Raw genomic sequence first — 50673 nt, forward strand, 5'->3', positions numbered from 1 at the left:
TATTAAAAATATGCGTGTGAAATTTACCATTGCAGATGTAATGCCTAGATGCTTGTGCGATGAAACAAATTGTACTCTTTCATCTTTAAACAGTAAGCTGATATCATTTTCATCTATGTCATTATTAGTAGTATGCAATGCTTTTGTCTTCTGAGAAATGAATTTCGCCAACAATTTACGAGACCACAAATCTAAAGTTTCCAAATCAAAATTCAAAATATCTTCGACAGCATGAGGATGCTGAAAGGAATATGAGAGGAATGTGTCGTCTGCAAACAGCCTTGCAAAACTTCAAAGTTTGTCTGCTATATCATTGGCATATATTAGGAGCAACAAGGGCCCTAAAACTTATTCCTGAGGAACTCCTGCATTGGTATGTAAAATTGACGATCTAGAGTTTCATATGAAAACACATCGATTTCTATTAATCAAACAACTCTCAAACCATCTGTGTAAGTTACCATGAAAGCCACAAGCCTTTAATTCAACTAAAGTCCTGCTTGCCACACCCTGTCAAAGGCTTTTGAGATGTCACAAAAAACGACTGCATTTAAACCTTTAGCTTCTAATGACAAAACAATTCTACGATAGATTTCTATCGGCTGGTGAACAGTTGAGTGACCTGGTATAAAGCCAGTTGTGCAACAAAAGAGTGTGTGTCCTGTCTTATTGACTAAAAATTAGACTTGATTTAAAGCATGGATACAATTCAGCATCTTTGTTTACTTTGTAATGTAAATAAGTTAGAATAAAAATTAATATATTTTTTGTTCATTGATATATTTGTAATAAAAAAATGTTGCTGTCCAATTAGTGTTGAAAATATAAAAATAAATAAATAAGTAAATAAATAATGAGTCCCGAACAGTTAGTGGTTTCGATTGCGGATTTTTTTTTTTTTTTTTGCGGTCTCACTAATTAGCGCCAAGAAGTGTTAAGAAGCGTTACAAGTCTAGAAAGAGCAAAACGAAGAAAAAAGATTTCTTTTCAATTAAAGGCAAAATAAAGTAAGACACGACAAAACCTTATTATCTCAAACAGTTTACGCTGCTATAAGAGGTAAAAATCTAACATTTTCTTGATAACGGCAAACATATATTCAGACAGTCCTGAAATAGCACTTAATTTTTAATTATGACTTAAGCATTTGCGAGTACCCACAATTGTGTGAGTGTCAGCAGGTCGTTGAATTAACGTGCACGTTTGTTAGGGAAAAAACTTACTTGGGAAAACAAGCTTCAATGGCGTTTACAATTTGACCCCCAGAAATGCGACTATACAACTTTGATTTAGTGTCAAACTGAAGTACTCCATGGGAAACTTTTTAAAAATGACTATATGAGCCCCTTGTAATCATTTGTTATTTTATTTATTTATTATTTTTTTTGGGGGGGTTAACTATTTTACAATTCCCTACTGTCTTATTCTAAACTATCAGAGGTTGTCTTGTTCAGTTACATAATGTGCTAATGTTCGCGTGTAGATTGGCCGAGTGGTTTAAAGCGTTGGACTTGGTGCAGGCGGTGTTGCCATAAATGTCAGAGAAGAAAAGGGGTTCGAATCCCGCGGAGGAAGCAACCAAATTTGCAACCTTGCATCGATTCTAGAGTTGGGATGTAGACTTTATTATATATATATATTGGATTAAAAATAGAGAATCATGCGAGTATATTCTCCTTTCTTAAACATTTATTTACTTGAAGATACTCTACGTGACTTAATACGTTTTCACGTAAATAGCCAGATTGTTCAGTAGTTTTAGTTTTACGTTACATATCTATTATGTTTTATAGCGCTTTAGCCCAAGCCTTTGAAAGTTTGAATAACGTGATTGACACCTTCGGCTTTTGCATATGGAAATCACACAATTTACAAGTACACCTATCCAGTGCCCAATCCCTACTCAAATGGCTCAGAATATGTAATCAGTCAACCCAACAAATTCTTTCTGCTGCTCAATATGTACCTGTATACCCGACAATGCAATCCTCACAACAAATCGACTTTGATAAATTTGTTAGTGATGTTTTTATTCGTTTTAACCATTCAGATTTACAACTTTTTAGTTGTTTATTTGTCAAAATTTTCCTTTTTCCTTATAAATCAATAGAGGACGAAGTCCTCATAACTGTTATCCAATGACTTTAGCAGCACCGAGAGCACGATTTAAGTATGACAGGAAGTTTACCTGTAAAATAGGGTAAGGCTAATTACGTATATGAAGAAAAATAAATCCTAGTTAATCTACAACTGTAAAACGCGTAAATATAAACTTCGTCCTCTCACAGGATACACTTGCCTCATATTATGAATTCTATTCTATATTATTTTTAAAATCTTCTTCTTGACGCTTCTTATCACATCTTGTCGCTAATTATTGAGACCGGTTTCTCTGTTCTACTTTATCGGAACTCCCCTTAGACTTTCTCTAGACGAAATATCCGAGTAACCTGGCAGCTCGGGTAATATTTTCGTTCCACAAGCTTGTCTCAAATATAGCCCTCTATATTTTAACGATCCTAAGGAACAGGGAACCAGATTAGATATCCGAGTAGGTTTTTTTTATTTATTGGCTTCTACCGGAAGTGGATTTATGGCGGATGTTTTGAATTGTATTCGACTGATTACTGATGGTGCATTCAAAGTAGATCATAAGTTTTTAATAACAAGAATTGCATAATAGTACGTCTTGTTTTACGGTATGCTTGTTACATGAAATGGAAAAATGCACATTTTCAGTTTTTGTTGTGCTTGTACAAGTTGTAGTGGCCTAGTCACTATTTTTATCAAATTTTTGCTTAAGCCAGCTGCCAGGACAGGAAAATAATGGACAAGCTTGAACTTTTTATGTGATTTTTGTCCATTTTCAAAATTTGCTATGATCATGTTGGGAAAATTGCTGTTAATTTATATGAAGATGAAATTCGGGTTAAGAATTGAAAACTTACTGAAGTGCAATACAAATTGCAGAGTATGCAAGGTTTCTTATAGAAACAATATTAGAGAAATTTCTTTTCAATACAGTGATACAATTGGAACATTTTTTCAGCATATGAATTAACCTCATGTTTAGAGAAGCAGATACTGAGTGGTAAAGATGCTGCATCAGAAAAATAAGTTTAATGCAATGAAAGATTAGTAAGATGTTCTTACACTTACTTCAGTCAAATACAAACTACTTTCTAGAGGCCTGATGCAGTAAGAACCCAGTATGCATCTTAAAACAGTACATCTAATCCAACTAAATCAATATTTAAACAGCAGTTACTGAGTGGTAAAGCTGATGCATCAGAAAAATAAGTTCAATGCAGTGAAAGATTATATGTTCTTACACTTACTTCAGTAAAATAAAAACTACTTTCTAGAGACCTGATGCAGTAAGAACCAAGTACACACCCTTAAAACTCTCTATGTAATCCAAATAAATCAATAGTTTTATATGTATTTTTTCAACTGTTACACTAAAATAATCATAACTGATGTTCCCTTCATTCCAAATGGGATTAATATTTCCTCTGCCATTTACAAGGTTACTCAGGTACATTTAATTAAGGTCACAGGATAATTGAGTGCATGTGTGTCCAAAAAAAAATAAACAGATTCACCTCTGCATCAGAACCAGATTTACTCAAAATAAAAATGGCAACAGATGACCTTTGTCACTCATTCATTTGTTAAAATGGTCAGCATCATTCTCCTCTTCTGGCAATGATCTTCTGTACAAACATGCTACTGTAAGCATATCATTATCCAATACAGAAAAAAACTCACTGTTTATAGTTACCTCCTCATCTTCAAGTTCTTGTCTGCTGAAAATTATGTGGAAAAATATCATTGTAATCAAGAGTTAGCTCACCCTTTCAGTTTGTGATACCAAATGTATTGTTTTGGGGTAAAATTCAGTAAATATGATAATATCTGATATCTTGGTCATAAATCTATCTGTAGCTTTGAATTGATCAAACTTAATTATAAAGCTGTCAGTGTTTGTATACACACATCAGCTTGGGTTTGAAATCTTGAGTGTTAAAAATGATTATCACCACAAACGTTTATAGAACTAAACACAATTACAGTTCTATTTACATAATTTCTGTCTTGTTTTTAACCTGGTTGACAAATGAAATTAGATTAGATATCTGATCAGGAAGATTGAAAATTGAATATGAAATCATTGAATTATTCTTGATTAATTTTATTTTTAGTTATATGTCCAGTTATGGCTAAAAGAGATACCCCTCGATCAGTGCTTCAAGACTACATTGATTCTGTACCTACGACAGCTCCCGTAAAAAGGACCAGAGCTAGAAGTAGGTCACCACCCAGCAGACCAATCAATGAAACCCTTCCAAGTCAAAGTAAAAAGAGAAGAAGATCTTCATTTACTGTTAAAGAAACACCAAGGTCAATGGTAAGGGTTTTACTTCAATATATTTTCTAACTTACTGTGTATGATGAGTTATTTACTTTATGACATAAATGCATTTTCAAATTTCTTGTTTTTAGGCAATCCAGTATTAATTTCACAGTGCAAATTTAACAAAAAATGAACTACAACTGTATTTAACCCAGTTGCATTTTTGTAATGATTTCTGAATTCACTAAACAAACAACAACTTCTCAATTCATTTGTTTTCAGTGAAGCAAAGTTACTATATTTCATTCTTCAAAACTTCAATAATTAATTTTCTATAGCTTGACAAAATGTTTTTTTCAGATACTGAACTATGCACAGGGAAACAAAACTGAGACACCATTTGGGCGAGCTTCGAGGCGTAGATCAACAACAGTTACCCCTGCCTTACAAGACTTTCATACAGATGAAATAACACCTAGAACTGCCATTCAAGCTCTTCTGAAAGAAGGTGCATTGTAACTCTGAGAATGTTTCATGAATACCTTCAGTTCCACAGCCAATAAGTTGTGGCAATAGTTGAAAATGTTCTTAAATGACTTCACATTCAGCTATTGGCACCTATCACAGAAAAAAGTGTCAGTTTTAATACATTACTATATTTTGGTGTGTATTATGCACACACTTTTACACAGGAATAATTTCCTGAGCATGGCGTGCATATTATGCATTAATGTATAAGAATTGTCCACAAAATGAAAGATTTTCTACACAGGAATAATTTCCTGAGCATGGCGTGCATATTATGCATTAATGTATAAGAATTGTCCACAAAATGAAAGATTTTCATACAAGAAAATAGATAGTTGTAAAAAACCAGAAGTGAAATGTGACTGAAATAAAGTTTTTCTAATCATCAAATACATCTTTTTAGTATTGAATTTTAGAAGATATTTTCTTCAAATCATATTTGAATGTTTTCATAATAAGTTTCAGACAAATATTGTACAATATTTCTTACTTATAAAACAAGATTAGAGATTAAAATGAAACAACAGAAAACCCCCAAAAATCTTGGGTCCTGTTTTTAGTCAAAACTCCTAATTAAATGTTTTTACAGATGGAAATTTGAATTTTGAACTTTATTTTTTACAATTTTCTTCCTTTAAAGTACTGGTATGTTTTAAAATGAAAAATCACGAAATTTGAGTTACATATGTACATCCAAAATCAAAAATGTCATATTTTCCTGACTTTTGGTTTTATTTTGTAAGCCTTTTCATATATCCTGTGGCAATTTTATCATGCATTGAAATTAAATTTATCCAGTCTATATATGACTGATCTTTACATGATGTTTTTAAAGTGTGGATACAAATTTCTTTCCTTTATATTTTTGTAAGAAATACTGTGTCAAGGTAAATAAATCGAGCAATTATGTGCAAAGTATCGATCTTTTGTCTTACAAGTATGTTTAAAAAAAATTGTTCATACTTTAGATCTTCAAAATTGCACTGCGTCCAGTATATAAATGCACATTATACACACCCAAATACAGTATGTATTTAATTTCTGATAAGAAATATAAATGAAATGCTTATTTGTTGGTCTAGAAGTCCACAATTTTCTACAGATTTTCTCTGCTAAATACTCTTTCACTGCCTTCTATATCAAAATTTTATGATATACAAAGGGGTCACTTAGCTGTTATGATTCTAGGCAGAATATTTGTATATTTTTTGGTAGCACCAGAGGAAACTCCTTTACATAGGACAATAAGAGACAGCAGTGATTCAGAGATACTACCTAATGATACCATCCATGTGCTTACCTCCCCTGTGTAAGTTAGCAGTTTTAGCCATATTTACATTTGTACATGGAAAAGTATGACTTTTTTTATTTTTTTGTTTTATTTTATCATACAAGACATAATGCATGAATTCTGCATACAATTAGCTTTGATTGATATAGCTTTGTATTGACAGTATGTATTTCTATAATACATGAGATACAATTCATAGACTAATAGGTCAGGTCATTGTTAACATTTCTGTTGGTTGAATATTTGCTGACTTCATTGTAAATTAATTTGTTGATAAATGGGGACTGACAGTAGCTGCTATTATTACTTGCTAATACCTGAAAGTAGACCCAGTTAAATCATAGTTACTAGTAAATAACAACAGTGTTAGATTAAACTTTCATTAATTTTCCTTGAAGTGTTAGTATTAAAATAAAACTACTGAGTACAGTAATGAATAATCACTTCAGTTATTCCCCTATCTTATTAGCCCTGATGAAGACAGTGGACCAATAACAATGTCTCAGAAAAACAGCATACCAACAAGACATCACATTACGTTAAAGAAATTCTCTGAAGGTGTTAGTAATAGAACAATAGTAGGTAAGTGCAATAATCAGTTTTAAGGACAGGTAGGTCTCACACTCAGTTAATCTTACATGCCACTTCTGTTCTTAGTTTTAGTTGTGGCCTGTCATTCCCATACTCCTGCAATTTCCATTGGTGTTAACATATTTGTAATACCCTCCGCTTGAAATGTGAGGGGGGGGGTATATATACATGTAGTGATGAGGGTGTCCATCTGTCATTCCGTCAGTAGTAAATATTTCTATCACAGATTTCTTGGCTTCAACTTGAGGGAATGGTTAGATATTTGGTATATAGTTTATGCCTGATGACTTGTACCATGACTCCTCTTTCATATACTTTCTGTTTTTCCAAGTGACAGAATTTTTATATGTACATTGTTGGGAAATTTTTTGTCACAGATTTCTCAGCATCCATTCAAAGGAATGATTATTTTTTTTGTATATGGCTTAAGCATGATGCCTTTTACTGTGTCTACCCTTACCAGCTTTCTGTGTCATCTACTTCCTGTTTTTCGAGCGACTTAGAATTTGTACATGTGTGGTAATGTAAAATTTTCCAACAGATTTCTAAGTACCCATTGGAAGGGATGATTAGAAGTTTGGTAATATAGTGATTAGAAGAGCTTCTAAGATATTTTTATATACAGTTTACAGCTTTATATAACATATTGTATAATAATAAATTTAAAAATTGTGTTATTAGCAAGAAACCATGAAGCCACTGAGGACATTCACTCAACCATAAACACTTCAAAGGTTACATGTACATATCACTTTTGAATATAACAAGAATGGATTTTGATGATATGTCAAAGAGACAATGACCCAACTAGAGTAAAAATTATAAGAAGTATGTTGACACTTTTAATAAAAAAAAAAAGCAAAATCAAAATTTTTTATGTATAGTTTTAGTGAGCATTGCTCACAGTTTTTTGCTATTTTTGTAACTACATTAGCTGCTGATTAGTCCTAAAGATTCGAAAAGAAGAACATTTATTTTTTTGTGAGGTTTCTTTTTGACGAAGCAATATACCAATAACCAACTTTGACACTGATTTAATATTATGGACCATGAAGCAATTTATGAATAAGTGAAATTGTCCAAGTTGTTTATGCAAGCATCAATTGGTCAAAATGAAAACAATTCTTATAAATTGATTTCTTATTAATTCTAGTCAAATTTAAAGCTTTATCGTTAATTTAAACTTTTGTTTTGTTCTGTACCTAGCTTTCAATTAAGATTTCTGTGTATATGGTCAGTTTTGGGGGAGTGGGGGTATATATTTAGTTCAGGAGTATTTGATCACAGACCTATTGACTTTAATGATGTCACAGTACAAATTAGTTTATGTTGCTCAAAAAAGAACTAACCAATCAGAAGGCTTATTACCTGTATTACACAGTTCCTTTATGGTTAGGAAATTGTTTTTGTTTTTGTTTATTTTTTTTGCAGGAGCTAGAGATAAGTCTTTACAAAGATCTGATGATGAATTAAGTAGTTCTGATGTACAAACACTTCCTAATGATAGTATTCACATATTTTCTTCACCTGTGTAAGTTATTGATAGTTGTAGACAATACAAGTTGTTCTGATACATAAGAGAGTACAAATATGTTTAATGTTTAAGTATACCCCACAGAAAATCTTTGAAAATAAATAGATAATAGCAAATTGTTAAACCAGATCTATATATAGAACCTGATCAAGTGCAATTTTGTCAAATTTGCCAGGTAAGCCTTAATTTGGTTTAAAGAAATTACAGACATGTAAAGCAAATGTTAAAAATTGTAACTATTTAAGATTTTGAGGTAGCTTTAAAAACTTATTAGCTGCATTTTCTCTCTGCAAAACCGTTTACTGTATGCAGCACTATAGACTGGTATTTTTTCTACCTCTCTTTGACTTACATTTATTGTGTTCTCATACTGGGGAGTGTTTGTGAGCATTGGTAGCTTCATGTCAAGTTGTACCTATTCTACCTCAAACTCTACTAGCATTTCGTTTCTCTTCATTATTAATGAATTGTAAAAGTAGTGAGGTTTGAATATATACATGTAAGTTTCTTATTTGATCTTTATTGACACATATATGATAGCTTTTTTGTTTTTTTTAGATAAGTCTTTTGAATAAGAAGACTTAAAAAAAAAATCACTCCTCTCAAATTGATCCAATGCATATTTTTGGAATTAATATTTTGTTTTGCTTGCAGCAAGTTAATCAATCTGACAACCTTAAAAAGGTCAAGGTTCAAATATTTCATGTCAGAAATTTTTTACTATGATATATTTAAGACCTGAGGATGACGATTTGCCAGCTATAAGATCTCATAGGGACCGTAGACAGACACAGCAGCACATCACACTGCAACAGTTTGAAGATGGAGTTAGACACAGAAAAGTAATCAATAAGTCAGGTACATGCAAGACAAACACCATTGAATGATTTCTCACTTTTAACTCAGTGCTTAAATGCATTACAGTATTTTGTAATTAAGGTAATTAACTTGATATATAGCAGAAAACATATCATCACATGACCGCACAGATTTTGAAGCAAATCAATATGACATTGCCATCAATATTTTTATGATACACCCCCACATTGTCCACAAATTAGTTTTGAAGAGGTGTCAGTCAGATGTAAATATCCACTGAGCCAATAAAAACTGACTATGGTCAAAGGTATGACCAATGCATGTGAATATTTATAAATGCAAGGTTGGTTTCAGTGTCAGTTGTTGTTACACTGTAGAAATTGATTTGCCTAATAAAAGAAAATTTCAAATTTCCGAACAATAGTTATTCAATCAGATATTTCCAAAATACTTTGAAAAAAAGAAGGAAATGGCTATTTTCTGTTACACTGCCATGTTGTTGTGTTTCTACCTCTAATGTCTGGAAAATGAGGAAGAAATAGAACAGAAAATTCCCCAGGTCTAAAAATAGCACTAAAGATGTGAGGAAATTATATGGACTTTAGTGTTGATTTCAAGATCAAAGATGGAGTTGTAATCATGAATAAATTATATTTTAATGAAAACATGCAATGTGTCAACTTCATAAGACTCTTATACTCATATATGTATTTTTTCCTACCAATTAAGCTAGTTCTACTAATGACTTCTGTAAATCCTGAAAATTGACAAATGGCACTTTTCTAGCCGCATAAATTTTAAAGCCAGAGTTGTCTAGTACATGTACCTGCTATTTTTAAATATAAATCCTAAATATATTAAAAGTTACAAAGACTAAATTTGGAGTTTGATAGTGTAAGAGTAATGTGAAGAATGGTCGTTATCAAAAGCAAAATTTTTTCAGGTAAAATTTTCAACCATTGGGAACCTTGGATGCATGTGTGTATTTTTTGAAGAGAATATTTATTAATCTTACTTTGATAGATCTTTTTATTTTTGTATTGAATATTGACAGGGAAAAACAACATGATAATAGTAATTACTGCAGTGTTAAAATACTAATAAATAATTCATACAAATATAGACAACATTTTGTATATACAGTTCAATATTTAAAAATACAAAGAGGCACGTTTCCACACAACCTCATAATGTCCTTTCATGCACACTGACTACAGCGCTATCCAAAAATTTTGGGGAGATTTATGTATATGTCCCCGGAGTCACTATTAAATTAAAAAAAAAAGCAACCATGTACAACGGGCAAGACATTCATTGTATCTCTTTGATAACAATTTATTTACAAAGTATGTCTTAGACTATATTTTTGAACAACATGATTTAGTATTTTTTGTTGAATACTCAAAATTAAGGTCTCAGAGTTGACATTACAAAAAATTCACATTTCATTTTAATAGTTGAAAGTCAGAATAGTAAATTGTATGAATCATTCTCTTTGGAATATTATGATAATGAGTGCATGGGAGCTTGTCAGTGTGGTTGTCTCAACTTGAAACAATTATTTAAGTTATATTACTACATTTAACAAATTTGTACAATTTTTACAGATCTAACTGATATGAACTTGACAACAGGAAGATCAAAGTTGACACCATCCAGAAGAATTTCACAGGCTGCAGCAGATAATGATTTGACACCATCAAAACGACGAATATCTTCCATATCAAAGATAAGATCAAATTTAACTCCATCAAGTGGAAAAAGTCCAATAGAACAAACTGAATTTATGAATTCATCAATGACTTCTGTGGCATCAGCAATACGTTCACACAGAAAATCCCAGTATACTTTAGTCGACGAAAGGAGAGGACATGTATCTCCTGCCAGTGTTGGGAATTCTAAATTAGCTGTTGAGACTGGTTACTTTTCTCCAGCTAGATTAATCAAAGTTTCTGAGTTTCCAAGTAAGAATACTGATTTAACTCCTTCAAAAGGAACTCGGTCTAGAATAGCCAATAAATCTGATGCAGACCTAACTCCTTCTAGAAGAAGACGATCAATAATAGCTGATGACTTTAGTGCTGACTTAACTCCTTCTAGAAGAAGTCGGTCAAGGGTAGCTGATAACTCTGGTGATGACTTGGCACCTTCTGGAAGAAGTCAGTCAAGGTTAGCTGATAACTCTAGTGATGACTTGACACCTTCTAGAAGAAGTCGATCAGGATTAGCTGATAAATCTTATGCAGACTTAACTCCTTCTAAAAGAACTAAATCAAGAGTAGCTGATGACTCTGATGCAGAGTTAACTTCACCGATAAGTGGATCAGTAGTAGCTGATGACTCTGATGCAGAGTTAACTCCACCGAAAAGTCGATCAGTAGTAGCTGATGATCCTGATGCAGAGGTAACTTCATCTAGAAGAAATCGATTAAGAGTAGCTTATAACTCTGAGGTAGAAGCAACTTCGACTAAAAGAAGTCAGTCAAGAATAACTGATGACTCTAGTGATGACTTGACACCTAGAAGAACTTGGTCAAGAGTAGCTGATGACTCTGATGCAGAACTAACATCATCTAAAAAGAGTCAACCAAGATTAAATAATAACTCAAAAGCAGAATCAACTTCATCGAAAAGAAGTCAGTCAAGATTAGGTAATGATTCTGATGCCAACATGACACCTTTAAGAAGAACTCAATCCAAAGTTGCAGATAACTCTGATGTGGATGTAACACCAGCTAGAATGTCTAGGTCACAGATAAAGGTAGCTTCAAATTTGAAAGCATCACAGCAAGATCTGTCATACTTCGGATTTAATGTCTCTAACAATTCACTGAACCATCATGAAATGGCACACTCTGAGAATCATTTAAAGTCACAACCTGAAAGAATATCAGAGGGTCAAACTAAAACCTATTTTAGGACACCACTGACATCAAATCAGACAGTATTAGAGAATATTCAACCTTTATCAAGTAGTACTCCTGCTAAAGTAGTACAGAAAAAACAATCTGCTATAGGAACACCAAGCAGGATTAAGTTAAAATCACCACTATCTACATCTACTCCAAGGAGAGTACCAGTATCTCAAACTTTTGGGCTAACACCATCTGCACATAGAGTAGTAAATAACACATTCACTGGAACACCTGGTCGAGTTCCTGTAAAATCAATCAACAGGTCAAAAACCAAGGATTCAAATCAGCAGTCAAGAAGCAAATCTAGAGTCACAGACTCAGGTTTGAGGTCCAGAAACAGGTCCAAGATACAAGAGAATCTAGTCAATTCTGTCAATTTTTCTCAATCAGGTATTTTATAAAATTATTTTAAAAAATTATACTTGATGGAGTGAGAGAGATAAACCACAACTGCTCTCTCAGGAAGTCTCCTATTTTACATTTACTTTTTCTGTATACTGATTTTAATAGTGTTTAGTTAAATACAACAGTTTTCACTAGGAAACAGTGATGTTGAGGCAAAATTAGAAGCAAGCTACATGTAATATATTTTTATCATTGTTATTGTAATATTTTGGGAAAATGTAAACCATAATTAAAATTGTTTGTACATATGTTACAGTTCCTGATGCAAGTGAAAGTGAAGAAGAATATGAGGAGGTATTTATTATTGTTTGAAATTTTAGCATAATATTGTTAATATTAGGGATGGAAACGGTTAACCGTCCAATACCAAAAAACACTACATTTTATTTATATACTGTAATTTTCAACAGATCATATAAATATACTAATGCCATTATATAATTAAACATGTAAAAGTTATTTGACTAGAGGCTAATTACAACTTAAAAAGTTGTTTTAATAGTTCTCAAAACATCTAATTGAAAGTTGAGTTTACAACTTGCTTGTCTGTATTGTAGTAAACACTGTTTTGCATTCTTAAATGATCATAGCAATTATAAGTGAAAATGCTGCTGTCACAGTAAAGCTGTCTTATTTTAAAAGAATTGCAGATGAAAAATGCTTTAAATGCAAACTATCTGACTGAACTAGCATACACAGGTGGGACAAACAATATGCTAAATCGTCTTATTAAGTTGAAACACTCATCAGAATTTTCAAAAAAACCCTGAAAAAGCAACAAAGTCATCAATGAACAAATTTGTGAACTTGCCAAGGACATGAACATTTTCATCACATTACAAATGTGATAGTTGATGATATGATTATTTACTATTTATTTTCAAAAATTAATGACAGTTACACTGTCTTTTGCAAAGCTTGTTTCTCGTGGGTGCAAGTTAGTTAACCTGTCAGTATTTGAGCATTCCATGAATATCAGTCCTGTCAGATAGTATATTTTAGTGTGCTGGACTTCAGCTTTCATCATCTATGATCGAACAAATAATTTCTTAAAAATTATATTCCGGATACTAAAACTGATGATTAAGACTCCAACATGTATAAACTTACATTCACATTTTCATTTCATTGGTTCATGTTGTACAAATGTTTGTCAGACATATAAATAAAATAATCAACTTGTATATGTATTTTGTATATTAAATCAAATAGAAATTCATGGTTGTATTTGCCTTGTTAATAAAATTCTGCAGTTAACCGGTTAGTAATTTCAGATGGTTTTGGCAACTTTTTTTAATATGTAAAAATGTGACAGAAAAGAAAATGCCAATGACACAACAACCTTTACCAACACAAAAATACACTGATGAGGCACCATTTAGTCTGATTTGTATACTCTTAAAGGGTCCAATGGAAGTAAACTGATATTGTTGATGTAATCATTAAAGGGCTTTGTTGATCTTGATAAGATATTTACATTAGATATATCCTAAGTGTCTGTATTAAATTAATTTCATGATGTACATGAAGTAAACATTGACAATTCATGCAATAGGTAGGTCCATATGTGAAATAAACATTGACAATTCATGCAATTGTAGGGTCCAAATGTGAAGTAAACATTGACAATTCATGCAATAGGTAGGTCCAAATGTGAAGTAAACATTGACAATTCATGCAATAGTAGGGTCCAGATGTGAAGTACTGGTAAACATTGACAATCATGCAATAGTAGGGTCCAAATGTGGAGTAAACATTGACAATTCATGCAGTAGTAGGGTCCAAATGTGGAGTAAACATTGACAATTCATGCAATAGGTAGGGCCATATGTGAAGTAAACATTGACAATTCATGCAATAGTAGGGTCCATATGTGAAGAAAATAATGACAATTCATGCAATAGGGGGTCTGAATGTGATGTAAACATTGACAATACATGTAGTATGTGAAGTACAATAGGACAATGAGTAGACCAGAGTCATGTGTCAATCTTTTGATGCCCTTTCATATCTATTTCAATGGTAGTTGAATCTGTGTAAACTATGCATTATCTTTAACTGAACATAAGTTTTATTTTAAGTGGGTTCTATTTAAACAGGTTTAACTGTATTTACCCCAATGAAATATGAAAGAAATTTTCTGTGACATTCACACAGTATTTTCCAAAAATTGTAGGATACAGTTGAATTGTATAAATTAAAGACCCCAAGGCTAAAGGAGAATATTTCTAGGATCCCAACGCCAATTTATAGCAGTACTCCTGCACTAGTTGGAAGTCAAACAAAACAGAGGTAACATACTGGTACAAGTTATATTGAATTAGTTATCATAAGTCAATATTGATTGCAAAATAACTTGTTTCAAATCAATCAAATCTGATTAGAATTATTTTCTGTTCAGTTTTATCATATGGCAAATCTACTTAAAAAATGAGAACAAATGACATTCACCTTAACTTCAAAAATTTTTTTTATTGTTACTCAGTGTTTTTTTATTAGAAATTGTGAAAAAAACTTATTTCCACAGATACTTATTTTTGCTTTTCAGGAAATCAATTAAATTTCATTGCTTATATTCTGTCTAAAATCTTTTCCATTACTTAAAAATTAATCAAAGTCCCTACTATTTTGTATTTAGGTCATATGATAGTGCATTTGTTGTGTTTGACCATATTTTCTTGCTTTTAAAATTACGTTTGTTAACATTTACTGTCAGGGCTATTTACAGTGTTTAACTTTGTATATTAGTCTTTCCTTTGGTCATTGTTACTATACTATCCTTGTTAATTGTATTTATATGTAGATATGTATCATTTTCCAGATCATTAAAGGAGAAAAGTACCAATGACACTGTTAAAAAGAGTAAGATCAAGATCTACAAAAACATCAATACTGTCAGCATTAAGCCAAAGGCCATTAAAAAGTTAATGTCGACAGTTCTTCCTAATGGAATCATTAAACAGGCCTTTCAACATTTCTGTAAAATGAGAGTAGCAACTGACACTATGGGAGAACTGATTGAATTGTAAGTAGTATTATAATAAAATGGGAAATTCTACTAACAATGGAAGGACAGGCACCCCTATCACTATTTATCTTTCACTTTGCAAGTAGAATTTCGTATTTTATATTTTGATCTGAATCCGTTCGAAAGTCTAAAGGTGTAGGTTATTGGGGAGGGTGCTTTCAGTCAGTAAGCATTGCTCATGGTTTTTTTTAGTTTCTTGTATCATTCTGCATTATCAAGAAATATGTCCAAGTTGTTTATTTTTTATGATGTAATTCACAAAGACTTAAGTTTATCCCTTGTGTTCTATATACTGGTATCTGTTGATTCCTTTACTCATGAAATAACAACATATATGGCCATCCCATGGTTAAATAATAAACATGAGTCTCTTTTGAATATGTAATTCTTATATGACAATTTAAAATTTTTCATATTTTCAAGAACTTATATTACCAAGAATTCGGGATCAGGGCAAAAGCCCCCTGGATAAAAGCCCCCCATGAGAAACTATTTCATCAATTATGAATAATATTTCTATTATTACTGAAGTGTAAAATTTGAAATTTAATTTCTAAATTGTTAACATTTTAACTTTTTGTTTCTTTTTAAGACAATATTTTATCAATAAAATGATAACAGTTTTCAAATATGCACTCTTTAAAAAAGAAATATATCTAAAAACAGTCATAATGTTTTCTTTTTAAAAAGTGTATTACTGGCAGCTTTTTCTTATTTCATGATGAAATTTCAAATGATTCTGGTAATAAGAAATATAACATCAAATATAAAATAAGTATACCCTTGAAAAAAAATACACAGAAATTTAACCATTTTAATACAAACAAAAACTTCCTAAGTACACTAAACAGAATTAAAAATTACACAAAAAAAGACAAACACAAATAAAATGCAATACTAATATAAAAGGAACAGTCACAACAAAAGAAATTGTTAAAAAAAATAAAAAAATACACAAAAAAACAGCTAAACAAACAAAAATAAATATATATTTTTACATTAACATAAGAGTATTTTAAGATGAGGGGGCGTTTGTCTAGGGGGCTTTTATCCAGTGGGCTTATGTCCTAGACCCAAGAATTCTTGCAGAAGGAAAAAGTAGGCCTGGCTTGTTGCAATTTCAATTAATCACTAATTATTCTACATGTAGTTTGTAGCCAGCATTGTATTTTGATATGCAGGCCAAGGTAGAGATAGAACTATTTACATAAATGACAAACCTGTGGTAAACACATTTGAAGATATTGCAGGACCTTATATAAACTGTAGTTATTGAGTATCAAAAAATACAAACCAAGGTTGAATTTCAGTTTGATCAGATTATATATTAGTTTTTTTATTGCAAAATATTATTTGGAATATGGCTGGGTATCATTTGATGTCCTGTTAGATGCCCTTTTTCACATCCATTTCCATAATAAAAACTTGGTTGTATTGTCATAGTTAAAAACTAATACAATCATAATGAATACCTTATTGGTTTTCTAGCACGGATACTTACTTTGAAAATACCTTTAAAAGTCTGGAGGCTTTTGCCCTGCATGGTAGAAGAAAAGTAGTGGATGAATCAGATGTGGAGCTCATGATGAAACGGTAAGTTAATATGATTTAGGCTTAATGCAACTGCAGTGAGGAATACAGACTCTGTTGAACTCCCCGTTCACTATCAATGAAGAATTAGTCAATTATCTTAATACATGTATATATATACCTGTATCTCAGTTATGTTTTGATGAAGTATCATTAGTATAGTAACTCCAAATGAACTATAGAAAACTACATCAAGGCATAAAATGTCATATCAATGTGGATGAAGTTGTTATATTTTGGTATATCAATGATATTAAGACCCAGTTTCATTGTAGGCAAGGTTTTATCACAGAAAAGACACCTTTGAATGTGTTAGTTGAGAAATATCTACCATTAGAACTACGAGAAGAAATCATCCCAATGGCTAGAGCGAATAATGTTGTTACATTGAAAGAATAATTATTAACAAAAACTAACAAGTAGTAAACTTACTTTATTTCTTGATGTTATATCTTTAATATGTGTTCAGTTTAATTTAAATGGCTTTGGAGTTGATTTTACAATGGAGCTCAGTAAAATTGGTACATATACTGGCTATTTCATTTAAAATAATCTCAAGTTGAGAATTTCTTCAAATCCTGAGTTTTTCTCAAATGATCGCTTTTGTCAAAATTTTTGTTGAAGGAAGGATTTGAGGAAAATATAAATTTGAGATTTATAATGAAATCAGGTACAGATATCAAAACAAAAGGTAAAAATAACAAAACTTGAGAAATGCTGAGAATCATGAGACAAACATCTGGCTGTAAAACCTGGAAACAATCCCCCTTTTTTTTTATCTCAAATAACAGTCATAAAAAAAACATGAATTACTTTGTAATCTACATGGATCCTTTTGATATTTATGTTTATTTAATAACAATTGATGGACAGATAGTTTTCATTGTATCAACCTTTAATTTTGCATGATTGTAAACAAGATCATAGGGTCAAAGAAAAAAAACATTGGAGAAGATGAAGGCACATTATATTGTAAAAAATTGACAAGTCTTTTTTGTGTAGTTGTTGATGTGTCAGTTGCATAAATATTTTCAAATTGGACTTCAAACTATTTCTTGTTTTTAAATGTTAGAAGCAATGTTTTTTTATACATGTATAAATCAGTGGATTGTTTATATTTGTTTAGTCAAACCTTGATGTGTCGAACTCTGAAGAGTAGAAATTTCGGATAACTCGAACTAATTTCACAGGTCCAGCAAAAGTCCCCTTACTCCAATGTAATTTGACCTCAGATGACTCAACTCGTATGAATCAAAGTCTTGAATAACTTAGGTTTTCATTCAGTCAATAGGACTTCAAAATTAATTAATCCTGATGTCTTGAAGTCAACTAATTAGTTGGAAAATTGGTTCCTTTATTTTAAACCATGGTTGAAGTGTGTTTTTACGATAAGCATGTCTTATGTATTACTCTGACACTTTGTGTATTTAAATAATCTGAAATAGCTTGTGTAGTGAAAAGAAACAAATTTTATTAATTACATGTCAGAATTTACACCAATAGTGTTATCATTAAAAAAAATGCAATAAAAATTTTACAGATGAATTGTTGAGTAGTATCTGAACATTTAATTACACATCAAACAGATGATAATAAGTGTATTTAAGCAACTACATTTGTTTCGCTAGTGAATCTGAAATTTTATCATAGTATTGTAGGGCACATGGTTTGACGGTACTCCTGATTGTGAGTCATTCAAAGCAGCATGTTATGCTCTAATGATGTTTTTGATGAAGAAAAAATAAAAAGGAATTTTATCTAAAACACTCAGTATTGTTCAGTATTTAAAACATGATGCTCGACCTCAGATGATTTGAAGCTCAGATAACTCGAACACTTTTGCTTGGTCCCTTAGACTTAACAAGGTTTGACTGTATATTGCATACATGTACAATGTTTGTTCCATTGAAAAAGTAAGTACTGATGTCAGGCAGTTAAATTTCACATGATCTATAGAAATAACAATTATGAAATGTACAATTTTCTTATGAAGACCAATAATTAATATATTATGTATTGTTGCTTGACATGTTCCTAATAAACAAGGGATTGTGCCTTGAATTGCATCCCACATGGCTCTCAGTTGCCTTATATTTGTTATTACTTTATCAAGTTATCCAGTATTTATTAAATCTCTTAAGATTATGCAATAAGGTTTTATATGAATTAAGATATCATTGTATTTTATTAAATCATGTTATTCCTGTTTACCAGTATATTTTCTTGCTGTTTTTGTTATGTTATAAAAAATAGAAGGTGTGGTACGATTGCCATTGAGACAATCTTCCACCAAAAGCCAAGCAAAGAACAATTAAACTTCTACAAGTCACCATACAGTCTTCAATGATGGGCAAAACCCATACTATTAAGTAAGCTGGAAAAGACTCCAAAATAAATGAAGTGACACTATTCATTATAGACAACATTCAACCTAACCTATAGACAAAATGTAAATGAATAAAAATGAACATAAAAAGCAAGCACTGGACTACAGGTTCCTGGCTTGGAACAGGCACATAAAGTATGTGGTGGGGTCAAACATGCTCAACCCCTCTAACCTGGGACAGTGGTGGCAAAATACAACTATAAAACTAACTATAAAATTCTGTTAAACTCAGATTAAACAATTGAGATCAATACACAATACAAACACTCTAACAAAAGACAACAAGCTGTATCTACCTGTTCAAAATCCAAAAGCAATTGATAACTCACTTTGTTAACTCAAACAAAAATATCACTAAAAACAAGTCCAACAGGATTTAGTGAAAATCTACCATCAAATATCCAAGTAAAACAAGGTCTTTGTGCAAATAGCAAGATAAAAAGCAATGGCGTTCTATGTTAATCCCTTTTTAATAAGAATTACCAATTTAATAGTCACTATGTTCAAGTTCATCTAAATATTCTGAAACAGTCCCACCTCTCCTATTTAATTTAGATGCATACTTCCTGTCTCTATGTTTTCTTGCATGTGGAAGTTTATTGACCATAGACTTATCCCATATTGTAGAATCATCCGTATCTACTGGTAGTTCTATAAAATCAGATTCATCTGTCTTCCTATGTTTAAGCTTGTGTTTGGATAGTTTAATCTTTTCCATGAGCAGAGAATGATTTAATCCATAAATGTCATTTCTAAATTCTTTTTTAATCATCTTAATTATATCACTGTTCTTTGAGTTTTGAAAATGATTATTTTGATCATGTTTATCCTCAATATGAAAGAGTTCTAAATCTTCATTTTTTAATTGATCATTCACTCCCATGTACACAACTTTGGTTTCTCCACCTTCAAATGAATGAGATATTTCTTGCAATCTTTTTGTTTTGTCTTGATCACATAATTTTTCTGGATGCTGACTTTCTGTAACTGTCTCTTCTTCTCTATAATCTGCCTCTTCCAGTAATCTCGATACTTTGTGCATCTCGGACAATGATGTATCAGCTTTAAACACTATCTCAGGAATCTTAGAAATTGGTCTGTATGATGTAAGGAGAGTTCTGAAAATTAAAAGATAAATAAAAGAACAGTGTTCCAATGTCCCCTGCAAAAAAAAAAGTGAGGGCCATAACTTCCATAAAAATTAATCCACTCTAAGGTCTGACTAACCACTTACGGGTCAAATGGCCACCCCCCTATGTAGTACCAAAAACACACTGAACCTAGACATGCATTATAAGAGCATTATATGTGTGTATTATGATTAAAAGTAGTCAAAATAAAGCTGAGAATAAGTACTTTAAAATCATATATGTAATTAACTACAAAAGTGTATGAATATTGTTTACATGTGTGAGTAATTTGCCTCCATGCTGTCAGTTAGCAGAACTGGTAAAAATGTAGATTTTCAGTATTACTTATTCAAGTAAATTTTGTGAAGAATTTCTACAATCATCGTACCATTAGCATAATGATTTTGGAAGCCTTATTTTCCAAGCTTCGCAACGGTATGCAACTTTAAGATGTCATTTGTCCTGGGAATTCACAGTGAAACTTTGAAAATTACTTTTTTAACATGTAAACATGTAAAGTAATGGAAACGTAAGAAGTGGTTAGTGAGACCATAAGCTAAATTATGGCATATTTCAGAGAAATGCATCATTTGAGAAAAATTGCCTTTCCTGGTGATTATTTCCATTTTCCCATAAAATCGTATAGTAATATTGGTAATCTGGCTATATTTTAAGAGGTGCATTGTGCAAGGTATTTTAAAAAACAACATAGCAACAAGATTTTTATCAGTAACAGTGACTCATATCTTGACGTCATCCATGAAATACATAATGTCACTGCTTGGGATATTCAAAGTACTCAAATAGTCACACAGCACAGACTTAAAATCACACAGTAATGAAATAAGTATGATATAAATGATTGAAATCTTTTCTTTTTTCATAACAATAAATGATATTTACTATTACAACTTCTTGAATTATCATAGGTATCAATTTGGTGTGACAAGTTAGTTAAAATTTTAATTTTTTAGTAATTTAGGGAAAATATCACTGAGGGGCATGATATAAAAATGACCATTTCTTTGTAGTCCTATGTCTGATTTTGATAGTTTTGGTCTTATTAGACTCACAATACCACAAGCTTTCATAAAATGTAAAAAAAGAAAAAACATAAAAACTCATAAAATGTTTTTAAGGTCTCGCTAACCACTTACGGGTCAAATGGCCACCCCCCTATGTAGTACCAAAAACACACTGAACCTAGACATGCATTGTAAGAGCATTATATGTGTGTATTATGATTAAAAGTAGTCAAAATAAAGCTGAGAATAAGTACTTTAAAATCATATATGTAATTAACTACAAAAGTGTATGAATATTGTTTACATGTGTGAGTAATTTGCCTCCATGCTTTCAGTTAGCAGAACAGGTAAAAATGTGGATTTTCAGTATTATTTATTCAAGTAAATTTTGTGAAGAATTTCTACAATCATCGTACCATTAGCATAATGATTTTGGAAGTCTTATTTTCCAAGCTTTGCAACTTTAAGATGTCATTTGTCCTGGGAATTCACAATGAAACTCTGAAAATTACTTTTTTAACATGTAAAGTAATGGAAATGTTAGAAGTGGTTAGTGAGACCTAACCAAAGTCCAGGGGCCGTAACTTCCATAAAAATCTTTCAACCGTAACTAAAGTCAAACTTAATCTGAAACTTATCATAGTAAGACTACAGACAAAATTTAAAATCAATTGGCGAAAGCATTACAAAAAAGTGCCGAAAACTAAATTCACTGAAATTTTATAAGTCCAAGGACCTTAACTTTCATAAAAATCATTCAACCGTGACCAAAGTCGAACTTAATCTGAAACTCTTCATAATAAGGCCACATACCAAAAACAAATTTATTTGGTATAAGCATAACAAAAAAAGTGTGGAAAATGTGAACAGACGGACAGACACCAGGCATTTCCATGTCCCCTCGCGACAATAAAAGCAATGTATTTATATTTCCAATAAAAAATAATTTATACCATATCAAATGAAACTAGAAAAAACTGTGAGCACTCCCCTCTTCGATAACCATGCACCTTTTGACCTTCAAAATTAATTTGGATCAAAATCTAAAAAACAGGGTGCACAATGCTAAAATGTTATAAAGATTATAAGTAAAAGATTCATTTAATTCCATCCAGTTGTGGATAAGGTATGAGTATCCTCGCATCAGGGAATGATAAAAGTCCATGTTTCCTCATGATAGACCTAAAAAAAACTTGAGATAGAAATCTAAAATAGAAGGTGCACAAATTCAATTCTAAATAAAGATTATGTGAAAGTTTCATTAAAGTCATACAATGATGATGGAGAACAGATAAAAACTGGGTACCCCCATGTCCCATAATCATAAATAATGAAGTCCATGTTAACTGATTTGGATCAAAATCAAAACTAGGAGAACAAGAATATGTAATAAAGATTCTGTAAAAGTTTCATAAAATTCAATTCAGCAGTGTAGGAGGAGTAATGGAAAAGGAATGGGTACACCCATGTTCACATATTCATAAAAACAAAGCCCATGTTTTGCTATCTAAATAGGAGGTGTTTGATTGAAATATATAATAAAGATTCAGTTTCATTAATTACAGTTCTTCAATTTAAAGGTGAAGGAGGTAAGAGAGTAGAGATGAATATAACTGTGTAAGGAAAGAAAGATGGATGGCCACCCCATGCAAGTGGGTGTGGGGCATAATAATCTCTACATCTTTCTAGTTCTGTCACACCCACTGCAGCAAAGTATTTATATTCCTGATAAATTATCAATTATTTTTAGTCGCACAGAATATTTTCTAAAAAAAAAAAATCAAAAAATCGAAAAGATCAAAAAATGCTGCTGAAGTATTTTGTAATTTAGAATAAAAGGGTGAACCACTATCTGTAACTTCTTTTCCATAAATATGTTAGGATCAGATGACATGTATGAAAATATAAAGATGATTTTAGGAAAAACTTGAAAGAAATAGCATGAATGAACATTGATCATTTTGAGACACTTGCAGTAGTGATCCAATGTCACAATTTCTGACCTACATATGTAGAACCTTTAAAATTTCATTTACTGGGACTTAAGTAAATGTTTTAGACAATTAACTAACATAATAAGACATTTCCTTCAAGTGGACCACTGGTTTGAAACTCAATACTATTTTTAGCTCACCTGGCCATAAGCCATGTGAGCTATTGCCATCACATCCACCATTGTCATTAACATTTCTCAAAACTCTCCTCCTCTCAAACTACAAGACCAAACCAAACTTAATATGACTGTTCCTTGTGGTATTTTGCATAGAAATGAAGTGGGGATTTTTGTTCCATTGAAAAACATGACTGCCATTACTAAAAATAAAACATAAGAGGTTTTTCGCATATATCTCTAAAACCGTTAGGTTTATCCAAATTTTGACAGGGTGAAAGTGTTCAGCATGAGATCTATCTGGTTAAGTTTTCGTTTTGCTCTGTTAAGTCATGTTGGAGTTTTTGCCTTTTTGATGTTTTTCCCTATTTTTAATATTATTTCTTTCAAAAAATCGCTCCTCTGAAACTACAAAACCAATCAGAACTAAACTTGGTATGAATGTTCCTTCGTAATTCACCATAAAACTGATGTAGATAATTTTAATCTGTCGAGAAACAAGGCTGATGTTACTTAAAATAGAACATAGGGGTCAGACAGAAGTTCTTCGCATACCGGTATATCTGCAATACCAATAGGTTTAGCCAAATTCTATCAGCGATTCTCATTATAATGCTTACAAAAGTCTGCATTGGGTCAAAGTTGTCAGATGATTCCTTGTCAGAATTATTGCCCTTGAAAGTTGAAAAATGACGTTTTTAGTTTTCAGCCAATATCTTGAAAAATATAATAGATAATATGTAACTTTCAATTGATGAAATGATCCTTATTATAAGTACTACCAAATTCTTCTTTGAGTCAAAATTGTCAGCTCTTTGTTAGAGTTATTGTCCTTGAAAGGCAAAATTTGAAGCAGGTCAGAGATTCAGGCTTCTGGGAGCCTCCTGTTTAAAATAAATATTGATGTTAGTAAAGAGTCATCAAAGGGAACCAAGATTCTAGTGGAAATCTAAAGAATGTAATCCAGGAACAAAGAACATAAGCAGCAACAATTTGATTTTCTGGGGGGAGAGGGATATGGATTTTTTGGGGAAAAATGTATGTTTCTGGAAAAAATGAAAATAATAATTTGACATCACTGGAGAGATAATACAAGTTAGTTTTAAAAAAAAAATGACAAAAAAATAAATTGGCTATCTAGGTGAAAGATGCTATGCAGTAGTGAGCTGACTAGACAAAAAAAAAATGGAATTTCAATAAATGATGCTTTTGTCTGACCCTGAAAAAAATAACAAGTTGTTTTCACTCTAAGTAAAAAAAAGTTTGTCAAAGTAAAAAATTTACCCCCCCCCCCCCCAGAAAATCAAATGGTTGGTGCGTAAAATAACCAAAATAATATGTACAAAGCAACAAAAGTAAACTCATACTCAAATAAAAACTGGGAGTATGGACCAGGTACACTGGGGTAGGATAGGCGTCCTCTGCTTTTCTAAAAACATCCGCCAAGCTGCTCATAAAAAGTCAAGTCAAGGGTAGACAAAAAACTCTTGACAAATAGAATGAAATAGACTTAACTTAAAATTGCTTTTATGGGTGAGTTCCCTGGCAAAAAAAGTACCTTCCCCTCAAATGTTAAAATGGAACATTACTTAGACAAGAATAACTTAAATTTGTTAAATGTTTTGGAGTATCATGCTAAATGTATGCAACAAAAACACTCTGAATATAGAACTGGCCTCAAAAGGACTAATACCTGTACTCCTGCTTTGTGTACCTACCCTATAGTATACATTCGTATATCTCACCAAACAAGGGGTTAAAATATAATTTTTGACATACCATTAAACAGTCACCAGCCTTTTATGAAAACTGAAACACAATATTACCTATACACTATCATGCACATACTTCAAAAGACTGGAAAATTAGTTACCTGAGTCTACCTTGGTTGATTTTTAGGAGCTCCTTTATTTCTTCATCTTGTTCAGACCCTCTTGGAGCCCAGTACACATGAATACAGGAAAAATCTGGTAAAACCTTTACCTGAAACATCAAGATGTATAGAATACTTTCATAGTACTGTTTCAAGAGGTGGAGGATGGGGTTATTTAGTACCTATCTTTGCAGTTTCTTCATGCTTATTTGGTTACTGATTCTGCAGAGTCAAAATACCTTAAGTCACTGGTTCATGTCAGGAACTTCCCTACTGTTCCTGAACAAAACACAGAATGTAATCCACATACAATTCCTTTTATACCAATTAAAATCTCTTTCAGAACCAGTAAATATGTTTCAGGCAAAATTGTCAGACAACTCCTTGTTAGTGTTATTGCCCTTCAAAGGCAAAAAAAAATTAAGCAGGTGAGCAATTCAGGCTCCTAGGAGCGTAGTGTTTTTGCTGTCATATAATTATCTATCATATTTTTTTGTTAATCCTGATAGAGGTCATTACTGTCACTTGGTTGTTCATTCAATACACCGTGACCCATCAGCTGGATTTGTCACATGCAGAATAAATTAAATCTATCTCTAATACTCATTGCTGCTCGGACGTTAAACCCCAACAAACAAACAAACAAAACAGTCTGTTGTGATCCCTGATTCACTTTCAACTATTTAATAGTTTTGTTTGGTTAAACATGGGAAACTAATTGGTAATTGTTTTCTTTTAAATTTGAATAATGCTGATTATGTGGTGAGTTATTATGTGATACTCTCTGAAAAGCTGCACGTTAGTCCCATCTGTTTACCATATCCCTGGATGGTTTCCAGATGATAACTTTATGATATCAAAGAATCTTTTTCAAACTTTGTACATTCATATCAAGTTCGAAGTTCAGCATTATCAGATTACCTAAACAAAAGCCATGGCCATTTTAGGTTGTTTTGGGCCCTTCAATATATTACAACACTGCAGGTATCCCTTGATGTCCCATTAGATGGCTTATTTTTGGCCAATACCTTGAAAACCATAATAGGTAAAAAAAAAATTTAATTGATGAAATAATCTTTACAATAAGGCATACACTAGTCTCCATCAGCTTGAAGTTGTAGGATGATCTCTTGTAAGAGTATTTTCTCCTAAATATGGTTCTACCTAAAAACCAGGGAGGGGTGATTCTCATATCTCAAGACTATCAATGAAACTGTTTGAATACATTAGTTAGGTCCTAAATAAAACTCTTCCTATGTTCTTGCCTTTGGATCTGCTATATATTGTGAAATATTTTTAGACTGGTTAAAGTGTAAAAATTCTGGTGGAAAATTTTTCTGTACTTTTTTTGTAGTAGAGCATAACCAAAGTCTAAGTGTAAATATCTTCAGTGGGCAACTTTTATTTGGACTTTAATATCCTAATACAGTTTGTGTGAGAGTATTTCCAATCAATAAAATATTTGGGATGAAGAAATACATGAATCACTTATCATAAGCTTCTGCCTGTTTTTAAGACATCTGCACTAAAAATACGTTTTTGCAATTTTAACCAAGATCTTGAAAACAGTAATAGATAGTAAGAAACTTTTGATAGTGAAATGATCCTTATGATAAACCCTTCAAAAGTCTGTGATTTAAAGTTGCAGAACATCTTGTTAGAGTTGTTGTCCTTGAAAGGCAAAAAACGAACCAGGTGATCTGTTCTGGCTCCAGGCAGCCTCTAGATAAATTGTCCATGCTTAGCATATTTTGGGTTTTTTTTCTTTTACAAGTACCTACCATCTAACAGGTTTGCTTTAATTTTAGAAACTTTAACATTTATGAGAGATTGGTTTCAAAAATGCCAAAACATTGAAGATGCACAAGAGACCATGCAAGTGGTCTTGGTATTCTCACATATATCTGAAATATTCATACCTCTGTAATTTCAATAGACAGTGATGCTATTTTTGGACTTAACTCTCCACTATACATTATTTGGGTAATATAGTCATAAAGCACAAAGCTGACTTGATGAGCCCTCCTCTTAGCTCCTTCTGTTGGGCCCTTTCTGGCATTTTTTGTGGCATTTGGCACATTCAACAATTTAGCTGATATCTACAAAAGTATTACATGTACTATTAAACACATAAAGTACAAATTTAGGATTCACAAGAAGCCATTTCAGGATATCAGTAACAAAGATTTACATTTCAACCAAAAGAAAAACAATGCAATGATGTATACAGTAATGCAAAACACACTTAATTTGGAAACTTTTCATATTTGCCTTCCTAAATCATATTCTTGTAATCACAATAAATGCACAATGCAATGTATATTGTGGACAAGCTGACTTTTATTAGTTTAACCATTATGTTTTTCATTATATATTTCTTTAAATTTGATCTGTTCTCTTCAGACGTCTGAGTTACTATATGCTCCATTGCTACTACAGTATACAAGTATATTATCAGTTCAGATTCAAATGCATACCTCTTTATCTTGCCATGTTTCCTTTTTCTTCTTCCTGTAAAGATAAAAATTACAACACTTGATACAGTTAAACCAAGTTTTTTTTACAAATTATTATTCTTCATTAATTAGTCTACAGTTTGAGGGAACTATCCATTGTATTATACTGCAGTTAGATATCAATAAAAAATATAGACAGTTTAGATTTTTATTATTGTGCATGTAAGTGTAGTAGTTGAGTTCGTTGGAGGTGGTTTATCTGAAGTACAAAATTATAGATATTTTCATGGCCTTTTTACTATTGCATTAGACTTTGATCAGTAATTATAGCAGCACAGCTGAGCAACACTCCATCATGACAGCTGATAATTGTTAATCAGTAACTTTACTGTTTTTTTTCCATCATTCTTACAGTCTGATATTTTCTATCTCATGCTACTGTTGTGATACTAATAAAGAGCTTTGAGGAGCACATCATGATATGACTGCAGCATATGGAACTCTGTTCACTTGGGGCAAGTGTGGATACAAGCCTGTGATTGTTTAATTATACAATAAGTTACATGTAATTGTTTATTAAAACTTAATAGCCTTGGGCTCCCTGAGTTATGTGATTCAAGTTCAGCCATAAAAGTATCGCTGAAGTTAGGTTAATTTTTCTCAGATTTTACCATATTGCCACCTGTAACAGTTGTTGTAAAAGTGGCTTTCTTTAAACTCCATTTTTTATCATCTCTGTTCAACAAAGATGTAACAATGGCTGCCTGAACTTTGCAATCAAATGAATTTTGAATTATCAGAACTTTATTTTGTAACAAGGGAAATGAAAACTACTAACCAGATTCATTATCTATATGTACATAACAACTTTTGTAATAATAGTTTCCTACGTCTCAATTGTCTGTGCTGTGAAACACATATCCACCAAAACAACTTGGTGAAACTGCTTCTAGAAAAGCAGAGGATGCTTACCCTACCGGTGCACCTGGTCCATGCTCCCAGTTTTTAGTCCGAGTTGCTCATTTGCTGTTACTTTGTATGTATGATTTTAGTTACTTTATGTTCTTTGTTGTGTATGTCTGTTTTCCATGTCTGATCTTTGTCCCTGGAATACATTCTTTTGATCATTGCTGAAACCTTGGTTCCCTTGATTATTCATACAATAATTCTCTTGGTTTTTAAAAATCCTTATGATAAGCAATGAACAAAGCTCGCTCTTAAATGTATAGAAAATTGTCTAATTTTTTTATAAAGACCACTTGAGAAACTTTTGTCAAACAAAACACTACATCTCTACCAAGGGTCTGGAAATTTTAACAGCCCATGCCGGACATTTTATCAAACTTCAACAGATGTTTTTGTCAGTCTTTTGCATGCTCAGATTGAAAATGTACTTAAAAAAACATTTGTATGTAGTTATTTTCTGATAAATATTGGAAAGTGTGTTATTTCATCACATACTCTGACTTTTACAAAATATCAGAGCGAGTGAACGCGTCGGTTTTGACTACACGTGGACGTTCTAACATCTCTCAGACTTTTTCATCATATAACTGCCGAAAACTTCCGAGTGATGAAAAAAATGTTGATTATTTATAAAAGAAACTCGCGAACACATTTTGTATATTGATTTAAATGGTTTGTTGACGTCTGTGTTAAAAAGATTAAATCAACGAATTAATAATCACAAACTATGTTCTGTCCGATATTTGGAAAATTTTCGTTGGTCATTTGCAAAATTTGTCGTCAATGACCGGCATTTTTGACCATTTCGGATCCATGATCTCTACCTATTGAAGCTTTGATATGTAGTCAAAACCTGCTACACAAAACATTTGAAAGACCCAAAAAGTATTTGATCAGTACTCATTATCAAAAACTATTTCTTGAGGTTGTGGTAAAACAAAGCATTCTTTCAAGTACCAACAAACCACAAATTCAAGTATTCAACAAAATATCTTGTTTTTCCACAAACCATGAAAATTGATACCCACAAAATCAAATGAAACCACAGTATCTGAGTTTACTTTAAATAAAGTATTTGTATTATTGTTTTCACAAGTCAATATATTCATGATATTTACTGGGACAATCATTGAATCACAATCAAAGTTAGCCTAACTTCCTAAGACAGCACAATTTTTTGAACTATGATTAGTCTAGGTTTTCACTTGTTCATGTGTCTAGGTTTTCACTTATTCATGTTTCTGTTTCGTCTGAATATAGCTGAAATATTGCTGCTCGGACGTTAAACCCCAACAAACAAACAAACATCATGTTTCTGTTTATTAAAAAACCAAGTCTCACATTTTTTTGTCTGCTCTTTTCATCATTTTGGCCAGCGGACCTATTATAGAGACGTTTTGCTGAAAACAAGCACAAGGTTTCGTAAAACTACGAAAATTAACGAATCTACAACATGTCATCACTGGGAAAGATCGCAAAGAAAAAAATGTTTTTGCCATAATCTGTCGCTGTATTTTCATGGAAGTTGACATGTTGTAGTCTCGCAGCATCACAAAGTGTACAAAAAGAAAAATCGGAACGGATGCTTGAGTTTAAAAAAAAACTATTTCAATACCCCTCGTCTACGTTTTTTACAATCTAATTTCTTTTTTAATTTTAAGTTAAGTCAATTGTAATAATGTAATGGTCGATCTAACAATGTCTATATCAATCAAGCATTTTAGGAAATCTCATACCACATCGTACAGCCGTTCCAAAAAATAGGCACCGTATTTTTAAATGTTTCATTCATAAAATATTTTTTGTTATTTACGTAATTCATTACAACCTATATTGTTAAAATCTATTGTTAATTAGTCATTGAGTGTTGTATGTTAATAGGTAAATACGAGTTTGAGCCGATTGAAATTTTTCACTTTAGAGCTGTGTTTCAAAAGTGACACTTCCGGTTTTGCACAACTTTTGTAAACATTGACATGTGCGTGGCAAGTGTGTCTGACAGTTGATATGTCTTCCAGAGCCTTACGAAAACTTCAACAAAAGAACGATGTAGTAATACCGTCAATCAAAGATGATGATAATACTGACGACGAAGATGATTCTGAGTCTAAACAAACTTCTGTCGTTAACCCATTCTCATTGGTAAAATCATTTGTGGATTCATTTTGAAGTAGGGAGGTCGGTAGTGCGTTTATCTATATTCTTGCGAGAGCAAAATTCTCAATTTTGAGTCAACTTTAACACGTTAGAAAATGGTTAAAAATCCATTGCATGACAATAAAAAATATATGTAATTGAAGATGAGACACTTCTCTTTCTAAATATACAACTTTCATTGTTATTGGAGTTATTGGTCATTTGGTACAAACGTTTGAAGTGACGATACTTTGAGAAAAATGGCCGCCTGAAAAACTATGTGTCAAAGATCATACCTATTTCAAAATTCATTCCGCAAGCTATTACTGGACCGATTTTCTTCATTTATGCCAATTGAAGTCAGGACAATTCAGATTACCGGTAGTGATCTGAATTAATTTTTTTCCAATGTTGCAATTACTTCTTTTCATGATAAATCAAATACCCATATAACAGTTTAACGAAAATGAAACCCATGATACTTAAATAAATAATTGAAGCGACAGTCTGATCCCTTTTGGGATTCGGCGCTGGATATTTTTTTTTGTTTTGACCCCCATCCGTGGTGGTCAAAACAAAAATATCTCCAGCGCCGAATCCCAAAAAGGATTAGTGACAGTCATTTGTATCGATGGCCAGTTACTATCAAATATAAATACAGATGCTTCCTTTAATATTCATATTTAATAGTAACTAGCCATAAATACTGTAGCAGGAAGGCCTACCAATTTCATGTAGATCCGACCCCTAGACAATCCGTCCCCAACTGGATCCAGACCCTTTTTAAAAGTTGATCTGTCCCAATCATAAACTCAATGTATTATGCATTTAAAATTCATACAATTAAAATATTTGATATAAATATTTAATATGTAAATTATCTTAACCTTCTCTATATTTTTTTTCTTAATTTCACAACTGAAAAATGTATAGATTATAGTTCATAAAATATTATTATGAGTTCAGTTTAGAGTAATTACATATGATTATTACTTTACAAAATGAAAAGTAATTAGTCAATTTAAGTAATTTTTTGAAGGGTTATTGTTTTCTATTTACTTGTTTTTAATAGAAATTTTTGTGAACTTATATATGTATAAATGAAACAGCCTGCAAAGCATGTCTACCTTGAAAGTGTGAGGTCTGTAGTCATGAACAAAATTGACTGTAAAGAACAAGTTTTGGTATATGATACTAAATTTTATGTCCACATAAATTTATACAATATCATTATTAAAGGGGACAGATCGACCTGCTACCTGGCCTACCTGCCTTGTAGTAGGTAGTAAGATTTAGATAGCCAGTTAATTGACTTGGCTAAAGGATTAATTCGTTAGGCAAATCGGTTTGTCGCTGGCTTGTCACCAAGTGGTCTAGGGTTTGCTTCTCGGTGTTGGAATATAATATTGTGAGTTAATCATGCTCTACCATTATATTTGGCGTCCAACGTGAAAAACCCATGGGGCTTTGTTAGCTAATGAGCTAGTGTTAGATATGTTCGTGGTACAAAGACTCTTAAGGTAGGGGAAATGTGGCAGGATGGCCTACCTGCGTTGTAGTAGGTAGTGAGATTTAAATAGCCAGTTAATTGACTTGGCTAAAATACATTTGTATTAATTATTTAGCTGAATCGGTTTGTTGCTGGCTTGTCACTGAGTGGTGTAGGGTTTGATCCTCGGTAGCGGAGTATAATTTTGTGAGTCAAATCATCCTCTCCGTTACAATAGAGACAAATGCATATGTTACATTATTGCAAGACTAATCCATTTGAGATTCAGTGTCCAAAGCTACTGTTTACTTTGGCTGCCAACTGATCTTTTGGGATTTAGCCATCATTACTTACTGGATGGATGTCCATAACACAGGGATCACCACAGATCAAAGTTCTAGGGTTGGTCAGAATCTCAATAGAGGTTATGTTTATTATTATGTATTTGATGCCAACTGTATATAAAAGTTATATTAATTTATTTATTCATAAGGGTAGGGCAAATCGACCAATGTTCCAAATTCATATTCTTTGTAATATCTAATCAAAGTTTTCATACATTTAAGAGGTACATATATCTGATTTTAGAGTCTTAGCTAACATTTTGCTGCAAAAGGAAAAAAATGTCACGTCATTTTAAGATCTTTTTCTCTTAAATTTAAGCTTCATCAACCAGAACAAAAACATATACCTTGCTGAGTTCATTCAGTTTTGGAATTATTCGGGAAATACAGCTTTTATTTTTTTTATGAAGAGTAAAGTGCTCCTCAAAATGTATAATGTCAAATATTTTCATAACTGTTTTAACAAAAGAATCTTTAGTCTGCTTTCTCACTTTTATCTGTATATGCAATACAAATGGAGTGAGGCCTGGATGATGTTTTGACATTTATTCCAGTTGACAGTGGCCGGAGGATGATACTTACAGCCTTTTGAAGAGGTGTTTTCACCTCTTGGTTGTTTACAACAATCAGATTACCTGTAATAACATGGGAACTGCGACCATAAATATATTTTGAGTTAATGCAACTTCATGATATTGGTGTATTTTCCTTAATGTTTACATCTTTGCATAATTCACAATAACTGAAGACATAATTTTGATTTTTGTAAACATCGCAAATAGAAGGGAGTTCAGTATTATCAAAATAAGCAGGGATAGTTTCCTTAATATTAGGATCATTCAAATATCGGCAATGTTGATAAAATTAAGAGCTGTATTAATATATTCAATTTTTAGAAAATGCTTTTTGTGAATTTCTGGAGAATTAATATTTGGGAAAAGTTTGAAATAACAGTTACATGGCAGAAACCTGAATCTTCCAAGGAATGTACCAAGCTTACTAGTGTACAGCTAAGCTTTGAATTAAATAATTAGTCCTACAATCTACTTAACAAAAATTTTCTAAAATGATTATATTTAACTTTAAAGCTTGACAATGAAGATGATGATGATGGTGGTGGTGATGGTAACTTAAATGAAGAAGCTATAAAACACTCAGATATTACATCAAGGAAGACAGAAGAACAACAAGGTGCAAGGAAAAAGAAAAAGAAAAGAAAAAAGAAGACTAAAGAAAAAGCTGAAGAAAAGATGGAGAATGGATTGGATGAAATTGATGCCTCAATACAAGAAGTAGAAAGAATTCTAGGAGAATCTAGGAACACCTATATACAAGACACAGAGCAGCCACTATCAGCTGCTACATCCAGTATGAAGGCACTGTTGACAGTTGAACATAAGTATGTATTCTTTCCCTGGTATTACTGCAAAAAAGTTGTTAATTAAAGATGGCGATAACAAGGATATCTAAAACGTATTTTTTAGACTAAGTAATGATAAGGCATGATAAGTATTTGCAAGAAAAAAAATACTTGTATTGGGAGATTCAGCTCACTAGATACGTGTAATTATGCACAAATTATGCTTAATCAACAAAAATATAATGCACACAGGAATCTCTATAACTCATTTGAGCACATATGAAGACAATGATTTATTGATTGATTGAAGGGGTTTAATGCCCATGCAGCAATATTTCAGCTATATTCAGGCAATGAACATAAAATGGATGATAAAATGAACATGAAATGATGATGATGAAATGAAAAATGGGATGGGACACAAAGATGATAGGGTCGACAAAGTTTGATTGCCACTAGAAAAAGGGAGGGATGTGTAGGGTCGGGCAATTTAGCTTCCTATGGCAGAGTGCAAAGATTCCTACTCCTATTGAATACCACAGCAGGGTTCTTTAATGTACGAGGAATGGGGCATCTTTCCCAACATTATGCACCACTATGATTTGCGGTCAGGTTTTCTGTATTATAGCCTGACAACCTCAGCATATAAAATGCCTGGGGTACCCCATTCCACTACCTGGGGCACACAACCCAGTTGATCTGTGGGCAGAGTGGTGGGCTAGGGTTCTGAGCACCGTAAAGTCACCTTTTACAACAAGCTTAGCACTGTTGCAGGCCTATTCTTTTGACACCCAGACCAGGGCCATATAAAGCAAAAAAGTTTACTTGGGTAATTTGATTGTATTGTTGTTAAAATCAATTATTTATCCTTAATAATGCTAGGAAAAGACAATACCTACTAGCAGGTGTAGTATTATTAACTGGCCATTGTTTCTAGTTAATTATGAACCCAAGACAAATTAAGCTGAATACATAATTATCATTTTACAGCTAGAATATACACATGTACTAGTATCTTTGATGTGTTCGTGAAAATATCATGTAATGGGGTTACAGCTGCCCAGTACAATAAATTTATACAATCCCTAAAATGATAATGTTGAATAGAGCCTTAACCTCTGGTCTCAGATTCTCTCAAGTAAACCCCAGCATAGAAACTGTTAACTGATTTAATATCTCATTAGCATTGTCTACTCTTTGTATTTGGATTTTTGATAAAGTTATTTATCTCCCTTGACAAATACATTTTATACTAAATCATTTTTTAAAAAAATACCTCCTTACTTGGATAATATGAGTCATACCTTTATGTTAAATTTCAGAAACCTTAATCCTGACAATGAAATGAAAAGAATATTTGGCTCCAGAGTTGTTCAGGCTGAGATGAGGTAAAGTTGTATAATACTGTACGGCAGATTATTTTCAAGGGTGTTAAATTTGGCAAGTTTGAAGCAAAAATTTATACCAAAAATTTTTGCCTTTTTTAATTTTTGCCGATGAGCCCAGAGCATGGATCCGGAAATGGTCAAAAATGCCGGTCATTGACCGACTAATTTTGCAAGTGACCGACGACAATTTTCCAATATCGGACATAAACAAATTGTCAACCCTTATAAATTACAGTTTGTGTGGTTTTATTAGTGTATAAACATCCAGTCTACCAGTCTCCTAATTGTTTATTGGAAATTGATGGACAGGTGTGTGTCAATTTTAGCCGATGTGCAGCCACCTGTGACTGTAATTAACCTGAAATTGATTAGTTGATTGCATAATTAAATAAACAGTACACATGCAGCCCTGTTGCCTATACGAATTAATTGAAGTAACTGGGAGAATCTTCATACATTTATTATAATTTAGAAAAACCAAACTCGTTCACTCGCTCTGATATTCTGTAAAAGACAGAGTATGTAATGAAATAACACACTTTCCAATATTTTTCTTAAAATATCTACATGCAATGTTTATTTTTGATCTGATCATGATTAAATGTCAGGCATGGGCTGTCAAAATTTCCATACCCTTGGCCCAGAGCAAACATTTTATGGAGTTTATTTTGGCTTTTTAAGACAGATGGCTAAAATTTGCCAATATTAGCACCTGGTGAAAATTATCCACTATACAGTAGTACAATGTACATATGGTTCAATGCTTGCATTAGCCTATGTCTTTATGAATGAAATAATACATAGATTTTTCAGGCTGAGTTGGTCTTGTGTAAAAATGAGTAGGACAAACAACACTTGATTCATGTATTCCAAACAATTTCTAGATAACATGTTCGTCTGCTCATAGTTATACCTTAAGGATATTACATTAGCTGTAGTACACATGCACTTTTGCCAGCTATAATTTGGTGATGTCCTTGTAGGAGAAGGGGATTTTTTTCAGCTATATCAATTTCTAATACAAAAGGTTCAGAAAAAATCAAAATCCAAAACTAAAGTGTTTCAAATAAATTTGAAAATTGCATATTCACGAGTTTTATATGTGCCTTAAAAGTAAATAGATATGTATTTGTGTAGATTTGGTTTTTACCAAGTTGATACCCTGGTTAAAAAGAAATGAAGAAGCAAATTTTTAAGGGTCATTACCCTCTGATGTCGTAACTTGATGCTTTTTCTTGGATTTTTAAGTAGGATTTCCACACCTTGAGTACTAGTTATATTCCACGCAAACAAAGTTTTGGGGGTATATTGGTTTCACCCTGTCTGTCTGTCCTTCTGTCCTTCTGTCCATCTGTGCAAACAATTTTCTAAGCAGCTTGCAATACAGTAATGAAACTTTTTTGCGATCTAATATAATCACATGGAGATGTGCCTTTTGTCAGGAATTTATGTTTGGACAAAAATGTAGAAATGATTGTTGGAACTGAGGCAATTTTCAGCATAACTTGGTCTGATGTGTTGTCCACAACTCCTTCTTAGCGACTTGCAGAATTGTTAGGAGACTCAATGGAGTGTTAGATTACAATATGGGGATGTTTATATTGTTAGATATTTAATTTGGGAAATATTGTGAAATGATGGCTGTTTTCTGCAAAACTTTGTTTCGTGCATTGTCTGCAACTCCTCCTCAACAACTTACAGGATTGTTATGAACTTAATGGAGTGTTAAGTTACATAATGTACCACACTGGGATGTGCATATTGTCAATTGTTTATGTTTGGACAAAAGTTGTAGAAATGGCGACCATTGGAACCTAGGCAATTCTCAGTAAAACTTTGTTTGGTGCATTGTCGACAACTCCTTCTTAATGTCTTGTAGGATTGTTATGAAATTCAATGGAGTGTTAGATTACCATATGAAGATGTGCATATTGTCAGTTGTTTATGTTTGGACTAAAGTTGTAGAAATGGCGACCATTAGAACCTAGGCAATTCTCAGTAAAACTTTGTTTGGTGCATTGTCGACAACTCCTTCTTAATGTCTCGTAGGATTGTTATGAAATTCAATGGAGTGTTAAATTACCATATGAAGATGTGCATATTGTCAGGATTTTAAAATCATATTCTGTTATTGTGTTGTCAACAAAATATAAAACTGCTTTGAGATGGGTGTTTTGAGAAATGACAGCATATTGTATGTTAAAAGTACTAAGTCTTTCAACTATAAAAATTGTGTCCAATGTGAATCAAATGTCCATATTGGTCCCCAAATGTACAGAGTTCCACAGACAGTGGGTTTTCAGTCCTGTTAAGGGCCATGTCAATTTATTTAAAAAAAAAAAACCACATTCATTCTTCTTCAGAAACTTAATCATGTAACATTAAATCAAAATCCAAATTTTCAGATACATGTACATGTATATCAAATTTAGTGTCCATGTTTGCCCAAAGTACTCTGTTGTTGTTTCATTTTGTTTATTGTTAGTTGTAGATTCGTTCACATATCACCCCATCTAAAATAGTTTTTTTTTAGTCGTAGACAACCTAGAAATGCTAGGGTCAGAAAAAAAGCAGCTTGGATGGCATTCCCTAAGGACAGCTGGCCACCAACTGGTAAAACAGGTATTTAACTTGTGTAATACTGAGATAAGATTTTTTCTTTAGGTTGGTTTATAACATACTGTTACAGGTAATTAATGTAATTTTCCTCACAATCATGATGCAAGTAAAATTGAAATAGTGTTCAACATTTTAAAAGTTATTAAGGGAGATTTCATATACATGTACATCACAGACTGTCTTTCCACATGTCATATAATTCAGAAGTCTATGAGGGATTTGTATAAACTTTATGGTAAATTCATGGTATGGATCGAATATAACCCTCTTTGGTTTTGCATGGTTTTCAAACTTTTAAGTTTGTATGTTGATTTTAAATGTTGTTTAAATTTGTCAATAATTGGTGACATACAGGCACAAGTTTACTGGTATTCATTTGCTAAAAACAAAGGTTTGAAGAATGTTAACATTCATACACCACAAATAGGGCACACACCTAAAAAGTTTTCTTTTTCTGATTAGCCAAACAGTTTTAGTTAGCTTTATTTCATACAACCAAAAAAGTTTTTGAGTACTATACAGTTGTAATAGTGTTATCCATGTCATTATTGTCGTCTTCTGTATCAGTTTGTAGAGACTCAGTTTTCAAAGATCTTGAAAAAGTAGTTCATGGATCTTGATAAAATTTTATGATATGGTTCCATACCACAAAAGAAATGTTTTGCTAGATTGTTCAAGAAATTTGGACTGAAAGCAGACCAAAATCAAGTATTTTTTCTGGTTTACATACTGTAGCAGTGTATGGATCTCAGTTACATTGTACAATAAAGTTCCATACCATGAAAGAGGGATTTTGATTGATTTTTAGAGTGATAACCTAAAAAAGGACTAAAAGCATTTGATAACTCTACCATATATTTTTAATAAGAACATGTACAATGTATATGTGTATTGATGCGAAAGAAATGGTATCATAAGAATCCATACCACAAGAGGGAGGCTAAGATTAATTTTGAACTGATAGCATTAACCATGAAGGTATTTTGAACCAAAGGGCTTCAAAAACATTTTATCTGGTTTTTGGGCAATAACTTGACTAAAAGTATATGGAGCTCTATGAAACTTTTCTACAAGATTCCATAACACAAAAGAGAAGTAATGATGGGTTAAAAGGTCATGGTCCTTTCCATTTAGAAATTAAAGGTGAAATAGGGATCAGAAACTTCTTGGATTACCTTCTTTCTAGTCAGAACATTTAATCACAATCCAAAGTAAGAGCTGAATCTTATGTGAAAGTTGAGTGCTTACTTGTCCCTATTGGTCAGGGTTCAACCTCTGTGGTCATATCACACTTTATCCTGCAAACATTTTATTAGCATTTGATAAAGTAAAAGTTTCCAGTTATTTTCAGCCATGTGGCATTATATTTTATTGTTTTATATGTCACAAGTAAAACAAAATGAAAAGACAAATAGGATTTTTGTCTGATATATTTTGATTTGTGTTACTTAAAGGTTTATCAATGAGTCTGAAGGAAACTAAGAACGGGGTTCAGTATTTCTTGTTTGAACACAGCAAAGATTATCAGAAGGTTCAGTTCCAGTTTTATGAAGCAGTAGAATCTCTTAACCCACAAAATATTGCAGTATGTACTTTATATATATATACTGATACATATAATTTTTCTGTTGGTGCAAATTATACTTGTATATTTATTATGATTCTAAGAACATTCAAATATCTACAAATTTCCAATGTTACAAACATTGTATTAATTTAGCTTCTCAAAAAAAGTTTTGTCACATTACTGGGTCTTTCAACAGCAGTGCATGTAAGATTTTCACCTACCATGTTAATATTGATTAACCATATTCTTTCATGGTACAATTTTGCTATCTTAAATGAAGGTTCTCTTTTTGTTATATAAAGGAAGAAGTATTGTATTCTACTGATACCTAAATTTGATGTTATGGTTGTTCTTGACATGATGTTTTACTTTAAATCTTTCTCGTTTAAACCTTTTAAATCAAAACATGATAATTGTTTTCAATTTATTCAGGATTTTGATTTAACATGGCTACTTTTGTACTTGGTTTAAAGTCTTTTACATGTATATGACATTTGTATAGTTAATGATGTAAAAAAACTTTATTTATAGAATATTTTACAAGTACAGCCGTACCATATAGATGGGTTAATTGCACTTAGTGATGTTTTTCGAATGAGTGAAGATATGCAAATGTCAGCTGAACTGTTAGGTAAGTCTACATATTTTCACTCAAAAACTTTTTTTTTTAAAATGGATATGTAACCATTTATGATATTTAAGCTGTTCAAAAGTCAAAAGATCAGTTTACAAATGCTTAAGAATACTTATGAATAGTTACAGATTATAATAGAGAGCTTCGTGTACCTCTATATTATTTCAACCTTTCTTCCCCAATAACTATATTACAATAGTATGTAGTGTTAGATAAAACTACTGAAAACAAATTATTTTGACTTGTGTTTTATTTCAGAGAGGGCACTCTATTCATTTGAGACATCTTTTCATCCCTTGTTTAGTTTGACAACTGGAAACTCCAGACTGGACTTTAAATATGCTGAAAATAGGTCAGTGGCACTTCTAAATAGATATTGATAGACCATTACTACTATATGTTGGCAAACTAATGGTAAGGAAAGCATACAATTCTGAATACTGATACTGGTAAGGACAGCATAAAATGATATTCCTTCTGAATACTGATGTTGGTAAGGAAAGCATAAAATGATATTCCTTCTGAATACTGATGCTGGTAAGAAAAGCATAAAATGATATTCCTTCTGAATACTGATACTGGTAAGGAAAGCATAAAATGATATTCCTTCTGAATACTGATACTGGTAAGGAAAGCATAAAATGATATTCCTTCTGAATACTGATGCTGGTAATGAAATACAAAATGATATTCCTTCTGAATACTGATGCTAGTAAGAAAAGCATAAAATGATACTCTGAGTACTGATACTGGTAAGGTAAGCATAAAATTATATTTCTTCTGAATGCTGATACTGTAAAATAATATTTATTCTGAATACATGTACTGATAAATGTGCTATAAAATAAAATGATATTTCTTCTGAATACTGATACTATAAAATAAAATGATATTTCTTCTGAATACTGATACTATAAAATAAAATATTTCTTCTGCATACTGATACTATAAAATAAAATATTTCTTCTGAATACTGATACTGTAAAATAAAATGATATTTCTTCTGAATACTGATACTGTAAAATAAAAAAAAATGATTTCGTGGTTCTCCTGAGATTTAATTTATGAATTGATTAATGAAGGAGGTATTTTAGTAATTTGTGGTTTGTATAATGGTACATGTATGATGTTGTCAGTATGCTTTGTCTTGTCATGTAATTTTGTTTTATTTTATTGACATGACAAGAAAAATGGATAATAAGAATCTGTCAAAAAAATGATGATAGGTCTTAGAACCACTTTATTGTCCCCTTTTGGCAAATGCTGAAGGGGACTTAGGTTTGCACTCCGTCCGTCCGTCCGTCTGTCCATCAATCTGTCAGTCTGTCAGTCCGTCAGTCACACTTGGTTTTCCGGACTTTTTTTTTGTAATGCCTCATCCAATTGATTTCATATTTGGTATATAGTCTTATCGTGACAAGTTACGTTCGAATGATGTTACGGTTGAACGATTTTTACAGAGGTTATGGCCCTTGAACATAGAAAATTTCATGAAATTTTATGTTTTCCGGACTTTTTTTTGTAATGCCTCATCCAATTGATTTCATATTTTGTCTATAGTCTTATTATGACAAGTTACAAGTTAAGTTCGAATGACATTATGGTTGAACGATTTTTACAGAAGTTATGGCCCTTGGACATAGAAAATTTCATGAAAATTTTATGTTTTTTGGACTTTTTTTTGTAATGGTTTATTCAATTGATTTCATATTTGGGATATAGTCTTATCATGACAAGTTACAAGTTAAGTTTGAATGACCTTACAGTTGAATGATTTTTATGGAAGTTGTGGCCCTTGGAGATAGAAAATTTCATGAAATTTTATATTTTCTGGACTTTTTTTGTAATGCCTCATCCAATTGATTTTATATTTGGTACATAGTCTTATCATGACAAGTTACAAGTTAAGTTTGAATGATATTACGGTTGAATGATTTTTACAGCAGTTGTGTCCCTTGGACATAGAAAATTTCATAAAATTTTGTTCTCCAGACTTTTCTTTGTAATGCCTCATCCAATTGATTTCATATTTGTTGGCTAGTCTTATCATGACAAGTTACAAATTAAATTTAAATATTATTGCGGCAAAATGGTTTATATGGAACTTACGGCCCTTTGACATAGAAAATTACCTAAAATTTTATGTTTCATCATTTTGATGCAAATTGCTGCTGTCATTCTAGAGTTATTTGCCCTTTAATTCATATTAACGAAGTTTTTTTCAACTTTCCAGGTGATAGAAAAAGAATGTCTTTATGCAGCTTTCTGTAATGCAAAAATGTTATTATCTACTGTAAAATGAGGCTGAGGTTTGTTTTTGATGGAATTTGCTTTTGCTGTTCAAGAGTTATTTTCTCTTGATTGTTAAAAAATAACACCATCCATTGTTAGTTCACATATATAAAAAAAATCTCATAAAGGCAATGAGTTCAAAGGCCGAAAGGGGACACTGTATTGCATCAGCAATACTGTCAGAATGCTTGTCTTAGTTAACAGCAAGGTTCTATTTATCAACAATGTTGCATATGTCTGAAACCAAATTCAGCCTTGTCACATGATATAAAGAAATATTTAATTTAATAATATTGAATTTCATTTAGGTACATTGTAACAGGTGTGATAAGCTGCTATTGAGTTGTCAAATAAGGAAGATTGCATGTAGGTTTATAGAACTGTTAAAAAAGCAGATAAAATCTACTGCAACCTTTTCAAAAACACGATATATTTGCTTTCATACCAGTGACCTAAGTGACAGTTACATCAATAAACATTTTATTTTTCAGGCCAATGTTTTTAACCCTATTCAAACATCTTATAAATGTTGGACAGAAAGGTTGCTACAGAACAGCTTTAGAATTCTGTAAATTACTTCTCAGGTATTCATCTTAGGTCTTTGTTAAAGATTTGTGATGCTAACATTTCAGGTGATTTATTTTTTTTATTTACTCAATGCACATAGAAACATTCACAACTCTTTCATATGTATGATTTAATATGGAGTTAAGACATTATGCCCTCAACAATGTAGGCAGAAGCCAAAAAAAATGTCAAATTGTATTTGAAAAAATAAAGTACAAAATAGACATTTCAAACCCAGTCAAGTAAAACCTGGCTTCAGAAATCCACAAATCAGTTCCTAAATAAAGTTAAGCACTAATATTTGAAAAGGATGTTATGAAGTAGAAAAAATAATGCCCATTGAATATGTGTTTTATTATGTATAATAATTTTGGTTTCTATCATAGTTTAGACCCAGACAATGATCCAATGTGTGTGTTACTGATGATAGATTTTTATGCTCTGAGATGTGAAGAATATACCTTCCTCATCAGATTATTTAAGGAATGGGAGGTACAAACAGTATATGTTAATATTTACCACTATACAGTTAATAACAGGAAATAAATACAATTTTATTTACTCAGACTAAGAGGCCATGATACCGTAAACCTGTAAAATGTATTTGTTTTAATAAAGACACTGTTATTTGTCATTTGTAATAAGTTAATATGATTAAAGGTTTTACCTATCAGGGAGGGAGCTATTTGTACTCAAATAACACTTGGTAAATCCATGCTAATTTTTTATATTACTGATGTCTCGGGTAACAGGATTATGTGAAACTTCCTATAACACACGCTGAGTTAATAATTCAAATGTTTGTTTCCTTACTGTATATATCATTTCCAATATATGTCACTTTCGACAGAACAATTTTGAGCCATTCAATTTTCAGAGCATTTATATATAAAGGACATCACTAATGCTCTGTCTCAGCTAAAGTTCAAACTACATAATAAATGTGTGTTGTGTGTTATCATCATACACATGTTGATGCTGGTACTACCAGTATTTGAGAAGAGATACATTAATGATACTATCTATGGATCTGACTCAAGTCTAAGGTCAAGGTCGTGAATCAAGTTTATCACAGCAATGTAATGCCATTCTTCTTTTTTTTTTCTCACTTCCTTATTTTCACTATTTGATAGGGTCACAGAAATTTGTCCCAGTTGCCAAATTTTGCATTCTCGGTGCCATTAGCCATGTTCTGCCAAGCAGATAAAGATGGCAGTGATACAACTGAAGCTGATCAATTGGTAAGTGTTTACAGATTTTCATGGGACTTTATTGGTGTTTGAATGTTTACATGCAAAAGAAATTCATTTTCCTGAATGAATCTTAAATTAACACAGTTCCTTTCAGTTCTATCAGAAACAAGTTATCCTGAATATGATATCAAAGAACCTTTGACATCTGAAAAATCAAAAATGTAAGGAATGTAAATACATATTTCTTGCCATCAATAACTAGATATACATCATAGTGCATTACCTTCAATGGTGTATTGACCTATGATTAATGTTTCTCTAGGCTACTTTATGTGAGTATATCAACTGGATCATAGCCAATCAGAACATATGTTACATTACTAACAAGTTTTGCCATTTATTTGTAGCTACAAAGAGCATTGCTGATGTTTCCAGGGTTACTGATGTCTTTACTTGATCAATGTAGTGTCAACCCAGACTCTAAAGTATCTAGTCACTCTTACTTCAGTGTGTCTACACAATATAGGTCAGTGTTATACCATTTAGTGGGTGATTATTGCCGGTACTAAATTTTATTATTTCTTGAATTCTAAGTATTGAGATGTGAAAGTCATCGAGGATCTAGATTTTCATCCAAGGTCAAACTTATATACGTGCAACTACCTGCTTTTTTTTCATAAAAAATTCAAAGAGACTTTGCTGGAGTACAGCCTGCATATGTCATTCTGTGGTCTCTGCAGTATCTCAGAGATTTGAAGATTAAATGAGTAACTTTTAGATATATGGTTTATTGTTTTCACTTTTCTCTGGACCTCATCATGATGTAATAATGAACTTTCTGTCAACATCAAAATAACTACTATCAACCTTTTTATCTCACCTAGCCATAGGCCATGTGAGCTATTACCCTTACTGAGCGTCCGTCATTGTCATCATCAATAACAATTTTTCAAAACTCTTCTCCTCTGAAACCACTGGATAAAGAAGAACCAAACAGGTATAAATGTTCCTTGGGGTATTTTTCATAGAATTGGTATTGGGATTTTTGATCCGTCGAAAAACATGGCTGTTGTTACTAAAAATAGAAAAAAGGTGTGAGAAAGAAATTTTTCCCATATATCTTCTAAACCATTAAGTTTAGCCAAATTCTGATTGGGTTAGAGCATTCAGCATGATGAGATCTATCTCTGGTCATATTTTGTTTAAATCTGTTGAGCCAGGTTTAAGTTTTGTCCTTTTTTTCAACATTTTATCCCTATTTTTAATGTTATTTCTTTCAAAAATCTTTCCCTATGTAACTACCAGACCAATTAGAACCAAACTTGGTATGAACATTTCTTAGGTTATTCTGCATAGAACTGATGTGGAGATTTTTTGATTCATCAAAAAACATGGCTACCATTACTAAAAATAGAATATAGGTATCAGACAGAAATTTTCTCATATATCTCCAAAATCTTTAGGTTTAATCAAATTCTTTCAATTGCCCAAACGATCCGTATGGCCTACAAAAGTCTGCATTGGATCAAAGATGTTGGAAAACTCCTTGTTAGAGTTATTGCCCTTGAGAGCATTGGATCAAAGATGTTGGACAACTCCTTATTAGAGTTATTGCCCTTGAGAGGCAAAAAATGAGGGGGTTTTTTTACAGTTTTTATCCAATATCTTGAAAACTATGATAGACAGGAAGAAAGTTTCAATTGCTGAAATGGTCTTTATGATAAGGCCTACAAAGGTATGTATTAGATCACAGCTGTTGGATGACTTCTGGTTAGAGTTATTGCCCTAAAAAGATGAAAAATGGAGTTTCTAGCAGTTTTCAGCCAATATCTTACAAACTATAACAGTTAGAAAGGAAGTCCTACCAAATTTTCTTTTTTCAGAAACATCTTGTTAGAGTTATTGCACTTGAAAGGCAAAAAAACCAGGTGAGGAATTAAGCCTTCTGTGAGCCTCTTGTTTAATATTTTAGTATTTTATTCTTCTTTTGTGTTTTACAGCCAAACAGATTCATTGAAACAGTTGGTTTCATTGTATGTAGGCCGATGTCATTCATGTTGGAAACCTCCTGAAGTAGTACAATGGCTTGAGAGAAATGTTAAAGTTGTTCTACAGAGAGTGAATGCTAAAGATTCAGTTGTAGATGAATTTAGCATCAAGTAAGTTAATTTGATTGGAATATTTCTGTTCTACTTAATTCTTGGACTTTAGGCAATTCTGTTGATAGGCAATTCTGTCTATTTTCTTTAGTTATTTCTGCTTGGATTCACAGTGGCCAGAGAAGTTTTGGAGTTTTTATTTTCCACTATTGATTATTGTATTGAATTTTAAAGTAAAGATTACTAGTACTTATTTACTTAAGCCTTTTACCCATCCTGGGGCGTAGCCACCAACAAGCTGTCTCTATACAACACTGTCCAGAGCTCTTCATTCTCTAGATCCCATCTCCTGGGGCATATATACCACCAACAAGCTGTCTCCATACAACACTGTCCAGAGCTGCTCATTCTCAAGATCCCTTCTCCTTGGGCATGGACTATCAACAAGCTGTCTCCATACAACACTGTTCAGAGTTGTTCATTCTCAAAATTCCTTCTCCTGTGGCATAGGCCACCAACAAACTGTCTCGATGCAACACTGTCCAGAGCTGTTCTAGATTCCATATATTGTAAGGGCTTGTTTGTGATATTTTTTGGTGGTGTTCTTAATTTGTGGCCTGTTCACCTTCAGCGTCTTGTAAAAGTTCTTGGTCTACATGTATTTGTTTCATAATTTCCTGTAGCTCCATGTTTCTAATCTTATTTGGCCAATAGACCTGTATGTAGAATAGGTCTAACTTAAGTAAAGATATATAATGTTAATTTTTCCAGGAGAAAGAGTAGATACCACAAAACACCGCGAAATATCTTAAGACATATTCTTTTGTCTGAGATTAAAGATGCTACAGCAGCTTTGCCACAGGTGAGATTTAAGTTAATTTGAATGAACTGTAGGTATACATGATGAGAAAAAAACATAACAGATATTAACATCTTTAGACCCTTTGTAAATTCTTTCAAAATTTTAAGATTGAAAATACTTAATTATATTGGATTCTATGCCATAAAACTAATAAGAATAGATTAGAGACACCATATTGTCTTGGGTCACATTTCATCAACAGATTAAGAATAAGAGTTATTGTTTTTCAGACACAGTAGGTATAGTTTTGCTTTTTACCCTTTGACCTTAAGGATGCAATTCTATGGAAACACAAATCTCCTAATCACAATTGTGTTTCTTTATTGGCTGAATACTGCTAACTTAGTGGCTTTCAAAAAAATGTATAGAAAATTTGAAATTGCGTTTGAAAAAACAATCGAAAATTCGACATTGCGTGCCATGTGCTATTTTCTTGAAAGAACTGTAGAAACTTAAAAAAAGGACAAAATTTTACTGTGTTGGTTATTTTTCTTTAAAGATAATACTTGTTTTAAATAATGTCCAACATTAATAGCTGTTTTAACATCAACAAAAATAAATGCTTTATTTACCTATAGGATACAAATTTATAAAGGAAAATCTGTCCTCAGCTAAAATTTCAACTGATCTAATTACTTTAAATTAGAGATTAAAGGTATTTGTCAGTTAATGATTTTTTTAAGAAACCCAGGCCATACATGTTGTGTGTAAAAGGTACTATGCATTGATAGAATATTGTAACATCAACAGGATTTGGCTAATACAACAGTGGTTAGTTATGATCCTCTACCACCACCAGACTCAATAGCTGCATATCAAAGACCACAGAGGTACACTTATTGATTTATTATCATCTCATGTGATATTATTCATTGAGTAAAGAAAACACTGCTCCTCCTACACCACTGAATGGAATTAGCAAATAGCATTAGATGGACTTTGTCTTTTATGACTATGGGCACTTTTGGGAAGACTAATTTTTTATTCATTACTCCTAAAACATCATTGAATGAAACTTTCACAGAATCTTTGTTTCATGTGCCCACTGTTCACCCCCAATTTTAGATTTTGATTCAAACAGTTTAGGGGGTTGCACATAGCAAAACATGGACTTTGTCATTTATGGAAATGGGGACATGGACCAATCTGTCGTCTGTTACTCCTGCTACACCATTGTTTGGAAATGAAACTTTCACAGAATCTTGATTACATGTTCCTGTTTTACACCTCCTGTTTTAGATTTGATTTTGCAGTCATATTATGTTATGTCGTTATTTTTATTTATTTTTTTTTGTTTTTGCTCAATAACGTGTAGTTTACCAAATATCATGAAATTTGATATATTTTTACTTGCTGCTAAAGAAAGCTTTCTATATAAAACAGGGACACTAACCCCTATAGTTCTGAATAAAGGGACCAGAGAAAGTAAAGAAGGTGTTTATTTCAAACTGATGTTTAAGGTTTATCTATCAATCAGTTCTTTTTAAAATTTGTTTCTTTTAAAAATTTGTTTTAAAAAGTTTTTAAACAGATTTTAAATAGCATTTGGCATTTTCAGTTTAATGAGGCAATAGTTGGGCCACACCCTAAAAGTCAAGTACTTTTATGTAGTCCAGTTTGTATTTTATTATTTCATTGCTCATTGAAATCCCTTCCATCAATTTTTGATCAGTTTTGGAATATCACCTCTCACTGTTTCTGAGTTACAAGGGTTAAAAGGACTTAAAAAATATAGTTTTTTTGGGGGGAGGGAGCAGATTGGTCAAGTTTTAAGCTGTAAGAATCAAATTTATGCTATCATTATTCTTTTTAAAAAAGGGGTCCAGAGTGCTTCGCTAAAGCATCCTAATAGCAGAACATTTTATTTAATTGAAGTTCAATATATTGTGCATCATATATTGTATCCAAACCAGTTGTTGCATCCATAATGAGCTCAAAGTCCCTATGTGTTAGTGTGTCAAAAACTAATATTGTGTACATGTACACTTGCCCCAAGTGAACAGAGTTCAGCTGTCTGTGGTCATATCATGTTGCATTCAAGGAACCCCTTTATTACACTTTGATTCCCATTACTGTTCATCTCTGTTTCTAAAACACACTAATCTTCATTCCAGTACCAGGAGAATAAACCAAGAGGGGAATACATTGTCAAATTTCTTCAGGTCTCTCCTGCCCAACTTTAATTTAGATGTAAGTAGTAAAATTTAAGTGTTTTTTTTTTCATGCTTTGATTTACATTACATGTATTTACTGCATCAGTTTATAAAGAAATTTTTTGTCATTATTGTATAGTTTCATAGTTGATTAACATTAAATTTACCAATTAATTGTGCTACTTATTACATTGTATTCTTCCGTTTTAATGTCTGTTTGTGTATATAACTCAAGTGTCAAGCTCATATTATTCTGGACATATTATGAATCATTAAACAATATCTACAAATTCAATGATGAACTTTTCATACATATTACTGCAGATATAAATTCCCATTCTTTTACTTCAGGAGCCTGCCCAAGCTCCTATCCCTCAGGGAGCAGAGGGTGGGGCACAGAACTTACGTCAAGGAATGGTTGTTCTGATGGATGCAATGAGAGACTTGCTCAATAACATTAGGCCGGTTGAACATCCCTTTGAAAATCCACAAAATGAAGGAGAAAACAACAATAATGAAGATGGAGAGGATAACAGTGATAATGAACACCATGGGGAATGGGATTAATCATATTGTTTTAATATTGTTACACATTTTGAATAAATGAATTTTACAATACATTATATACATTTATTTGTATCATTTATATAATCACTTTTTTACAATGTTTAGTGGTATGACATTGTCATATTCCATATCTTCATCATGGTCGTGGTTTTTGTGTGATAACTTTAAGCCGAAACTAAGCAGGCTTTTTGTATTGCATTAGAATTCTATTAAATAGGCTTCTTGAACAGGGTTATGTTGCTACAAGATTGAAGTCATCACTACAAAAGTTTTATGGTTGTGATCATAAACTGGTGGATCATTACGGTGTATCCATCTGTGCCATGAAAACTGATTTGTTCAACGTGTCATAGTTTTCCTTTCCTCTTTCGACTACCCAGGACTTGACTTTATCAGCAA

At 32.1% G+C, this 50673-nt stretch overlaps 3 protein-coding genes across 6 annotated transcripts; 2 read left to right on the forward strand and 1 right to left on the reverse strand.

The window, feature by feature from the left end:
* The first annotated feature begins 2108 nt into the window (after positions 1–2108).
* LOC148615853 (uncharacterized) lies at positions 2109–19266 on the forward strand. 4 transcript variants are annotated; one of them, XM_088581490.1, is made up of 13 exons: positions 2109–2200; positions 4206–4411; positions 4718–4865; positions 6101–6194; positions 6646–6758; positions 8199–8298; positions 9038–9159; positions 10728–12425; positions 12697–12734; positions 14617–14732; positions 15262–15465; positions 16957–17061; positions 17334–19266. In XM_088581490.1, the coding sequence occupies exons 2-13, from the start codon at positions 4220–4222 to the stop codon at positions 17455–17457; spliced, it is 3054 nt and encodes a 1017-aa protein (XP_088437616.1). In that variant the 5' UTR covers positions 2109–2200; positions 4206–4219; the 3' UTR covers positions 17458–19266. The 4 variants fall into 4 exon arrangements, with proteins under 4 accessions (XP_088437616.1, XP_088437618.1, XP_088437614.1 ...); XM_088581492.1 differs by lacking the exon at positions 2109–2200 and adding an exon at positions 2435–2551; XM_088581488.1 differs by lacking the exon at positions 2109–2200 and adding an exon at positions 2557–2682.
* A 384-nt stretch (positions 19267–19650) lies between these two features.
* Positions 19651–30570, reverse strand: LOC148615854 (uncharacterized). Its single transcript, XM_088581533.1, has 5 exons — positions 30346–30570; positions 28060–28093; positions 27502–27681; positions 25583–25692; positions 19651–20562 (listed from the first exon to the last, which is right to left on the reverse strand). The coding sequence occupies exons 1-5, from the start codon at positions 30552–30554 to the stop codon at positions 19932–19934; spliced, it is 1164 nt and encodes a 387-aa protein (XP_088437659.1). The 5' UTR covers positions 30555–30570; the 3' UTR covers positions 19651–19931.
* A 250-nt stretch (positions 30571–30820) lies between these two features.
* Positions 30821–50325, forward strand: LOC148615855 (ribosome quality control complex subunit TCF25-like). Its single transcript, XM_088581517.1, has 16 exons — positions 30821–31146; positions 34062–34372; positions 35656–35721; positions 38255–38343; positions 39795–39925; positions 40439–40538; positions 40800–40893; positions 43325–43417; positions 43787–43892; positions 44534–44641; positions 45001–45119; positions 46594–46752; positions 47464–47554; positions 48305–48384; positions 49669–49744; positions 50059–50325. The coding sequence occupies exons 1-16, from the start codon at positions 31012–31014 to the stop codon at positions 50272–50274; spliced, it is 1974 nt and encodes a 657-aa protein (XP_088437643.1). The 5' UTR covers positions 30821–31011; the 3' UTR covers positions 50275–50325.
* Positions 50326–50673: the final 348 nt, after the last annotated feature.

This window comes from Perna viridis, chromosome 5 (genome assembly GCF_037379345.1).
Source record: "Perna viridis isolate PV_CMFRI_1.1 ecotype Kerala chromosome 5, ASM3737934v1, whole genome shotgun sequence".
Lineage (NCBI taxonomy): Eukaryota > Metazoa > Mollusca > Bivalvia > Mytilida > Mytilidae > Perna > Perna viridis.

What these genes read in the sequence shown, in the direction of transcription:
- LOC148615853 (XM_088581490.1), top strand. Translation starts at nt 4,220, where the DNA reads ATGGCTAAAAGAGATACCCCTCGATCAGTGCTTCAAGACTACATTGAT. An exon ending in AAGAAACACCAAGGTCAATG is followed by an intron (nt 4,412 to 4,717) that starts GTAAGGGTTTTA and finishes TGTTTTTTTCAG; the next exon opens with ATACTGAACTATGCACAGGG. An exon ending in GTGAAGAAGAATATGAGGAG is followed by an intron (nt 12,735 to 14,616) that starts GTATTTATTATT and finishes CAAAAATTGTAG; the next exon opens with GATACAGTTGAATTGTATAA.
- LOC148615855 (XM_088581517.1), top strand. Translation starts at nt 31,012, where the DNA reads ATGTCTTCCAGAGCCTTACGAAAACTTCAACAAAAGAACGATGTAGTA. An exon ending in TTTAAATATGCTGAAAATAG is followed by an intron (nt 40,894 to 43,324) that starts GTCAGTGGCACT and finishes TTTATTTTTCAG; the next exon opens with GCCAATGTTTTTAACCCTAT. An exon ending in GCATATCAAAGACCACAGAG is followed by an intron (nt 48,385 to 49,668) that starts GTACACTTATTG and finishes TCTTCATTCCAG; the next exon opens with TACCAGGAGAATAAACCAAG.
- LOC148615854 (XM_088581533.1), bottom strand. Translation starts at nt 30,554, where the DNA reads ATGCTGCGAGACTACAACATGTCAACTTCCATGAAAATACAGCGACAG. An exon ending in AAACATGGCAAGATAAAGAG is followed by an intron (nt 27,682 to 28,059) that starts GTATGCATTTGA and finishes ATACTTTTGTAG; the next exon opens with ATATCAGCTAAATTGTTGAA. An exon ending in TGTCTATTGAAATTACAGAG is followed by an intron (nt 25,693 to 27,501) that starts GTATGAATATTT and finishes TTGATGTTTCAG; the next exon opens with GTAAAGGTTTTACCAGATTT.